At 36.1% G+C, this 65,741-nt stretch overlaps 5 protein-coding genes across 7 annotated transcripts; 3 read left to right on the forward strand and 2 right to left on the reverse strand.

Annotated features, from left to right (window-relative positions):
• Positions 1-9: 9 nt before the first annotated feature.
• On the reverse strand, positions 10-20,004 carry LOC103131741 (interaptin-like). Of its 2 annotated transcripts, XM_016666872.1 has the most exons (36): positions 19,917-20,004; positions 19,353-19,398; positions 18,888-19,228; positions 17,664-17,711; positions 16,767-16,802; positions 15,704-15,748; positions 15,354-15,401; positions 15,143-15,190; positions 14,946-14,993; positions 14,752-14,790; positions 14,025-14,129; positions 13,701-13,745; positions 13,459-13,506; positions 12,434-12,478; positions 12,251-12,292; positions 11,200-11,241; positions 10,944-10,985; positions 10,801-10,842; positions 10,136-10,183; positions 9,134-9,181; positions 8,651-8,692; positions 7,496-7,543; positions 6,560-6,595; positions 6,403-6,450; positions 6,024-6,068; positions 5,844-5,891; positions 5,705-5,740; positions 4,795-4,836; positions 4,498-4,536; positions 4,377-4,412; positions 4,256-4,303; positions 3,822-3,857; positions 3,479-3,526; positions 1,060-1,095; positions 712-759; positions 10-597 (listed from the first exon to the last, which is right to left on the reverse strand). In XM_016666872.1, the coding sequence occupies exons 5-36, from the start codon at positions 16,790-16,792 to the stop codon at positions 567-569; spliced, it is 1,428 nt and encodes a 475-aa protein (XP_016522358.1). In that variant the 5' UTR covers positions 16,793-16,802; positions 17,664-17,711; positions 18,888-19,228; positions 19,353-19,398; positions 19,917-20,004; the 3' UTR covers positions 10-566. The 2 variants fall into 2 exon arrangements, with proteins under 2 accessions (XP_016522358.1, XP_007543516.1); XM_007543454.2 differs by lacking the exons at positions 3,479-3,526; positions 3,822-3,857; positions 4,256-4,303; positions 4,377-4,412 and adding exons at positions 1,982-2,029; positions 2,106-2,141.
• A 91-nt stretch (positions 20,005-20,095) lies between these two features.
• LOC103131745 (heat shock 70 kDa protein 12A-like) lies at positions 20,096-26,202 on the forward strand. The gene is made up of 4 exons (XM_007543458.2): positions 20,096-20,410; positions 21,349-21,573; positions 21,658-21,823; positions 23,217-26,202. The coding sequence occupies exons 1-4, from the start codon at positions 20,129-20,131 to the stop codon at positions 24,242-24,244; spliced, it is 1,701 nt and encodes a 566-aa protein (XP_007543520.1). The 5' UTR covers positions 20,096-20,128; the 3' UTR covers positions 24,245-26,202.
• Positions 26,203-31,302: 5,100 nt separating this feature from the next.
• LOC103131743 (heat shock 70 kDa protein 12A-like) lies at positions 31,303-34,513 on the forward strand. Its single transcript, XM_007543457.2, has 4 exons — positions 31,303-31,629; positions 32,109-32,333; positions 32,413-32,584; positions 33,351-34,513. Exons 1-4 carry the CDS (start codon positions 31,348-31,350, stop codon positions 34,379-34,381), a joined length of 1,710 nt encoding a protein of 569 aa, XP_007543519.1. The 5' UTR covers positions 31,303-31,347; the 3' UTR covers positions 34,382-34,513.
• Positions 34,514-44,672: 10,159 nt separating this feature from the next.
• On the forward strand, positions 44,673-46,909 carry LOC103131746 (heat shock 70 kDa protein 12A-like). Its single transcript, XM_016666871.1, has 4 exons — positions 44,673-44,951; positions 45,034-45,258; positions 45,331-45,502; positions 45,824-46,909. Exons 1-4 carry the CDS (start codon positions 44,673-44,675, stop codon positions 46,849-46,851), a joined length of 1,704 nt encoding a protein of 567 aa, XP_016522357.1. The 3' UTR covers positions 46,852-46,909.
• A 7,902-nt stretch (positions 46,910-54,811) lies between these two features.
• LOC103131747 (GTPase IMAP family member 7-like) lies at positions 54,812-57,267 on the reverse strand. Of its 2 annotated transcripts, XM_007543462.2 has the most exons (4): positions 56,990-57,267; positions 56,384-56,819; positions 56,201-56,229; positions 54,812-55,614 (listed from the first exon to the last, which is right to left on the reverse strand). In XM_007543462.2, the coding sequence occupies exons 1-4, from the start codon at positions 56,997-56,999 to the stop codon at positions 55,025-55,027; spliced, it is 1,065 nt and encodes a 354-aa protein (XP_007543524.1). In that variant the 5' UTR covers positions 57,000-57,267; the 3' UTR covers positions 54,812-55,024. The 2 variants fall into 2 exon arrangements, with proteins under 2 accessions (XP_007543524.1, XP_007543522.1); XM_007543460.2 differs by having other exon boundaries at positions 56,384-57,267.
• Between the last annotated feature and the right edge of the window lie 8,474 nt (positions 57,268-65,741).

The following is a 65,741-nucleotide window of genomic DNA, read 5'->3' on the forward strand; positions in this document are numbered from 1 at the left end:
GGACAAATTTCCACTGGAGAGTTAGTGCAGGTCCTGACAGACTGTCATCCTTCCTTCCCCCATGCTGTTATGATGAGCTGCTTCAAATCACCTCCATTGGTTTAGTAACCAAGCAGCACTCACCAGCCTGATCAGTTAGTGCTTAGAGCAGCTGGTTCTACCACATCTTTAATTTCTCCTCAACCCTGAACGTTCTTCATCTTGCCCACTACACAATGGAGGATCTGAACATCCAGCATCTTTAATGCAGTATGCTTTCTCACATCTGGACACTAACACTAGAATGCTGTTTGCAGGCTTCAGTTCTGCATTTAAATTTTAAGTTAATTACTAAACTGATAAAACTCCAATCTGTAGCTGGCCATTGGACTTTCTGACCAGCAAGTCCACCATATTTAGTTTGACCATCAAGCTCCTCAACCACAATTAGAAATGCTGGGGTACCACAAGGCTGTGTTATGAGTCCACTCCCCTTCACCTGGAACAGCTGATCTGGATGTGGTCCTATCATCATCATTACTAAGCTAACAGATGGCACAACAGTAACTGACCATGTCATGAATGAATCAGCCGATTGTGAGAAGGAGAATCAGCAGGCTGCACCAGGAAGACAAAGAAGCTCATCATGGACATGAGAGAAATACGGACACTCATCCACCCATTCACATCAACGAGATGACTGTGGAGCATCTGACCAGCTATAAACTCTACCTTTGCTTCAGATTTTCATGTTCATCTTTCTCATTTTTCAGAGCAGATCTGAAGGGAAAAAGGCAGCAGTCTGTTAAATAATGAACAGACTGATCAAGACACTGGATTAATCTTGTAGAATATTTTACAGATCATTTGCATTGAATATTATTAATCTACTCCTACAGATTATGGAAGCACCATGTTATTAGACTTCTGGACTCACCAGGGTTCCCAGCTACATATAGACCATGTTGAAACAACAAGTAACTCAGATGCCCTGTACAAACGGTTTACTTATGTTTATCCAGTGGTCAAGGCTACATTATCAACCACCTCTCATGTGGCAATACCATTGTGCTTTATTACCTTGATTTTTGAAGTTGTGCTTCCATCTCATGAACTCTGTAAAAGCAGTGGAGATGTTCATCAGAACGTGTTCAATAAGTTCACACAATATTCCAAGAAAGTATGAAGAATTGAAAAATGACAAGCTCTTGAAAATTCTTACTTTAAAATTCTTTGTCAAGTGTGAGACCATACATCATAAGGCATGTTAATTGTTTAGTTATCAACATTAATAACAGCGACTCATTTTTTTCAGTATACAAGACAGTAGAGCTCAAATGAATCAACTCCACGTGTCCACTGCATGCATTAGCAAGAGGACATGGCAACATAATTTCCTTTCAACTTTACTGGGAATCCTGTTATTTTCCACTTTTTCTGTGTGATAGCATCATGTTTTCTTCCCATTTTGAAATATTTGCAAGGAAAATATGAGCATAAATGCAGTAAATGGAAGTCTTTTAGAGATTGGTGCAAAAAATTTGACAAGCTTACATTTAGGTTCTAGAGATGATCTCCAGAGTCCCCACATGGTATCTAATAATTCACAATGAGTTGAGGATCCTGACTTTGGGAAAATGTTTGAGAATGTGTCTGTTTAAAGAGTTAAAGACTAAAGTTGTGTTTAAATTCTGGTTCTGACAATTTGCATCCAGACATCAGAAATTGAAATAGAATGACTTTAAGCCATTTATACTTTATAAATAATATTTATAAAGTATACTTTTTTATAAATAATATTTATAAAGTATACTGATGCATTTCTTTACTGTCATATTGGTTGAAATATTAATTGTTTTATTAGTACATAAATCATTTAATGCTAATTTTGTTTTAATATTAAAGAGAAAGTTTTATATTTAACTATTTAACTCAGCTGAATATGTGAAAATGACATTTAGAAAAATTTTATTTAATGTTAAAATCTTGGAACAGAAAGTACCTTTTCAGGATGACATCAGTTTCCTTTTGCTTTTCTTTAAGTGTAGATCTATGAAGGAAAATACAAAGAATGAAAACCAGCACACAGTGGATGGATGAATGAATTAATGAATGAATGAATTTACTTAATCAATTGAAGCTGTTCATCCTTCTCATGTATTCTGTTTAAAAGCAACAGACTTATCTTAAGGTGTGAAAAAGAAATGGCAATTTCATGTTTTAAATCACTGAATGTAACTTACATTCGTTTGAGAGCTTCAGTTTCCTTTTCTTTGTCTTTCAGAGATCTGTGGAGTAACATGAGCAGCTCATTCAGATTTATTGCGATACTTAGACTAAAAAAACACTGGCCTCAGTCAGATAAGACAGCAGATCTCACTGATTAATTCGTTAATTAATTTGCCCATTGACTCTTAATATAATTTTCCATTTGTTTGTATTGTACTGACAGCCTGGGTGAATGTTTAAATGCCTTTGCTGTATATTATATATGATGATGACAAATGACAACATATAATGCTTATTGCTCGTTTCATGATTAGTTAGTAAATTGTGATGTTATCACGTAAAGCACTTTGAACAGCCCTGTTGCTAAAATGTGCTGTAAAAATAAACCTGACTTGACTTAAAGTGCATCAGACTGGAGACGGTGCATCGATAGATCCAGATATTGCAGTGGGGAAATGATTGAACATGTAAAAACATAATTGCTCACCTTGCATTGTGATTCTGTTGTTGGTAAAAGGCTTGAATACTGTAGAAATTAAAATGCAGAGGTGTTTGGATAAATCACATCACATTGGTAATTTGTGATGACAAACTTAGAAATTCCTTAATTAAATGGACATAATGCTGCAGACTAAGATGACATTCCTGGACAAATTTCCACTGGAGAGTTAGTGCAGGTCCTGACAGACTGTCATCCTTCCTTCCCCTATGCTGTTATGATGAGCTGCTTCAAATCACCTCCTTGTGGTTGAGGAGCTGTGATGGTCTAACTAAATATGGAGGAACCTGCTGGTCAGAAAACTCAATTGCCTCCATCAGTTTGGTGATAAACTTAAAGTGGATGTCATTATTAAATGCAGAACTGAAGCCTGCAAACAGCATTCTAGTGTTAGTGTCCAGATGTGAGAAAGCATACTGCATTAAAGATGCTGGATGTTCAGATCCTCCATTTTGTAGTGGGCAAGATGAAGAACGTTCAGGGTTGAGGAGAAACAAAAGATGTGGTAGAACCAGCTGCTCTAAGCACTAACTGATCAGGGTGGTGAGTGCTGCTTGGTTACTAAACCACAATTAGAAATACTGATGTACCACAAGGCTGTGTAATGAGTCACTATTGTTGTGAATGTGATTAATCGTAGTTTTTTTTTTTTTTTTTTTTACCTTTGGTAGATCAAGAAAATTTGTAGTTAGACTGAGGTAAACAAATAAGCTGAAAAAACATTTAATGTAAACATACTTGAAAAAGTTTCAGATGTTTTTTTCACTCTACCTTTGCTTCAGTTTTTCGTGTTCATCTTCCTTTTTTGTCAGAACAGATCTGTTGATGAACAAAGACAGCATAAAAAGTTTGCTCAAAAAGACAGTGGGTCTTCTGGATTAATCTGGTAGAATATTTTACAGATCATTTGCATTGTATGTTATTGATGAACTCCTACTGCGGTATACGGAAACACCATGTTATTAGATTTCTGGACCCATCAGGGTTTCCCAGCTACATAGACCATGTTGAGACAACAAGTAACTCAGATGCCCTGTACAAACTGTTTGCTTATATTTATCCAGTGGTCAAGGCCATTTTATCAAGCCATGTGACACCATTTGTGCTTTATTACCTTGATTTTTGAAGTTGTTCTTCCATCTCCTGAACTCTGTAAGAGCAGTGGACATTTTCATCAGAACGTGTTCCATGTAACCACAATGTTTAAAGAAAATAGGAAGAATAAAAAAATGGCAAACTCTTGAAAAGTCCTGCTTTAAAAATCTTTTCGATAGAGACCATCCAATTTTAAAGACAAATTGTTTAGTTAACATTCATAGCTAATTTTTTCAGCGTTCAAGACAGGAGAGCTCAACATAATTTTAGTTTTCTTGCGTTTCTTTATAGATTTTTTTCACTGCCTTTGATTTTAGACAGTAGAACAGAGACGTAAATAAAAGACCATCAACTCCATGTAACGGTCATTTATTTACCATCACGTGGATGGTAAATAAAACCTTCCTACAGGTGTTAGGAAGGTCTCATAGCAACAAAGAGTTAAAAAAGTACCTTTGCAGCAAGGCTTCAGTCTCCTTTTGTTTTTCTTTAGATGCAGATCTGTGACGTAAAATTATAATGAAAACCAGCACACAGTGCATGAATGAATGAATAAAATAATTCATGCATTTACTTTGTACATTGAAGCTGCTCGTCCTTCTCATTTATTCTGTTTAAAAGCAACAAAGTTATTTACCTTAAGGTGTGAAAAAGAAAATGAAATTTCATGTTTTAAATCACTGAATGTAACTTACATTCGTTTGAGAGCTTCAGTTTCTTTGTCTTTCAGAGATCTGTGGAGTAACATGAGCAGTTCACCCTGAATCAATGCAAAACCATCAACTGAACAAACACTGTTCTGATGAGATAATCAATCTCATCGATTATTTCTGCTGAGTTAATCAGTAGAAATAATCTGCTGATGCTCAGTTTACTATTGAACACCCCCATTGTTTTGGTTAGCTGATATCTGAGCATGTTTGGCCTTCGTTTAAAGTTGATAGTAACTATAGAATACTTTATCTTAAAATTAAAATTAGGAAAATACTTACCTCAGTGTATGCTTTTGTTGAACAACTTCCTTCTCTTGGATCCTTACAAAAATTTATATATTTTTAGTTTTAACAAGCCAAAATATTTTTTACTCTGTTTGTTCTGTCAAAGTTTAAAGAATAAATTCGAGGGTGAGTCTGGTTTTTCATTTTTGTAAATGCCACATCTTTACAAATGATATAATAAATACAATATTGTGAGTAAAAAAGACCAGGAAATAATAGTGATTTGAACTTAAGACTTCCATTGTCACAAAATCAGTGGGTCAAAATTATTTCAACACCATGGGTCCATTTCGTTTTATATCAATTTCATGGGTGAATTTTGGTCCTTTGTCAAGATTTTTTTCCAAAGTGTTTTTGATTTTCTTAATGCATAATTCTTGTTTTTACAAAGATTTTTTAGTGGCTTTTAGATAGCTGTCCACTGGAGTGACCGTTATGCATGAAAGACTCACTAAGCTGTCCTGATATTACTTGTAACCCACATTTAATCTCAGTTTTGTTCTGGGCCTCACGGTGGATATTTTAGTCCCTAGTCTGTGTAAATTCAACTTCTGCTTTTAACAAATTGTTGGAAACAGAAGTAACTGCAGGGAGAGGACTCTAAATGATTTGAGTTTGTAATTTTTTTACAAACTCAAATCATGAGCAGGTATTAAAACTAATTTGGGAATGGTAGAACAGTTTCCTTTGAACATTTGAAAAGTTTCACAATTAACTTTTTTAATTACATTAACCTATCAGACTCCCAGAGTTTGGAAACTATTTACTTATTGTTAACATCTTCGAACATGAAGTAGTTTTGCTGCAAGGCCTCAGTTTTCTTTTGCTTTTCTTTAAGCAAAGATATGTTGAGTGAAATACACAGAATAAACACAGCGAATGAATAAATGTTGAAAATATTTACCTCATCAGTTTAAGTTGTTCGTCCTTCTCTTTTATTCTGTTTCAAACCAACACATATTTATCTTGATGAATCCCAATGACTCACACAGTAATTGAAAAACAAAAACAAATTTCATGTTTCAAATCATTTACTGACATACATTCGTTTGAGGTCTTCATTTTCCTTTTCCTTTTCCTTCATGGATGATCTGTGGAGTACAATGAGTAACTCACTAAATTAATACAAACCTACCTGCTAAACAAACACTGGCTTCAGTTAGATAAAACAATAAACACTAAGTGCTTTTTTCTACTGAATTTAGTGCAAGTCAAATATTTACCTCAAGTGATGTTGCTTCTGTTCGTTATTTTTCATGTCTTTAATCCTTCAAACAAGTAAATGATTTCATGATTTCATCGTTTACACAAATCTCTCTTTTTAAAACTCTGATAATTCTTTAGTGACTATTTCGTTAAAGTTTTTAAAATAAATCCCCATATATAATTAGCAACTTTGCTAATCAGATAAGAAAATGAGTTGTTGTGTGTTCACAGTTAAGACCTTCAAAATGAATAACATCTGATTCTAGCTGAAATCAAGCATAGGTCAACAAAATATTGTTTGTTTTATTTTTTTTTTAAATCACTAAACTTTTCCTATAAAGCTTAGTGATAAAATAAAAAAACCCCACGATGTTTCACATTAAATAATTTAAATACCTTTCCTCCAAGTCTTCAATTTTCATGTCCTTTTCTTGTAGAGCTGATCTAAGAAGTCAAACAATGAAAACCAGCTCACAAAGTTGAAAGAAAAAAAAAACAAATAGAGAAGGAGACAAGAATAAAGAAACAGAAGTTAAAAGAAAAATATATTTACCTTGCATTTTGAAGTTGCTCTTGTTCATAATTTAATCTGTGCAAAAACAACAGTCAAACTTATCTTGATGTTTCCTGTCAGGTTTTACAGCCATCAATAGAAAACAGGGAGAACAAAAAATACAGGACATTTGAAAAGTCTGATTATAAAATCCACTACAAAATATTTGACCATTCTGTTGTAAAATATATTATTTATTTTACTGCAATGGTAACTTTTAATAAATGCTAATCTGTAAGGATGTGGAAGAGATTTTTTGTTTGTGTTAATATTGGAGGGGAATATTGTTGTTTGTGAAGTCTGAATCATGAAGTGGGCAATGGTAACGTTCCAGGTCACTTTTACATAAAAAGGATGTTTTTGTTTTTTTCATAGTAGGTCACTTTGATTGGGAAAGTAAAGAGGAGGTTCAGATTTGGAAAGATAAAGAAATAACTCTTAAAAGTGCATTAAGCTTTCACGTATTTGGTTTTGAAATATCCCAGCTCTGGACAATACCAGAAAAAGCTCTTAAAGCTCCAGGATGGAATGAGACAAGAGACCTGGGCTAGTTAAAGGAAAGGACGCCAACGGTTAATCAAAACACACCAATAGATATGAAATCATATAAAAGGTCTTATAAGCATTAAGAAGTAAGAGACTTTCTGCAACAGTGGAGTTTTTAATGCTGAATAAATCTCCTCCTAGTTGGCCTGATTGGAGCAAGAGGTTTGAATTCTGTATGATGGTTTTTATTCCATATCTTTGCCCTCAAAAATCTCAGATTCTTCTATCATACAAATGGATGGCAAAGTCACTTCCTTTAACTTAGTTATGAGCACCATGTATGATTCAGAGAAGTAAACATTTTGTATCCAAATCATTGAGTCAAACCAGGTGTGCTGAGAGAGTTTAGAAATTGTTCATTCATTGTCAACGTCTTGGAACATGAAGTACCTTTGCTGCAAGGCTTCAGTTTCCTTTCGCTGCTCTTTAAGTTTAGATCTGTGGAGTAAAATATACAGAATGAACACCAGCTCACAGTGAGTGAAGCCTGTTAATCACCAAGAGATACAATTCAGGCATGGCAAAGAGGAAATACCTAAAACATACAGGACAGGGGGGCGGTGAGGACCAGGGTTGAGAAACACTGATCTAGCTGGTCATCAGAGTGGAATTAAATAATGTTAAAACCATGTTTACATTTTGTTTTTGGTCAACACTGTAAGGGAACAATTATACTGTTGGTGCAGTTTAAATCAGGAAGTGGGTGATGGTAATGTTCCAGGTCACTTTTACTTTTAAAGATGTTTTTGTTTTTCATAGTAGGTGACCCTGATCTGAAAAGTCAGGAGGGCGTTCAATTTTAGAAAGATGAGGAAATAACTCTTAAAAGTGCTGTAATCTGTCATATAACTGGATCAGTTTGAATAAAATATATTATAGACGCTAAACATATTAAATCACAGATACATCAGGAACAACTGATCTACAATTTTAAATGGATTTTTTCATAATACTGCAGCATTTGTTATTCACCTTCAGCCTTTCACTAAAAGTGCATAAATATTGAAAAGCAAATTAAACTAGAGGTTCCAATAAAACAATCTTAATCCTAATAAAATAATCCAGTTTATCCAGTGGTGAGCTTTGTTGTTGCCCTTTGTAAAGTTTTGAGCAAATTGAAACAAGAATTTGACGTTACTACTGGCTACTGAAGATCATGTCCAGAGTTCCCCATTTAATATTTAATAATGCACAGTGGAGTGACAAACTATTCTTTGCAAATATTGATCTAACAGCAGCCATCTTGTTTGGCTCAGCACTTCTCTCTTCACAGAAGAGGATGTTTTTGTTTTCCAGCATGTACAATGTGCAGAACATCATTGACAAATGCAACGATTGGAAAAATTGGAATCTCAACAGAGTCCACTCATCTAAGAAACAATTTCTCAGTAGCCGAGAGCCTAAATGCTCTGTATGAAGCAAGGGGCTGTTTTTTTACTTGAATTATTTAGAGAAAAATCTAGAGAAAGTTTTGCAGGTATTTTTTTAAATGTATTTACCTTGTGTAACTCAAAAATATTATATAAAATAATTAATACTACACACCTTTGCAGGAGTGGTTCTGTTTCCTTGTCTTCTACAGATGTTCTGTGGAGTAAAATATCCCGCATGAAATCATCGTCTGTTGATTTTGGCAAACAATTTACTAGTTTTGTATTTCCATCCCAATTACTTTTTAATCAAATCTGTAATGGCCAAAATGTATGAGTAATATTATAACTAGGGTGTTGTGCATAGATTAACTAAAGCATGGGAAATATTAATAAATTTGTACTCAAACTGAAGCTTAAGTACTAAAGTATTGCAGTTGAATTTGGAATACAAATTACAGACAATGAGAGTCTGTAATTCAGACCTCCATGGAGTTTCAAAACGAGAAAACAGGCAAATTATTCTTCCTGCCTGTGATTTAAATGCTGCTGTTGTTCCATTTGGGTGGTTGATGTTGGTTTGTCAGGATCTGTTCAGGTTCTCTAAACTGGAGAACATGACTGGTTTGTGATTCTCAAATTGAAGTCATATATTTACCTTCTCTCAGAATGTGGCTGCTGCTGAACTTCATCAACATACTGGAGACTTAATCAAAACATCCACAAAAATATTAGAATAAATCATTTGTTTGGCACCTCATTTGATGTTAGAGCTATTGTTCAAATGCACATATTTATTGATTATTGCTTTTTTAGTTTATGTACAACATTTTTTCATTTCAGTCTAAATGTATCCCAGAATTGATGTGTCTCTATTTAGGTTCTTCCCATCATGTGTTTCACAGATGATGATTGCTGATGCACCATCTCCTACCTCCATCTCATTTTCTCTTTTTCCACATAGAGAAACTGGTTGCCTGCATGTGCCAAGGCAGATTTACTCAACAAAAATGATATATGAAGATATCATTTTTGATATTTTTGTGCCATTTCATTTATGATTTCTAATAACATGATTGACTTTACTAAATGAAGACTGTATAAAGGGTTGCCCTGCGACAGACTGGCAACCTGTCCAGGGTGACCCCGCCTCTTGCCTGGAATGTTAGCTGGAGAGGCACCAGCAACCCTCTTGACCCCACTAAGGGACAAGGGTGTAAAGAAAATGGATGGATGGATGGATGGATCAAGGGTCAAAGTTGGTTGGCCTCATGATGTAATCTTTGTCAACTTTAATTATTCTTTTAAGTTTGCAGCCAAATTTCTACACACTTTGTGTGTCTTTCTGTGCATAATCATACAGATAAGCCAAAACATGAATAAAATGTTGTAGTATTGTGCTCAAACCAGGACCTTACTTAAGGAAATGTTTTAAGTTTTATCACTCTCATTCACAAAGAGATACATAACCTAGACAGTTTTCCATATATAAAAACACATTTAAATCAATGATCTTTGTTTTTGTGCCATTATTTAAAGTCCCTCAATACCATTTTTGAAAACATCATCCCAGCTTTGTTGTAGAAAAAAAATATCCAGGTGCTTGAAGGGAAAAGTGGCAAAAGAAAATCAGAAAAACTAAAAATCAGAGAACTCTTACCTGACCTCTTTATGCTGATGTTGGAACAAGCTTTTAATCTGGTCAAGCCTTCAGAAAGTAATTTACACAGATGTTAGTTTATATGAATCACACAAGATCACTTGTTTATTATGATACATAGCAGGTCATATGATGGTGAACCAAGACATTCTGGTGAGAAGTGAATGTCTGAAACAAATTATTATGAAGGAAGGGAACGTCCAGAGAGCAGCAGCCCAAACTAAAAGACTTTTCTGATGATAGAGGACCTAAGAAAGCTTTGAAACTCAGTCTGACAAAGATACAATTCTGGGAGAATTGACAAGGTAATGCAATGCTTTATGCTATTTGTTTTATTGTTTAATCAGACACCAAATCTAGATTGCACTAACATGGGGAGTAAAATGTGCATTATGTCCATTAATGTGTACTGTTTATAAATATATTTGTGTCTGTTCACTGTTGTGCTATTCTCAGTGACAACAGATGCAAAAGTGACTAAAAAGACAGAAGGAAAACTATTATTCATGAGCAAATAAAGAAGTGAGGTGAGCGTGGATCTGTGACCTCACAATCCTGGTTGAGATCTACAATATGAACCGGAACTGATCAAGTTCATCAGTTGAATGGGAAAGTGTTTTATGACACTAAACCTTTTTTATTGTATGGGATTTAAAATTAGTTACCTTTTTACAAGAACTTTAAATTGTTCCTCTTTTTCTGAAGATCTGCAAATTAACATGCACAGCATAACAACAGGCTCAACACTGAATTGTATTGGATTTAAAATCAATTATACATGGCTTATTAACTGCTAGAAAAAATTTACCTTATATCAAGACGTTTTTGAAAATCTTCCACTATTTGGACTCTTAAAAAAATATCACAAAATATTAGTTTCAACAAATGAAAATATATAATTGAGCTGTCAAAAGATAATGTAGCATATACACACACACACACACACATACACACACACACACACACACACACACACACACACACACATATACATTGTTTGATTTATTGTTCTGTCTTCAATGAAAATTGAACAAAGACACAATTGCATATAAGTTAGACAGTACCTTTTCTGGAGGGAAACCATGTCTGCTGTTTTGATATCTTGTCTGTAAGAAGAACAAAATATGTTGCCAACAAATTCCTAAATGTTGATACGATTAGAACTCAAACTCTGTTATTTTATAGTGTCTTCCTAGAGAGTAAAGAAGAGCAGGACTCATCCTGAAGCCATCTGGCCATCCAAACTGACTAAGGGGAAGAAAAGCCTCAGTCAGGGAGGTAACAAACAATCTGATAGTTACTCTGTCAGAGCTCTCAGGAGATATGAAAAAGAAGGACAAACTATTTCTGTAGCTATCCACCAATCTGGTCACTATGGTAGAGTGACCAGACAAAAGACACATTGGCAGCCCATCTGGAGTTTACTGAAAGACACCTGAGGGGCCCTCTGATCTGATGAGATAAAAATTGAACTCTTTGGTGTGAATGCCAGGCATCATGCTTGGAGAAAAGTCCAACACTCATACAGTGAAGCATGGTGGTGACAGCATTATTCTGTGGGGGTGCTTTGGAGCAGCAAGATCTGGCACACTAGTTTGGAAAAAAGGATATAGGAATGTACAGAGACATCCTGGATGAAAACCTGCTACATGACGCCAGATTGCTGTCACCCCAATGGTTCTTCAGAACATCGACCCAAAGCACATGGCCAAGATCTGAAAGGCTTCTCTAGAGAAATCTGAAAGTGGCTGTACATGTCTACCAGCCAACCTGATGGAGCTGGAGAAGAAGAGTGGACTACACTGACTAAAGGTTGGTGAGATAAGCTAGTGCCATCATTTGTGCATAGATTTTTAGGAAAGATATGAATTTAATACAACTTCGAATAAGACTGTAACGTGAAAGTGAAGACAAGTTAATACTTTCCAGACACACTTTAAATCTCATCAAAAAGCCCTTTATCATACTCTAAAGTATGTTCAACTGTATGATGACTAATTTAGGATTTAGCATCAATTTTAAGGTAAAATTTTGGTTTCTAAAAGCTCTGACCACTTACTGACTGCATTAAAGTAAGTAGTAATTTTATTATTATGCTCATTGCACCAACAGTACCTTTGTAGCTGAGATTGCTTCTCATCTGGTTGAAGAGCAGATCTGTGGAGAGAAAAATACGCAAAAATACTTTAAATAAATCAAGCAACTGCATTCAGAGAAAACGGATTAAATCAGCTAAATTTAGAATGCAATCTTTGTGATGAGTGTTGTTTTAGAGTCAGCATCATTACAGACACTTACGTTAGCTGGTGATCTTGCTTCTGAATTTCTTCAATCTGTTTAATACTTTTGAATAAAAATCAAGTGTCAGATATTTTTGAAATACAAAAATGAGAGGTTTGCTGGGGAAAGTATAGAAATATTTGAAATATTTTCAATCCTGTTTGCAGATATTATTTTGTGGCAGTTTGGGAAACTTTATGGTTTTTGAATGTGCTTTACAAATAAACTGAACATGAATCTAAAATCCTTCTTGAGCTGCTTGCATCAGAGTTTATTACAGGAGATTATCTTCCTCAACCTTCCATCATCCTCATCTGTCACAACAACCTTAATCCTAACTCTTTCCCTCCTCTGTCATTGTTGAAGAGAAGACAAATTCAGATTTCAGAGTTCAAACTTATTTGCCATTTGAAAATCTGCCTTGACGTGATTTATTTCTTATTAGACAGATCAATAAAATCATATTAAAAAAATACTTTCTGTTTTCTGACAAGCATCTAAGCAAAAAGCTTCTGTTCATAACTGCATTGATACTTTAGAGACTCATAGATGCAGTCAGTGTGGAATAAGAGATTATTTTCAAGTTCAGTTATGTTTTTTTTAAAAAACATAAAAAAAACAGTAAAAGGACTCCAAACCTTTTGAACTGTGTCGTTTATATTCTCTAGTCTTCTCTGCCTCAGTTTCTCTCTATGCTTGAATTCAATTCAATTCAAAAATACTTTATTTCCAAAGGTTAATTAAATGCTGTTGTAACTCATTAATTCAGGTTCTGCAAAGAGTTATTGTAGATGCTGATGGCTGTTGGTAGGAAGGATCTCTTGTAGCAGTCTGTATTACAGGCAATTTAAAGAAGTCTCTGACTGAAGACCCTCTGTTTTCCCAAGTCTCATGAAGAGGATGGTCAGAGTTGTCCATAATTTTGTTGATTGTTTTTCTTCTCTATTTTTTCACTTTTCTTCTCTATTTCCCAAATCTGGTTAATTGTCAATGTAAATTAACATCTCTAACACATATTTTCGGGTCTATGAACAGAACAGTACCTTTTTTGGAGAGAGTGTAGGTTTTCCTTTTCCTGTTCCAAAGCAGATCTGTAAAATTAGTGAGACAATTATAAAAATACAAATGAACAAAAAATACACTTTAACCCAAACACAATAGTCAGAGGATAATCTGGATTAATCTTGACAAATTTACCAGCTTGGAACTTTACATTATTTGGTTTAGTGACATGTTTTTAGCCTATTTCCTGTGGTTTCAGGATTAAAATCAGACAGAAGTTTACCTTATCTCATGATGCTGGTCTTCATGGCCATATTCAATTTCATTGCTTGAAAAACATAACAAACATGTCAGTTTGGTCAAATTAATTTACAGTTTGTCAGAAAACACATTTTAGATTTACTTGTGTTGCTTTGGACTAATATTTGAATTGGTTTGATGTTCTAAAACATGCTTGAAAAAAGAGAAAAAGCAATTGCATCTACTGTATTTATGCCAGCCATTAACTGAAAAAACAAACAAAGAAACAAACAAAAAAAACAATAAAAAGAAAAAGAGAAAAATAAATAAATAGTTATTAGATGCAACATGTGCCAGCATGCATTACCTGGGGTTCTGGTTTCCAGTCCCATTCCAGTAATTAGTGAAACAGCTGAACAGCCATGTCACTGGCCTCATCAAGGTCTGGAAAACTGTCGAGTTGTTCACGTTGCTGAAAAAAACAGAACAATAAAATAATGTTAGAAACAATGGTCTTAGGATTTTGTAGCAACCTCAAAATGTTCTTGTTTAAAGAATGGTTAGCTTCCCAATTTAATACTATGCTAAGAGGAAAAATGAAAATGAATTGCTAATGGATGGCTATTTCTGAGGAAATACATTTTTAAATTTAAGGTCACCTAGTGGCAACTGATCTAATTACTTTAAAAATGTGTACCTGTTGTGCATTATGACACTTTATGTATATTAGGAGGTTTTTTTGAAAGCTTTGGTAAATATTTCCAATTTAGTATCAAAAGTTTATTTGAATATGTAGTAAAATAGCATGTAGCTCAACTACGGAGAGAATATTTTCTTGTTACTCATCTAAGTTTATTTGGACTGCTAAGAATGAAGATTAATGTTTAAACATTAAGTATGGGATACGATTAAATATCCATCAATAAACCTAATCATTCTGTGGAAAGTATCGTTTAAGTTCCCCGTCTAATTCCTGATTCTACAGAATTAATTCAATAGTTTAGCTGAATCCACTGGCAATTTTCTCCAATCACAGAAACATGCTTTCAATTTTTATCAAAAATAATATTTTCTATCTATTCTTTAATCCATACCTTGATCTTAGACGCTCTTCTTCTTCATGCAGATCAGATCTTTGAAGTAATATACACATTACTTACAAACATTCACAAAAAAACAAACAAACAAAAAAATCTCCCACTGCATGTTTACATTGTATTGGTTTGCTACAGAGATCCATTGTGGTTCAAGATGTCATACTCAACTAAAGAAATAAAAAGAGGTTTACCTTATTGACGTATGTTTTTGTTTCTGAAGATTTGTAATCTGTTTGAAACTTTTGACAAATATTACAAAATGTTAGTTTAGTTGAAAAATAACTAATTACTGTTCTTCTCAATATGAAGATAATCTGTCATGATAATTTGTAAAGTTCAAACACAAAATCTTATAATTTATTATATCAGAGGAGTAAATCTGCAGTACCTTTCTTTAATTAATGATAGACTTTTTTCTTCTTGATCCAAAGAAGATCTGTGAGATTAGAAACAGATAAAACTGTTTAATAACAGAGTTATGGATTTAATCTTTATTAGTCTCACTCAGATAACAAATAATTGGTTTATTCCTATTGAGTTTCCTAAACATTCTAAATGAATAACTTTCAAAATGTATTGAATTTGGCATAAAACAGTACCTTAACTGGTGATTTTGCTCTTGTTGATTTTCCACAATCTGTTTAAGCCTTTAAGAACATATATATAAAAAAAAATCATATGCAATTATTGTTTTTACTCAGCTTAGTCAAGAACAAAAATTATGTTGGAAATTTTGTCACTTAGAATAAATAATTTGAAAGACTGATAATGTGGATAAAACTGTCCAGATATTCTCCCTAAAACACACAGTTTTCATAAGCTATATTTTAAAACTCTGTGTCGGTTTGCAAGATAATCATTATATTTTACAGTTTAAATAATTTTCATTGAAATAATGATTTGTGATAGTGAAAAGAATGTTTTAAAAACAGCCCTTCATGATTATTACCTGTTTCTAAGTTTTCTCAGAGCCTCCTTATTAATGGAAGGATTTCTGTGGAAAAAGCAAATAATGTATTGATGAAGAAATAACCACCCTACCAGTAACTAATGGATGTCAAGTAATTTTATCATAGATTAAGCAATGTTGTTAAAATGCAACAATTGTGTACATATGTTGCTGCGTTGAAAAAAAAATGCTCCAACATAAAACATGAAATAAAAGAAATCTAATCTAGAAACAATCAAGTCTGTTTTTTACAAGACAGTAAAAATCAGTAAGAAACTTTAAAATACCACAAATGCGATAGTTTTAGAATAAAATGCAAAACACAACAGCTCTGTTTGGCAGATGGAAACACCATATATACATATCCTTTGTTTTCTCTTTGAAAAAAATTATATAGTCCAAACCATGTTTCCATGGTAAAACCTGTTTACACGACAATGTTTCTGAATCTGTTTCCCATTGTGTTTTAGCTAATACAATAGCTAACGCAAAACAGTAACGTAAGGTAATTTTATTTATATAGCACATTTTCAGCAACAAGGCAATTCAAAGTGTCATGAAGTGGCTTGGCATTCAGATTAAAATACAAGTAAACAGAGGAAACAATGTAGTGTGCATGCCAGGCCTGTATAAGAGGCAGTGACACATTTTGCACTTTCTGATCCAGAGTCTTGCTTTCATAACCTTTCATTTGTGCAGAGATCCACCATACAATTAAGCATTAGTTTAAACTTAAAATTTTTAATTTCTTGTTTGAAAAAGTCAGAAGATGATCAAACACTCTTAATTCAAGTATGAGTACAATAGTACTCAATTCTACATTGTTGTCTTATTTTGCATAGTTTTTCTAAATTTGCTGTCTGATCAACGCTTTAGGTCTAAAAGAATGTTTGAAAAATAGATATCTGTTCCCTAGAAACCAAGTTTCCACTTGGTACTGTGCAATACTGAACAAATATGTAGTTATTTAATTTCAGGAGGGAAACAAATTATTTCACATATATCTCTCTATTTGTGATGATGTCTAATAATATATCATTTCAATGAAACGAAAAATGGTTACCTGATTTTTTGGTGTTTTCCATTCATCTCATTTATTCTGTTTAAAAACAACACAGAAGTGTGTCAATGGATATGTCATAAGAGTAAAAAATCATAACTAAAGAAGAGAAGTTTGATTTTAAAAACGTGTCAGATCTGTAGCTTCAACTTGAAAGGTTCTTTTTGATAGTCTACTTGTTGCCTTTTGTATTTGTACGCAAAGGTTTAAAAGTTGCAGTACGAGTAAAGGGGAAGCAGAAAGAAGGGGGAATGAGCAACACCATATGGAGGGGAGATTGACAGCTCTAAGACCCTCCTCCTGAGTCTGATTGGTTGTTTCTACATAGCACTATCACAGAATACTGTCATGTCATAGCAACAGTTTCAACAAAAAAATGTTTTTATGACAGTTACATACTGCTGCTCTAAGGGCAAAGATTCAAAAGTAAGCACATTAACTGAATATGTTGCACAAGATCTACAAAGATTGAACATGGAATTGATTATAGGTGCAACAATAGTTAAGACAGCACTACTTAAATGAGGATTTTGTGTGAGCCACAAGGTATCATCATGGACAGTGATGGAGAGCAATGGCCATAAAAGAAAAATGAACTAGAAAGTCAACATGCTGGAGTAATATTAAAATGCATTTCATTTAAATTAGTATACAAAGTGACGATCAGTAAAAGTATTTAAACCATAATATTTTTCCCTGTATCAGTAGATGCATATGGCTTTGGTTGATTTTAAGATAATCTGTCAGGTCATGACATTAAGCGGGTTTAGAAACAATGCCAGACCATTTCTGAAGAAAGACTTCTACAGATGTTTCATAGGTGGCTCTTCAATCTGCCAAATTTTACAGACTTTTTTAAATAGTAAAAGTTTGTGTTTCTCATCAATAAATGTAAAGTACCTTTCACTGATTGCTTCAGTTTCCCTTTCTTTGTCTTTAAGAGCAGCTCTGTGGAGTAAAAGATGAAACATGTAAAACAGCTCAAACTGAAAAAAATGCATGACTGAAGAAACACTGGAGTTAGTCAGTTGAAATGTATTACATGGATTATTTCTGCTTAATTTACTTCTGAGTTTTTATAATGTATTGGCTAGATGAGATGTTCCCGCTTTTCATGCAAGTCTGCACCGGATTTAAAATGTATTACGTTTACATTTATTAGTGGTGGAATGTGATTAAAATTTTTAATCAAATGCAGGGTGTGTAATTAATTAATCAGAATTAATTTTAAAACTATATATTGACAGAATAAGAAACATTTTCAAGCCAAAACCCTGCTGCTAAAGCATTGAGTAAACAGAAATATGACGTATTTTAGGCTTGAATAGCTCCTGTTTGCACAACATGAACACAAATCTTTTCCAGCATCCCATTAGAGTGAATTTTGAAGCAATATAGGTCTGTTTCCAGAGGGCCAAGAGAAACAGCTTTGTCATCCATTGTTGCTGTTTGCAGATATGCTTGTAGATGGGCTTGATGGGGGTACCAAAAACTCACAAAGAGGTTTAATTACATTTTAACACTTCAAAATCTATGTGACGACTTAATTGAAATTATATCTAGACAACTCATCTCACCAGGGGTTTGGGTTACAAAGCTCTAATATAAACTGGTCTGGTTTCTGGTTGGAAACCTGTCACCATAAAACTTGAACCTGGTAAAACACAAGATTAATCCAAAATTAAGACGGAGCCTTTAAGAACCTAAGTGGACTCAACCAGAGACTTATCAACATAACTAGGTCTTGAACAATGTCATTACTGAGGGATCAGTTCATCCCATCACTATCAGAATTTACTATAAAAACATTTCTCACCTACAGTCTACCCAGAGGTTAATGTCAACCCACCAGGAAAAACAAGAAAAGTCACTCCTCTGGAAGAGATGGTGGCTATTTGTTGACAAGAAAGTTGAAACATCCATCTTTGCTAATCCATCACAGAGGACAGTAAACACATCTCAAGATGTGTTTACTGTCTTGCACACCTACATACCAACGTACCATGAATTCCTTTCTGTTTCACTTATCAACTAAACCTATTTGTGCACTTGGCTCTTTTGCTGGAGGATTTTAAAAACAGCATATTTTTGTTTAGCTCTAGTCAAATTTATCCAAAAAGTTACCGTATCTTCTTATGTTGCTGTTGTTGTTTGTCTTCCACAGTTTCAAGTCTTCATGCAAACATGAGACGTGTTGGTAATGTAAATCAGAACATAGGAAAAAAAACAAAAACTGTCAAACAGCTGCAATGAGTTCAATGAATCCAATGTTAAGAACATAATCCAAAAAATGTGATCTGAAAGCCTGGTCTGTAGTAACAGACTATGGACCTGTGAAGGGAGTAAAACTATGAAGAACAAATGCTCAGAAATTTTCTTTAGTTTTACTCCAAGAATCATTTGCTGAGGTACAGTACCGTTTGTTGAGGAAGGTCAGATTTTCTTCTGCTTGTTCTAACATACATCTGTACATAAAATGCACAGAATTAAAAAGGGACAAAGAAAGATGTACTAAAGAACATCTTGTGTACATGCTTTTGCTTTTAAATTATTTGCACACCGTTTCAAAAATAAAAATCACATATTTACCTTATCTCATTATGCGACTGAAGAGAAGTGAAAGCCATTTGTTCAACTTTTAGAAACAACAAGGAGTATTAATTATGATACCATCCATGAGACAAGATATTCTTTAATTAATCCAGCAATTATTGAATCTTGTTGAATTAAGTACACACATAACTTCTACATATATTATTCCATAAGAGTAGAAACAATGTTTTTTTTTCCAAGAGCACCACTGTGTTTCTTCACAGAAATGTGTTTTGACAGTACCACATGTCCCTTGGCAATTATCAGCTATATATGCAATATTTTAAAAAGTCCAAAAATTTTACATCTGACCAACTACCAAACAATACTGAAGTTATTTTGGAGGATTTAGATTTAACCACACCATTTAACTCCTTTTATGCAATGTGCTGGAGTCTGAATACTTCATGCTTTTTCCCCACATATTTTAGCTGTTCTACTTGTTTATGAAGCTAAGTAAATATGTCTTTAGATTAAAAACAGAATATATTGGAAATAAATTGCACATGTAGTTTATGCAAACATTTCGTTATATAACTTAGTTTAAACTAATGCACTTACCTGGAGTTACAGTCGTATCACTTTCCTGTTGCTCTAGTTTTTGTTCAAACTGAATGCTTCAGACAGATGACATTCTTAAAAATCAAGATGTCGCTTCATAGAAGGGTTGGACTTCCAGTCCGTCCTGCCCAGTAAAAGTGTATATATAAATATCTACCTGAAACAGTTCCTGATTCTTCTCCTCAGCACAACCTGCAGGACCTGTTCCAGCAATGGGGGAATCTTACATCATAAGTATAGATTTTGGAACCACATACAGTGGATATGCCTTCAGTTTGACATCCAGAGAAGAAGAAGTAGACCCTCATGTGAAGTTTTGGGGTGAAGAAGTTGGACTAGAAACCCCAAAGACTCCAACCTGCATCCTGTTTGATGAACATCAACAGTTTATCAGCTTTGGATACGAAGCCAGACAGACTTATTTAAAGAACTCAGGCAAAGAATCCAGAGCGAAGTTCTTCTTTGATTGTTTTAAGATGTCACTCTATGGAAAAGTGAGTAATAAATATTTATCAACAATATATTTGAGCTTTTTAGTCTAATATAATCCATTAATGCTGAAGTACATCTCTTTAACAAAAAATATATTAATTTTTGCATATATGTTGACTAGAGATAGTAAAACAGTAAAAAAAAAAAAGAGCTCCTCTGCCTTTTCCCAGTGCTGACTAGAAAACCAATCAGAGCCAGGAGGAGGGTGTTAGTGCTGTCAATCACCCTCCTTAAGGCACTACTCATTCTGCCTGCCCCTTTTTGCTCTCTGCAAGCTGCAGTTTCCTCCTGACATCAGAGCCTATCAGGCTCCTTAGCATGGTTGATTGACAGCAGTAAGATCTTCCTCCCCTTGACTCTGACTGATTTTTGATCAGGAGTGGTTCATTTCTTCAAACGGTAATAATAACACAGGGAGGATGTGGAGGTGATTGATTTTTTCACAGAGGTGTCTCATAACATACTGTCACAACATAGTGAGAGTTATAACAAATATTTAAAGAACATATGTTTTAAAACATTTACACACTGCAACTTTAAAGTACATTTTTATTCTTACACTGCTGATGTTATTAGAACATGATGTCTGCCATAAAATTCTGTTTTTTATATCTGAATGATGTTCTTTTTATATTCGTCTTTACTGAATTATAATAACTGTCAAACAGCATTTTAAGGTAACAAATGGCATTCTGACAGTGACAGTGGATTTTTATATCTGAAGTTCTTTTCAGTTGTTTTATGAAGTTTTTTTTATTATTTTCGAGCTAACTATTAACCTGTTTGTCGCGAGAGGACTAACTACATTTTAATATCTTGCAGATATTATAACAACATATTTCTACTACAAAATTCTGACAGTGCATGGGTATTCTATTCAGTATGATGATCTCTTTATGCTTCTATTAAGTGAACTAATATAATTATCAAATATCTCCAGAAAGTCACCACAGATCTGACAATTACAGCAGCCAATGGGAAGGAAATGAAGGCTTTGAAGGTTTTTACAGAAGCTTTAAGGTTCCTGAAAGAAGATGCTCTGAAAACCATTCAGCAAAACACTGAAGGAATGAAGTTCACAGCCTCTGACTTCACCTGGGTGCTGACTGTTCCTGCCATCTGGGATCATTCAGCCAAACAGTTCATGAGAGAAGCTGCAACCAAGGTAACCCACAGACTGTTGGACACAACAGTGGTAACATCTGCTTATTGTTACACAACATACTTATTTTTTTTTTATTTCTTGCAGGCAGGAATTGTGACAGCTCTAAACAATCTGGTGTTTGCTCTGGAACCAGAAGCAGCTTCAGTTTACTGTAAGAAACTACCATCTGAGGGTTTCATAGCAGAAAACAGAGGTGAAAGTAATCTGGACCAATCTCCAGGAACTCAATACATCATTGTTGATTGTGGAGGTAAAACATGGGCAAACAATCAAAGATGTTGTTTAAATCTATGAGAAGAAATATGAGACACAAGGCCACATTTGCAGACACAAAACAATGACAACTTGAATGTGTCAATTAAATATAATCAGTTAAAAAAGATGCGTTGATGGAATTGCAGTAATCTAACTTGAAATGTATTATTTAGTCTTCTGACCCTTGTATGTTGTCTAAAGCAGCAACACTCAAATAGTGGGACAGTGAGGTTCTGGAGGGCACAAGAACGTCATTATTGTCTTTATTTTTGGTTGACTCTGTTCACAAGGTGTAAGCAGTGCTCAAATTAATCAACAGACTGCCAGTAGATGTAGCTTGCACACCCACGCACACACACACACTGGTATGCACAAATTACAGAGTTGATGGAGGAGGAAAAATGGAAAATTGTCAAAAGAAAAATGGTGACAGAAATAAGAAAAGCAAGCAGGACAGTGTATTAGGGCACAGACTAAAAGATATTACCAGAACAAATTCACAATATTAGCTGAAAAATGACACACTATTATCAGAAGAAAGTAGTAAAACTAAGAGTTTGTGTGGTTCTTTGAAACAGATAGTTGTTTAACAATCCTTTGAAAGTCCTGCTTCTGATAATACACTGATCCTGATGTAGTAAAAGATGAAGTATTTACTCATTTGATAATCTAATTCCAACTTTAACTTCACAAAATGTTCAACGTTCCTCATTTTAATATAGTTTTGTGTAGTTAGAAAATGAGTGTGTTCTTGCATTATTACTACTGGTATTATTATTTTTGTACAACATATATCTTATTATTATTTTATCCTCGTAATATTACAACTTTATTCTTATAATTGCAATTCTGACTTAAATTCAGTATATTTATATAGTGCCAATTCACAACAAATGTCTCGGGGAACTTTACAAAGAAAAGTTTTTCACACCTTCTCCAAATATTGTCATAACTTTATTTATGACTTTATTCTAGTAATAAGAAAGAGTCTTAAATTTCCTCTAATCCTTTGATTTAAAGAAGTGTATAAAGCAGAAAAAGTTTAGGAAATACACAAAGCCTGTTTACTCTGAATGCAAAATATTATGCAATTTTATTGTTTTCTGATTAGCTGAAATATAAGCAGTGTTGCTGTAAATTTATACAAAAAGTTAAAAATCGACATATCTTTTTGAAAAGGATTCAGCTGATAAGGCTCACAATATTTACAGTTTATAAAGGTTTTGTTTCATCCATAAACATTCATACCAGTGAATCATTTGCACTTTACTACTTCTCTCAAAATTTAAAATGGTGGAACATGGAGAAAATTTGTGATCTCTATGAGGTGCATAACAGAAGATAGTTGAGGTCCATTGGTATATAAACTTCCATTTTGTGCATTTCAGGAGGAACCATTGACATCACTGTTCATGAAGTCCTTGAAGGAGGAGGTCTGAAGGAGCTGCATAAAGCCTCTGGAAATGATATGGGAGGACAAACTGTGGACAGAAAATTTAAAGAGTTCCTCAGAAAAATATTCTCTCCTGAAATCTGGGATGAGTATGAAGAAAAATATCCCAGTGAGGTTAGAAGAATGATGTATGATTTCACACTTTTCAAAAGAAGAGACGAGGATATGGAAATAACCTGTTCACTGAATCTAGGAATGATGGCTCAGAAAAAACAAGACATGGAAGAATACTTTAAACGAGTTCAAGGAGCATCTTATGATGAGGGATCAATCAAAATATTTAAGCAGAAACTGAGATATTTCTTTGAAGAGAGTCTGTGGAGCATCACTAAGAGTCTCAGAGGAATCTTGTACCAAACAGTCAACACCAAATACATTCTGTTAGTGGGAGGTTTTGCTGAAAGCCAGATTCTACAGAGACACATTACAGATGAGTTTATTGACAACTGCAAAGTTCTGTGTCCATTTCGGCCCCAAGAAGCCATTTTGAAGGGAGCTGTAGAGTTTGGAAGAAACCAAGGTGTGGTAGCATCAAGAAAAAGTAACTACACTTATGGAGTACATCTGTCAGAGCCGTTTAATAAGAAGAAGCACAGGGTGGACAAGAAATACAAAAACAGAGATGGAGTCTTCTGTGGTGATCTTTTTGGCAAACTGGTTGAAATTGATGAAGATGTTGGTTGGAATGAAACCAAAGAGCTCACAGTATATCCTTTAGAAAGTGACCAGACAAAAATAATCCTTGCATTTTATCGCACAAAGAAAAAAAATCCCATGTATGTGGATGAGGCAGATGTGGAAAAAATGGGATCTTTTGTTGTCGAGTCTCCTGACACTACACTTGGACTGGACCGTCAGATTGTTCTAGAAATAAAATTTGGCTTCACAGAACTGATGGTAACAGGGACTGACAGAGAGTCAGGATCAGTTCACACAGTCAACCTAAACTTCATGACAAATTAATTCTGATATACAAGAGGAAAAAAGAAGACACAAAAAAGTAAGAAATGCCAAAAAGACTGGATTTAATGGTGGGGATATTATGTCTTAATAGAATGGGCTGCCTATTTACCCAATGCTCCACTTTAGAGCTGCGTTCTCCCAGTCGAGCTCCCATCCCATAGATGACCCCTCCTCATGTCTCCTCACAGACTAGCGACAACAGCAGTTAGCAAACACTTGGAAAGTAAAACTGCTGGAATGAAATGGTTCAGTCAGCCAACTTGTAGCAAGCTGAAAATCAATGGAAAGAATTGAAGACCTTGAGAAATAAAACAAGAAGATGGGAACAAAAGAGGTTATGCAGACAAGCTGACCCAAGGAGTGTGATGTGAAGTAGTAAAAATAAATAGAGGTCATGACTTTCTTCACAAATTGGAATATGGATTCCGTCATTGGCTAGCATTCATTTCAGCGTCTTTGTTGTCTTTGCTCACAGATATTGAAGCAAAACAGATTTAGCAAGAGTCTCCTTCCCCTCCTCCATATTTGACACTGACAGAAACACAGAGTAATTCTGAATAACTTCCAAATACTTTAAATTAGTTATCTTGGACAAAAGCAATCACTAACTGCTCATTAAAAAATAATACTACAGCAATACAATGGCAAAGACATTCATGTCACCTGTACGTAACTTTGGTCGTAAATTAAATGTTACAACAAATATCTGTTGTTCTTTTAGCTATGAAACTGAACTCAGCAGTTCTGTAGGGCTAACTTGAAAATGCTGCAATCCTTCCTCTGTAAAGTAGAGAAAAGATTACAGTATAAATATGCCTATTGATACTATAAATAGCTATAGATAGGGCTATTAGCCCATGGCTAATGGGCAAATAGGTAAAAATACACCTATTTAGGTATAAATATGTTCACCTTTCTCTGGTTTGAAAGGTGAGCAGAACAGTAAATGGTCTGTTCTCTGGTTAATCAGTATTTCTGGATACTAAAGACTAAAGAACACTCCAAATAAATCTGAATTGTTTTTTTGAAAAGTAGAAGTTAGTGGATGGATACGAAAAAAATATTTGAGGCACAGATCATCTCCTTTGAGAAGTAATAGGAAAATAGCCAATGTGTAAATTTGCCTAGATCAGGCCGTCTTCAGAATCTGAGTGATCGTGCATGAAAGAGACTAGTGAGAGACACCAGCAGGTTACCATGACTATGCCGAAGATGCTACAAGCTTCAGCTCCTAAGCTGGTAGAGATTTTCCATATCACAGCTGTTGCCCAGGTTTTGCACCAGACAAAACCTTATGGGAGAGTTGCATTGAAAAAAAACACTGTTAAAAACCCCCAAAAAACTGTACATTTAGAGTTTAGCAAAAGGCTTGTGGGAGACTTCTTGGTTAAGTGGAAGATAATTCTTTGGCCTATTTGGAGCTTGGTGGTGGCAGAATCATGCTGTTGGAATCCTTCTCGTCAGTACACCCTGGAAGGTTTGCAGAGGTAGAAGGTAAAATGAATGGAGCAAAATATAAGGAAATCTTAGAGAATTATTTGTCTTCATTGGCAAAAGAACATTTCAGAGAACATTTACTTCCCTGCAAGACAATAACTTGAAGCATCACATATATGGTTTGAGGGCAAGGTGGGTGTTCTGGAGTGACCTAGTCAAAGCTCAGAATTCAATCTGATAGAGAATGTGTGGCACAACTAGGGCAATGGATGAAACCTGTGGTGTCCAAATGAGCAAACCTTATTGAGACTTGTCCACACAGATTCAATCCTGTAATTGCTGCCATAGGGGAATCTACTAAGTGCTGACTTGAAAGGGGGTGAATATTTAATCACTTACCTATTTTATGTTACATATTTTTATTTGTTATTATTTTGTAGAACTCAGTTTTCACTTTGAACATGATTGATTTGTAAAAGCAATAAAAATGGTTAAACATCCAAGATGATGTATACTTTTTACAGCCACCATAGAAGATCTGAATGAACATTCCCCTTTCGGTTTCAGATTGCAACATGTTTGTTGAATGTTGTTAGGAGAGTTGGAAAGTGTACCAAAACCTTCACCAGCATGTTGGACCAGTAAAACAAGTTATCAGTTCTGTACTTTCAGTTTGAAGTGTTTCCCGTCATTAAAGGTCATCACTTACTCATCTACCCGTAACCAATGCTAAGAATGAGAGTAAAATATTTGATGCTTATATTTTTAGTCTCAAGATAGTCATAGAAAACAATACCACTTTAAACTATGATGGGAAAACACCAGAAAGACATTTTAAATAGTAACAGCCTTTTAATGTACGATGCTGTGTAAGATTTTATCAGTAAATAGGAATTTGTTTTGCTGCAGAAATAAAATGACCTGATCATTATAAGACACATTTATCTCCTTCTCCCAGTTTATATTGTACAACTGTAAAATTACCAGAGAACTAAGTCAAGAAAAATATTTACAACACAAATCCAAGAGTTTCCAAGAAATTCCCTTGTTTCTGGTTTCCAGAACAACATTCTCAACAGAATTTTTAAAAGAGGAGTTGGCTACATAAAACACTGTCACATGAAGCCTAGGCATAAATTCAAACTGGAAGACTCTTTAGCCTCACCTGCCTCATCAATCAGCACCTCCCTTTCATCACCCTGGACCTATCAGTGCTGGACCAAGCCACATCATGGCCAATCGTCAATCAAGCTCCAGCTGATAAGGACCTTCATCCACGGCCTCCTCCGCTTAGCAGCTGCAATCAACCCATCTCCGCCCCATCTCCACCTTCACACTCCCGGCTATTCAGGCACCCATCCTTCTTCAACCTCTGCCACCAGTATAGGCCCCGGGGGGATTACATTCCTATGCAGCACCAGAAATGTCCACCGAGCTTATTGCAGGTCCAGCTTGACGTCCTCAGCCGGGGCCTGAATGCCAAAGAACTTTAATGTTTACTTGTCAATAAACTTGTCTAATCGCTTTCTTTCTCTGCGAGTCTCATTGAATTATCTGATGAGGAGCTCTTTTTGTAGCATTTCTGTAAAAATGCTGTAAATACAAATCCAGAGGCATAATTTACGTTAGGTTGCCCGTACTACTGCTGTGGCCTTTGTTTGAGAGTAGTTAGACAGGAAAGTGGGTAATGACAGAGGGGGCGAACCTGTGACGACCGTGTCAAGGACTAAGGACTACTCCTTAGGTGGTTTGTGCTCTACCCCTGCGTCACCAGAGCACGTAGAGGACCTATCCCTGGTGAAGTTTGCATCATGATGTCAGATGTAGGATTCGATCGTGGCATTGAACTTAATTGTTAGTAAAGTAAAAAGTTCTTTTAAGTTAACATTTTTTTAACTTTTTAAGTTAACTCAACATAGAATAATTAATTGTCATAACTAAACTAAAAGAATTAAGTGAGATTAATGTAATTAAGTCCATAACCTGAACTTCAGCCCAAACACACTTTACAGTGTAGTATTTATAAAAAAATTCAAAGGCCACACCGATGCATGTAAAAACATCAAACAAAACAAAAAGGTCTTGAAAAGCAATTGAGAAAAATAAATCTAATTCATGAATTAAGAGACATTTATAAACAGTACTGCCATCAAATCTTGGTATTGCGTACGGCATCTCTTACATGCAGACACCAGATTAACCATACATTCATTGCCCAACACATTTATCCCTAGTGGGGCCGCAAGGGGTGCTGGTGCTTATCTCCAGAGGTCAGCGGGCGAGAGGCGGGGTACACCCTAGACTAGAAAGTTCACCAGTTCAGAGACAGACAGGTCAAGCAATCAAGTACACACACACTTACACCTAAGGAGAATATAGAGAGAGTGTCGATGGAATGTAGGAGGAAACTGGAATAGCCTGACAGAACTCACACATGCACAAGGAGAACATGCAAACTCCATGCAGAAAGACTCCAGGACCCTCTTGCTGCAAGGCGACAGTGCTAACTGTGCCACTCAGCCACCAGATTAACAAATGGACTACTCACTCCGAATTTTATTAAGCATCAAGTGGTTAGTTGAGATGAGAATAACCAGGTTCAGAGAACAGGTGGTTTTCTGTGATGTCTTTTTGTAACAATCAATCCAACTTTAATGAGGAGATACAGCAAGAGGGGTTTCTGTGACTTTAATGTTATTTGTAAGGGCATGATGACATAAGAATGGGTTGTTTTTCAAACTTCAAAACATTTTTTCATAGACAGCACTTTAGTCCATCAGGATTTACGGCTTTTTAAATAGTGAAATAATGAAATCATGTGTTCCAATTATTGAATGTAAAGTACCTTTGCCTGTGTGCTTCATTTTCATTTTCTTTGGCTTTTAGAGCAACATATAAATCAGCTCGTAATAAGATAAAGATAAGATAAGATAAATCTTTATTGTCATTGTCACAAGAACAATGAAAATTAAAAAGTGCCATCAGTCAGTGCATATGCTTAAAAAACTTGTCTCACAATTTACACATACTGTAAGAAATACATAACAAGTAAGTGATAAAAAAAACAAAAAAAACAAACAAAAAAAAACCTAATAAATAAGAATAGCCACATTCTCACACACATCATTCATGATGATTAATGGTTGTTTGTGATTGCATTTAGTTTTGCTATTGCTGTAGGATAGAAACTGTCTCTGAGTCGGTTGGTTCTTGTTCTGATTGCTCTGTATCGTCTGCCTGAAGGCAGCAGTGTAAACAGAGAATATCCGGGGTGAGAAGTGTCCTTTGTGATGTGTTGTGCCTTTTTAAGACAGCGGTCGCTGTGCAAGTCCTCCAGTGAGGGGAGAGGACAGCCAATGATTTTTTGGGCTGTATTCACAACCCTTTGTAGAGCTTTCCTTTGAGCCGCAGTGCTGCTGTTATACCATATGCAGATACAATAAGTCAGTATGCTCTCAATGGAGCACTTGTAAAAGGACACCAGCAGTTTCTCCTTGATGTTGTTCTTCCTGAGAACCCTCAGGAGTCTTTGCTGGGCCTTTTTTGTCAGCTCGAAGGTGTTCATGTTCCATGTGAGGCCCTGCTCAATGTGGACCCCCAGGAAACGAAAGTCAGCTACCCTTTCCACACATTTTCCCCCAATGGTTAGTGGTGTAATGTCCGTTCTTTTCCTCCTGTAATCTATTATGAGTTCTTTTGTCTTTGAGCTGTTGAGGAGCAGATTGTTCTCCCTGCACCACACTGACAGCCGCTCCACCTCACCTCTGTAGGCGGACTCGTCTCCTCCTGAGATGAGCCCCACCACTGTGGTGTCATCAGCAAACTTGATGATGGTGTTGCTGTGGTGGGCAGAGGTGCAGTCATATGTGTACAGGCAATAGAGCAGGGGGCTCAACACACAGCCCTGTGGAGAGCCAGTACTAAGGCTGAGGGCAGTGGATGTATGTTGTCCCACCTTAACTCTCTGCTGTCGGTTGGTCAGGAAGCTCATAATCCACATGCGGGTGGGGTGAATTAATGCAAAGTTGAAGAAACACTGGAATCAGTCAACTGAGTTGTATAACATGAATTACATCTACTGAATTTACTACTGAACAATTGCATTGTATTGGTTTGTTGAGATTTTCTCACTATTTGTGACAGCACAGTAGATTTAAAACATATTACATTTGATTTTGTGATAGCACAGTTCATCTGTGCATAGTAACTGAAACAAAACCGTAATATAAGTCTGGTTTCTGGTTGGAAACCTGTTGCCATAAAAGTTGGAGCTTGTAGAACACAAGATTAATCCAAAATTAAGACGGAGCCTTCAAGAACCCAAGTGGACTCAACCAGAGACCTATCAACATAACTATGTCTTGAACAATGTTATCATTGAGGGATCAGTTCATCCCATCACTATCAGAATTACTATAAAAACATTTCTCACCTCCAATCTTCCCAGACGTTAATGTCAACCCGCAGGAAAAACAAGAAAAGTCAGTACTCTGGAAGAGATGGTGGCTATTTGTGTACAAGGAAGTGAAAACATCTGTCATTGCCAATCCATCACAGAGAGAGGACAGTAAACACATTTCAACATCAAGGAAGAATTATTTATTGCACACTTACATACCAACATACCATGAATTCCTTTCTGTTTCACTTATCAACTAAACCTATTTGTACACTTGGGTCTTTTGCTGGAAGATTTTAAAAACAGCATATTTTTGTTTAGTTCTAGTCAAATTTCTCTAAAGAGTTACCTTATCTTCTCATGTTGATGTTATTGAATGCCTTCCATAGCTTCAATTATTCATGCAAATATGTGATACGTGTTAGCTTAATGTATCTCATCTATAATGACATAAATGTGACATAAAAACACTTAATTTGTTAAACAGTTGCAGTGAGTTCAATGAATTTCATATCAAAATTATAATCCCAAAAATTAGATCTGAAAGTTTGATTGTAGTGATAAAATCTACTCTTTTATTGTTATTTTGGGTGGAGGGAGGAAAACTATGGTGAGCAAATGCTGAAATACTGAGATGTTCTTTGTTTTATACCAAGAACCTCACTATTTGTTGAGGCACAGTACCATTTGCTAGGGAGATCAGTTTTTCTTCTTTGTTTTAATGTCATGAAATGAAATGACATCAGACTTATATAGCGCTAATTATCCAGCTGTACATATGTAATATGTGATATATGTGATACAAAAAATGCTGTGATATCAAATCTGGCTGATCGATCAGCCAAGACTAATATTATTTTGGGGGATTCATGTTTAACCTTTAGCTCCTTTTATGCAATGTACTGACCTCTGAACACTTTATAATTTTTGTATGTTTTAGCTCTCTCAGTTATCGGATTGATAAGTAAACATGTCTACACCTAGTCCACAAAATAATTTAATTCTCTTACTCTGTGAACTAATACAGTACATGTACTTGGATTTGCCTATGGCTGTATCACTTTCCTGTTGCTCTGCCTTGTCTTATTCAAGCTGAATGCATCAGACAGATGACATTCATAATAATCAAGATGTCGCTTCATGGAAGGGTTGGACTTCCAGTCAGTCCTGCCCTTTTAGATTTTGTATAAATATCTACCTGAAACAGTTCCTGCCTCTCAGTTCCTGATTCTTTTCCACAACACAACCTGCAGGACCTGTTCCAGCAATGGGGGAATCTTACATCATAAGTATAGACTTTGGAACAACATACAGTGGATATGCCTTCAGTTTGACATCCAGAGAAGAAGAAGTAGACCCTCATGTGAAGTTTTGGGGTGAAGAAGTTGGACTAGAAACCCCAAAGACTCCAACCTGCATCCTGTTTGATGAACATCAACAGTTTATCAGCTTCGGATATGAAGCCAAAAACTCTTATTTAAGAAAAGCAGGCAAAGACGGCAGAGCAATGTTCTTCTTTGATTGCTTTAAGATGTCGCTCTATGGCAAAGTGAGTAATCAATATTTTTCAATTATATATTTGATTTTTTTAGTCTAATATACATTTTATACCTTACATTATCATTAGAATGTTATTTTCACATAAAAATTCTGTCCATTTTGATATTTGGGGTGAATGATGCTCTCTTTATGTTTGTCTTAACTGAACTAATATAACTGCCAAACAGCATTTCAAGCTAACATAAACTAAGTTCATGTTTTTTTTTTACTGAATTTTTTATGACTGTCTTATGTTTGTTGTTTTCAAGTGTTCCAGTTTTTCTTTTATATTCTTCCTTCATTCTTTTTTTATTTTTTTTTTTAGCTAATTTAAACAATTATACTACATTTTAACATCTTATGTTTACAATATTAAAATAATGTGTAAATAAAATTCTAACAGTTTATGGGTTTCTAAGCTATATGATGCTCTCTGTATGTTCATCTTCATTGAGCTAATATAGTTATCAAATTATCAAATATCTCCAGAAAGTCACCACAGACCTGACAATTACAGCAGCCAATGGGAGGGAAATGAAGGCTTTGAAGGTTTTTACAGAAGCTTTAAGGTTCCTGAAAGAAGACGCTCTGAAAACCATTCAACAAAACACTGAAGGAATGAAGTTCACAGCCTCTGACTTCACCTGGGTTCTGACTGTTCCTGCAATCTGGGATCATTCAGCCAAACAGTTCATGAGAGAAGCTGCAACCAAGGTAACCCACAGACTGTTAGACACCACAGTGGTAACATGTCCTTAATGTTTCAAAATATGCATTTTCTCATTGCTTGCAGGCAGGAATTGTGACAGAGGGAACTGAAAACAATCTGGTGTTTGCTCTGGAACCAGAAGCAGCTTCAGTTTACTGTAAGAAACTACCATCAGAGGGTTTCATAGCAGAAAACCGAAATGAAAGCAAACTGGACCAATCTCCAGGAACTCAGTACATCATTGTTGATTGTGGAGGTATAGCATTTTCAATGGTGTCTGTTTTAAATGTATATGAGGATGAAAAAAATAAATAAATAAAATGGTTAAAGTGGGATGCTCAGTATTCTAGGATTTTTTGTTCTGCAAAGTAGCAGTGCTACCAACTGCATCACCACTGTTTGAATCCCAGCCACCTGGGGCCTTTCTGCATGGAGTTTGCATGTTCTCCCTGTGCATGTGGGGATTCTCTCCAGAGTCCAAAAGCATGAATGTTCGGTTTACTGGTCTCTCTAAAGTGTCTGTAGGTGTGAGTGAGTGCATGTTTGTCCTGTCTGTCTCTGTGTTGGCCTGTGATGGACTGGTGACTGGTGGGATAGGCACCAGCTCACATTTTGACTCTGAAAGAACAAGAGTGTTCAAATAATGGATGCATGAATGGCTAGATAATCGGGGTAATTATCTATGACCGTAGTGCTATATTCTGGAAATGCAGCTACTCAACATTGTGGTGGTTAGAATAAGTATCACTTAATTTACATATTATAGTTCTTTGGGTCATGTTTCCTGAGGAAACAGTTAAACATTCACCAAAAACACTGACATTGTTTTTACCACTGAATGAAAAGTCCTTTTGCACCTCTTACTTCCCTCATAATCCCCGAGAGTTAAGCTAGTGAGACAGTTTCACCATTGAATTCAAGAGTGTAGGACAGGGCACACCTCTAAATGTTGCAGGACTCTAGCAATTGAGGAATGCAGTTTGAGATCATTAATGTGAAAACTTCCACTGTGTGCATTTCAGGAGGAACCATTGACATCACTGTTCATGAAGTCCTTGAAGGAGGATTTCTGAAGGAGCTGCATAAAGCCTCTGGGAACGATATGGGAGGACAAAATGTGGACAGAAAATTTAAAGAGTTCCTCAGAGACACATTCTCTCCTGAAGTCTGGGATGAGTATGAAGAAAAATATCCCAGTGAGGTTAGAAGAATTATCTATGACTTCACACTTTTCAAAAGAAGAGACGAGGATATGGAAATAACCTGTCCACTTAATCTAGGGATGATAGCTCAGCGAAAACAGGACATGGAAGAATACTTTAAGCGAGTTCAAAATGCATCTTATGATGAGGGAGTAATCAAAATATCAAAGCAGAAACTGAGATATTTCTTTGAAGAGAGTCTGTGGAGCATCAGTATGAGTCTCAGAGGAATCTTTGTCAAAACCTGCAGCATTAACTACATTCTGTTAGTGGGAGGTTTTGCTGAAAGTCAGATTCTACGGAGATACATTACTGATGAGTTTATTGACAACTGCAAAGTTCTGTGTCCTTTTCGTCCCCAAGAAGCCATTTTGAAAGGAGCTGTAGAGTTTGGAAGAAACCAAGATGCAGTGGCATCAAGAAAAAGTGCCTATACTTATGGAGTAAGTTGCTCAGAAGAGTTTGATAAGTTGAAGCACAAAGATGACAAAAAATACACAAATAAAGAGGGTGTCATCTTCTGTGGTGATCTTTTTTGCAAACTGGTTGAAATTGATGAGGATGTTCGTTGGAATGAAACCAGAAACCACTCCTTTAGTCCTGTGGAAAAACACCAAACACAGATGAACGTTAGGTTTTATCGCACAAAGAAAAACGATCCCATGTATGTGGATGAGCCAAAAGTGGAAAAAATTGGCTCATTTATTGTTGAGTCACCTGACACTACACTTGGAATGGACCGCCAGATCAATCTAGAAATAAAGTTTGGCTCCACAGAAATGACAGCAACAGGCACTGACAGAGAGACAGGCGTAGGACGCACAGTCACTCTAAACTTCATGACAAATTAATTATGGTAAACAAACAAGAGAAAAAATGAAGATGAACTAAGATGAACAGAAGATAACATATTATTTATGACTTCACACTTTGCACATAACCAATGTGCATTGGCCCTACTTTAATATTTGAGTTGAGTTTACAACACAAAATAGTCAGTTTAAAAAGTAAAAAAGTAAAAGATTGCTTCAAATATTAACCCTTGTGCTTTCCTCCATCCTAAAAAGGCAAACAGTTGAGAATAAAAAGGTGAAAAATTTTACAACAGCTAATAAACCAGTATTGTGTTTCAGAGTATTAAAACTAAGAGACACAAAAAACAGAAAAGTGATCTGGCTCCCAATAAACATTAAAAAAATAACCATTAAACCTGGAATCTGAGGTCAAAATGCTCTGCAGGCAACAGGTAGAACAATCAGATATTCAGAGAAACAGTTGTTGATAAGTAAGGACTCCACACACAGTCTGTCCAAAAAAAAGCCACACATTTAGTTTTTTCATGGACTACCTTGAGGTTTAATTACAGCACATATTTCCTCTAGCATCATTGCTAAGAACTCCTGCAATGTAATAACCGTTTGTTTTAATTTAGACTTGCATAACTTACAGAAAATGAAAAATAAATAAATAAATAAATTGAGGGTTGAAGTAAAAACTTCTAGAACTTTTTTCTTTTCACTCTAACTTTGCATGTTTTTCACAGGTAAATGGAACAAGTTCCAAAAATCTTAATAGTGGGATAAAAGAAGTCCAGTCCCCTTTACATTAGGGTTCCAGGGGGTCAAAGAAATACAATTCACAATATATTAGTTTGTACTCCTTTAGTTCAAAAATGGCCTCCTCTGTCTTCTTTGAATGTAAAAGCAATACAAGAAAAAGTAATCTCCCAGTTTCAATATCGTCAAGAGATGTAGTATTGATTTTTTTTCTTGTTAGGCTTTTTGAATGAATATAGTTGAGCATCATCAGCATATAAATGCTGGAGAATGTAAAGAAAGAAGCAAAATGCAGACTAATACAAATAATATTAGGATAACATTTAAGCCTATGGTGTCTTTGTGATTTGTATTTCTATTTCACGTAATGCATTTTATGACATGTAAAATAATTAAGCAGCCATAAACCTTATGCTGTCTGGCAGTTTTCTTCTGTTTAAAAAGCTGTAAAAAATCTAACAGTAATTTTTAATGTTGGAATACAGTAATATTGGAATTTTAATACAGTAATTTAATCTTGGAAGTTTGCTGGTTATTGTACTTCCGAAATCTAACATTGCTTTGATCTACTTTTCACATCACACGAAATAAAAACCTAAGTAAAACTTATTTGTGTTTCCAATAGTGTTTGCTTTCCTGACACTAAATGAAAACAAAGTGAAAGTTTAGAGTTCATGATTGGAGTTCCAGTCAATGTAGTTTTGGTTTTATCTTTAGTCTCTCCGGTAATCTGAAGTGAATACTGGTTAAGTGGCGACTGTGGCTCTGTGGGTAGAGTAGTTGTCTTGTGATCAGAAGGTTGTAGGTTCAATTAAAGCTTCCTCCTGCCATGTGTCAATGTGACCTTGGGCAAGGCACCTAACCCCAAATTGCCTACTGAGCTTTGTGAGTGCAAATGGGTGAATGTGACTCTAGTGTAAAGCACTTTGAGTGGTCACAATGATCAGATAAAGCACTATACAAGTTCAGTCCATTTACCATTAAGTCACTTCCCTTCTAATTCATTCACTCCCCTGTCAGCTTTTTGTTGTAATGCTGGGTCTCCAAATGCACATCCTGTTTCATCAATCATTTGTGCCTCCTGCTGTTTACATGTCTACTTTTTAAATATATATTTACTACAACAGTACGTCCTTTAGGTGCAAAAACACTGGTAAAGTCTATATTATAAACAGTAGCCATGTGTGGCCTGAGTCTGACTGTTTTGCCTGCGTTACCAAGCCGAAAGTCTACAGGTGCTGGTCAAAAAATTAGAATATCATGAATAAGTTTATTTAGATCAGTAATTCCATTCAAAAAGTGAAACTTGTATATTATTTCCATTCACTACATGCAGACTGAGATATTTCATATGTTTTTTTTTTTTCATCTAATATTGATGATTATTATTACTGACAACTAATGAAAACCCAAAATTCAGTATTTCAGAAAATTAGAATATTGTGAAAAGGTTGAATATTGCAGAGCCCTGGTGCCACACACTAATCAGATAATTAACTCAAAACACATGCAAAGGCTTTTAAATTATCTCTCAGTCCAGTTCTGTAGGTTACACAATCATGGGGACGAGTGCTGACCTGACAGTTGTCCAAAAGATGGTATGAGGGGCCGTTTAGGACAAAATTTACGTTTTGTCTCTCACACACTACCAAAAACTCTCGCATACTCAAAAAAATTACGTTTTGTCTCTCACACACTACCAAAAACTCTCGCATACTCCAAAAAAATAGCCACGCACACTCAAAAAATACTAAAATGTCACACACACACAAACGTTAACTTTCTCGCTCACACACTACTTACAGCTCGCTCACATACACTAACAGCTCGCACACACACAGACGTTTATCTCTCACATACACAAGACTAAAGTTGAACACACACACACAGTACTAAGACTCGTTTTTTGAATGTGTGAGAGCGAGACTCTTTTTGAATGTGTGAGAGTTGTCACGGAAGAGGCGGGGCATAATTTTTGGATCAAACTGCGCATGCGTAGATCCTAAACTATAAGTTTCGATTGTTGACTCACTGTATGTTCTATTACTTAGTATATTTGTGCTTTTAAATATATATAAATATATTGAAACTATCTTTCAATAGCTACCTTATATTAAACTATGTTAAGGACAAATGTCAAACATAGTGCAAATATTTTGCACTATGTTTTGCACTAGGTTCCCAACACGTAGTGTGCATTTATAATTTTTCATTTCTGATGAAGGAGGAAGGAGATTAATATACCTGCAAGATCTTTTACTTTGTTTTCAAAATATTTGCACTATGTTTGACATTTGTCCTTAACATAGTTTAATATAAGGTAGCTATTGAAAGATAGTTTCAATATATTTTTATATATTTAAAAGCACAAATATACTAAGTAATAGAACATACAGTGAGTCAACAATCGAAACTTATAGTTTAGGATCTACGCATGCGCAGTTTGATCCAAAAATTATGCCCCGCCTCTTCCGTGACAACTCTCACACATTCAAAAAGAGTCTCACTCTCACACATTCAAAAAACGAGTCTTAGTACTGTGTGTGTGTTCAACTTTAGTCTTGTGTATGTGAGAGATAAACGTCTGTGTGTGTGTGCGAGCTGTTAGTAGTGTATGTGAGCGAGAAAGTTAACGTTTGTGTGTATGTGAGCGAGCTGTAAGTAGTGTATGTGAGCGAGAAAGTTAACGTTTGTGTGTGTGTGACATTTTAGTATTTTTTGAGTGTGTGTGGCTATTTTTTTGGAGTATGCGAGAGTTTTTGGTAGTGTGTGAGAGGCAAAACGTAATTTTTTTGAGTGTGCGAGAGTTTTTGGTAGTGTGTGAGAGACAAAACGTAATTTTTTTGAGTGTGCGAGGCTATTTTTTTGGAGTATGCGAGAGTTTTTGGTAGTGTGTGAGAGACAAAACGTAAATTTTGTCCTAAACGGCCCCTCATAAGATGGCCTTTGACACCTTGCACAAGAGGGCAAGACACAAACATCATTGCGAAAGAAGCTGGCTGTGCACAGAGCTCTGTGTTCCAGCACACTCATAGAGAAAACACCTCACACATATGAATTTGTAAATGAAGCTGAGTTCAGTCTATCAAAGAGGCAAAGGAGCAGCTAAAATGTAAATGGTCAAGGAACCATTGTTTAAGTCCTGACCAGTATGGCAGTATTGTGACCATTCCTGCTGCCATATACAACTGTAGGTTTCTTCCTGGAGATGTCACAGTGGAATCATTCAGCACCCAGCATCATTTCTTTCTTGACCTCAGGACATTTTGATATGATAGCAGAATGATGAGCAGAGAGAAAAATGCACTTTTGTCATAATTTGAGACAATGTCAATGTCATATTTTTATTTATAAACAAGATAATGATGTAATATCAATGAGCAATTGATCAACCTGCAACTTTCATTGTATCACCTTTTCCTCAATATAGTAAGAGTTTTCATCAATTTTAGATGGAATGTACAACATGCAAAACAAATACTAAGGCTGCAGCACGTAACTTATTTTAAAAAATATGTTTTTTACATATTTATTAAAACTATCATGCTTTGACAGAATAATATGGGACATATTTCTAATACTACATGAAATTCAAACCTGATGTTGCTAACAAATCAAATCCACATTTAAAGAAAAAAATTATTCATACATATCTCATATTTTGAAGTTGCTCTTCATAATTTAATCTGTGTAAAAACAACAGTCAAACTTATCTTGATGTTTCCTGTCAGGTTTTACAGCCATCAATAGAAAACAGGGAGAATAAAAATACAGGATATTTGAATAGCCTGATTATAAAATCCACTACAAAATATTTGACCATTCTGTTTTAAGACATTTTTTATACAGCAGTGGCAGCTTTTAATAAATGCTAATTTGTAAGGATGTGGAAGAGAAGAGCTCCAGTTAGTTTTTGCTGTCTTCACTTTGAGACAGCAGCTTTGTTAACAACAATCTATAGGATGAACAGATATAAATAAAGACCAGGAACAAATCGATGCAGGAGTCAAACTCTAGCTGGCCATGTTTACATTCTGTTTTGTGTTAATATTGTAGGGGAATATTTTTGTTGTTTGTGAAGTTTGAATCATGAAGTGGGCAATGGTAACGTTCCAGGTCACTGAAAAGGATGTTCTTATTTTTCATAGTAGGTCACCCTGATTGGGAAAATAAAGAGGAGGTTCAGATTTGGAAAGATAAAGAAATAACTCTTAAAAGTGCTTTAAGCTTTCACGTATTTGGTTTTGAAATATTCCAGCTCTGGAAAATACCAAGAAAAAGTCCTACAGCTGCAGGATGAAATAAGACAAGAGACCTGCACTAGTTAAAGGAAAGGACGCCAGTGAGCTAAGTTCCCTTGACAGTTTTCACTCTAAAAACAGCATTGTTCAAGTAAAGTTCTCATAAATCTAAATTCAATGGTCTGATGTGCAAAACAGCAAAAAATAATTTATATCTGGCTGTAATAATATATGAGAATAATTTAGAGGTGTTAAAATGACACAAGGACAGCAGTAAGTATTGTTTTACGTATCACAAAGTGTACCAGGAGAGGACAAGCTCAGGAGCTTAGTCTGTCCAGATTCAAAGTCAGTTGTGTGGACTCTAATACAATTTCAGTGATAAAACAAGGCATTCAAATTGAATGTATTTAGCCAATTGGATAAAAGTTTAATATCTAAGCAAACATCCCTGACTGCAGCAAGTTACTGACTTTGTACTAATTACTTGTCCTAAACAAGGATGTAGATGCAGTGGATATTTGATCATGAGCAAAAAACATAAAGTAATGTTATGTCAATGAAATGTAGCCCAGATGAACCAGGGCCAACATCTGATGTTATGTAACAACAGAGGTGGGTCAGCTCTCATCACGTTTTGATGAGAAGTGGATAACCAGAACCAGAAAGAGATTACATACAGAGATTGTGGAAGCAATGGAAAGTTTGAAACCCAACATCAACGTTAACTCAGGAACAACTTCACATCTAGAGGCAGATGAGGTACAGCAAGGATATATTCATCTCTACTCTGAAAATGGGTGTCAAGCCTGATATGGGAACTCAGAAGAGCTAAATACCACAATGTTGATAACTGAAATTACTAGAGGGTAATTCACAGGAAACAGGCCAGTCAACAGCTGGTGAAAGCAATGTTGCTGTGATCTTTCTTTGTGGAAATTGCTATAAATACCTCTAAATGTGAATATAATATGTAATGTGAAGTAGGAAGATCTTACTTCAGAGATCCTACTTTTTATGATGTAAAGCACTTTGATCTGCCTTGTTGCTGAAATCTGTTATACAAATACATTTTCTTTCACCAACTCAGTCTCTGATCTTTTCTGTTAGGTAAGCTTTAATAATAACTGGATGAGCAGGAGCATAAACACGCTCATTCAGTTTCAGATTGCAACATGTTTGCTTTATGCATCACAAAGTGTATCAAAACCTTCAACTGCATGATTGACCAGAGAAACAAGTTATCAGTTTTCCACTTTCAGTAAGAGACATTCCTGTCATCTAAAAAAAATCCTCACTTGTTGCCAGAAAATCTTTACTGCTCATTTACCTGTGATAAGATGAATGTCATCCTGCCTTAAACCAGAATGAGGAAACAGATCTAAATCAGAACAAACATTTTTACCTACCATGTTATGTAAGATTGTGTCTGTAGAGATAATTTAAAGTTGCTTTTGTACCATAATAAATTAAACTCTTAAACATCTTAATGTGTAATGATGTCACTTATTAAAATGTAATGTTTCAGTTGTTGATTTTTTTCTATTTTATTATGTAAAGCACTTTGAAATTTGCATCAAGGCACATTTCAGCCAGAAATGTAAATTAACTTGATTAATTGATTTTTTGATTTAATTTAACTGCAGAAATAAAACGATCCCTGTCTCCCTGTTCAAGTTGTATATCTCTGCAATTATCACAAGGCCAACTGAAAGGAAGCCATGAAAAAGTTTAAGACTGAAACTAAACAATTTCTAAGAAATCTCCTTGTTTGTCTTAAAGTGTTCTTGTCAAGCCTTTAATGTTAGACTGATTTCTGGAACTACATTCTCAGAATAGCTTTTAATAAAGGATTTGGTTAGAGGACGTGACTCTCTAGATAATTATTGAGAGGTTGTGTTTTCTGCTACATGTCAAATAGTAAAAAGTTCTCTACTGTTAACATGTTTTATTTTTTCTAGAATATATCTGCATCTTTATTTCTTCCCAGTGAGATCTATTTGAAAATGACCAGATCTTTTATTCAATGCTGTTTCAGTTCATAGGTGTAAATTAGGCCTGTGCTTTTTCCAGAGTTTATTTATGATGGTCTGTAAACATCTCTAATGTAAAAAAAAAATCTTATCATTAATCTTCTTTGCATTTTACTTTCAATAATCCTTTACAATTTCTAGTCAGTAATTAACTCACTGAATCACTTTCTCTGTGATGCCTGACCTCAGTCAGTTTCCTGTAGATACAGAAATTCAATTTAACTACATTAATTAAGTTGGATACTGTCATGCCATTTTGTCTTAGTTTTTTTTTTCTTCTTCTTCTTTAGACTCACCAGAAAAGCTGTCGGTGGATTCTGAAAATTCTCATTTATGTGTTCTGATTTTAATATGTTACTTAAGATCAATTTTAAACATTTAATAAGTCAAAATGATAATCTCTTAATCTACAAATATATCGAGCTTTGTTTACTGTTTGGTCAAATTGTTTCATATTAATAGACAAACTTCAGGAACATGTCAAAACAGAGTAATGAATGCGTTTTCTCTGTTTTTTGTTATTAAACATGACGTAACTGTGATTAATGTAACTGGTCTATGGTGGGTCGAATTGGAATCAATCCACATGATTCACCTGAAGTCCTATAAAAGGCGTCAAAGGTTCCACCTGCTAGAGGTTTAGCACGACACGTTTAGTAAACACTAGCAAGCGTTTAGTTGGCGCCATCTAGCGTCCAAAATGTATAACTCCAAGAACAGCTCTGGCGCCGCTTATCAAACCAAAAGTAGTTTATTCCTGGAAGTTCACAGCAAATGCAGACAAAGATGAAATACACATAGACAATAATAATTTTAAAAATATCATACATTGTAAAAAAAATAATCTTTTAAATTACATAACAATTATTATTATTATTATTATTATTATTATTGATAAAAGCTGTTAAGTAAAAATGAACCTTAGAAAACCCACTACAAATATTTGAAACAAAATAACTTTTTTTGTTTTCCTCATTCAAATGTACAGCAAATGAACTTTTTAGGTAAAATATCCAGAATGCCTCCCTCCTTTATTTGATTTATAAAATGAAGATTATATTTAAGAAAATTCTGAACTTATGAAAGAAGTCTGTGACTCTGAAATGCATCACACTCCTGTGTCTGACTATATGTCCAAACAAACTTCTTTGCAGAAGTTTCAGTCAATACTTTCACAATTAGCTTTGCTTTCTTTCTATTAACTTCCTCAGTGTTATGATTTAATAACGATACTGTTCGCTTCCATAACTTTAAAAGTGATCCATAAACTGTTCTGCTGTCTGACATCTAAGATCTTCTTGTGTGAATGCAGGTCACTTTGGGGTTACAAAATGTTCAAATATTCTGAGCGATAACTTCATCAAAAGACTGACCTGTGACCCCTCATCAAGCCAAACAGTTTCAAACTTGTGATGTTTTAAATCCCTTAACACCAGAAGAACAAAAAATAATGAAGCAAACTTATTAAATTATTAATGAGCTTTTAAAAGCAATAATTATAGACATATCTATTTTAGAATTACTTGGAATATGGATGTCAGTCTTTTATTTTGATTATTTCCTTGTTTATTATCTTAGATCTTGCTATATTAACAATGAATTTAGCTTTTTATTTATTTTTATGTTTTTTAGCCATTTGGATGCCCTAAAGCACAATAAATTTCATTTTCACATATTGTATTTTTCTGATCCAAACACTTAAAAATAACAAAAAGGACTGACTCTACAGAGAAAAACAGACCCACAGAACCATGACGTTTATGTTTTGTTTCTTTATTTTTTATGAGAAAGATTAATTAGGACGAAATTATCAAAACGAAAAACTCTTCAGTGTGCAGAGGTTTTGCACCTAAAGATACATATTATTATAGAATAAAAGACCGTAACACTGCTAAATAGCAGTGGACAACTATTTAATAGTAAATAGTTTTCAAAGCAGGACAGATGTTCCTTAGACTGAACTGAACTGAAAGACTTTTACTTTGGTAGTCACTAGCAAACAGCTTACAATATGGCGTAAAAGTGAACTATGCATGTCACGCCCAAATCGAGGGAGGGCTGGTTTGGCTGTCATTTCCGCAGTGGAGGCTGGATTGAGTGCAGGTTATTACCTGCCCTGTTGGAACCTTCCTCTGCCTCCTGTTGCCTGGTGGATTCTTGATTACTCTGTGCAAATAGTGAGTATTTTATTTTCATTTATAAACAGCCTTGACTTGTCTTCACACGTTTTATAACATTTTACTGCACTGTATTATAGCCATGCAAATGACAGCAATGATAATACAAATACTATGCACGCTCTCTCTCTCTCTCCCTCTATCTCTCTCTCTTTTTTATGTCTCGCGCTCTAAAGATCTAAACATAAAAAAAAAGTTTTTTGAGCAGTGGGAAAAACTTTAGGAAAGTGGCAGCTCTTGGGAAACTACAAATGTTTTATTTCAAATGTTTTATCAACAATGTCAACTTTTAGTTAATGTTTAAAAAATATTTTACAGAATAATAAGAAAGGATAAAATATAAAGTTAACTTTCATCAGTCTGGGCTATATCAGAAGAATTGAATTAAAACAACTGACTTATTTAAAAAAGACATGAATATAATTAATTTATTAAAACAATACTGCTCAACAGGAGAAAGTTTATTAAGTTATTTTGCAGATGTATAAGGCTTGTATGAATTCAGATATTAGTGTAAGTTTAAAACAAGTTGCAACAAGACTAAACTCTGCTTGCAATAAATAAATGTTTGGAAAATTCTTGTGTTACTGTCTCTTACAGGTTGGTTGTGTTTTGTCAGACGATAGCTTTTATCCAAAACTGGACAAACAGGCTTGGGTAGGTTTTTCTTAGCCTCACCACCTTTAGATAAAGTAGCTGTAAGCTTTACAGTTCAGTTTTGTGTCTTTCTTTAATATTATCAGAGTGGGTAATCTAATATAGCTATAGACTAACAGTTGATATGACTTCAGTTTGACATTTACAACAGGTGGAAATGAGGTAAAGATGAAACAGTGGAATGACAAGGTTTGGTAAGATACTGGTGAATGTTTACTTAAAAACCTACTTAGTTATTACACATAATTCACTTTTTCCTCCTCAGTCTGTTTCCAACCCACAGCCTGCTGGAGATGTTCCAAAGAGAAGGAAATTCATCATAGCTATGCAATTGGATTCTGCTGATTCTGCTAGATATGCAATTAATATAACACCCAGAGCAACAATAGAGCTTATTATCAAAGAGTAAATATGTGAAGCCTTCATATTAACTATTCTTTTTTTATCTTCATCTTGTCTTGAAGGATCTGTTTCCACAATGGCTGACTGCTTTATTATAGCCATAAAGATTGGCTCAACACACACTGGATATGCCTTCAGTTTAACTAGCAGTGAAATGGAAATTGACCCATGTTTAAGGTCTTGGGGTCAAGAAGTTGGACTGGGAACTCCAACAACTCCTACCTGCATCCTGTTTGATGAACATGAACAATTTATCAGCTTTGGTTATAAAGCTAAACAAAGTTATTTGTCAATAAGGGATCAACAAAAAAGAGACATGTTCTTTTTTGACTGCTTCAAGTTCCTCTACAGGAAAGTGAGTATGATTTTTTTTAATTACAGAAGAAAATCTTTACTATGAAACTGATAATTACTTTACTTTTTCAATGTACTTACAGAATTTAACCAAGAATCTGGATATTAAATCAGTCAATGGAAAGGAAATGAAGGCTCTGAAGGTTTTTACAGAAGCTTTAAGATTCCTGAAAGATGACGCTCTGAAAACCATAAATGGAAACTATGGAGGAAAGACGTTCACAGCCTCTGACTTCACCTGGGCTCTGACTGTTCCTGAATCCTGTGATCCTTCAGCTAAACCCTTTATGAGAGAAGCTGCAACTCAGGTAACATAATGTTAACAAGCTGAAGTGAAAATAAATATTGTTACTTTTAGAGACATTTTTTTTCTCTCTCAGGCAGGTATTGTAACAGAGGGAACGGAAGATAACCTGGTCATCACTCTGGAATCAGAAGCAGCTTTATCCTGGTGTATGAAGCTCCCAGCTGATGATTTCATCACAGAAACCAGAATAGATCTGCATGATCTTCAATCTCCAGGAAAACAACACATTGTTATTGTTGCTGAAGGTAGTTTGTTTTCTGACCTCATTTTAAACTTTTCCTTATTTTTACACAAGAAAGATTTTGATTCGATTCAAATGAATTGGTTTGTTAAAACAAAAACCCTCCAGAGATGGAGGCTAAACTTAATTCAGCCCTTATTACTGACTATAGTTAAATATCTGCCTATAGTTGATCCAAAATATGGATACTCTGATGAACAGATCAGTTACTATCTCTTCACATCAACTGCAGATCATTGAATTTCTCTTGTTCCTAGAATGATGTTTTGTTTTTCTGTCTTAACTGAGTGTTGGTCTTGTGTTGATCACTTTCTGTTTGTTACAGATGAAAACATTAACATTGTTGTTCATAAATTCCTGGAAGGAAGAGAACTGGTGGAGCTGCATAGATCCTCTCTGAATGATCTTGGAGGACAAAGTGTGGACAGAAAATATAAAGAATTCCTCAGGGAAATTTTCACACACAAAGTCTGGGATGAATTTGAAAAAAAGTATCCCAGTGACGTTCAGAAGATGATGTGGGAGTTTTCCCATTTAAAACATGTTGATGAAGATATTGATGTCATCTGTCCATTTAATCTGGCAAAGGTGGCTCAGAAACACCAAGATATAGAAAAGTTCTTTGAAGGAGTACAAGGAGCATCCTATGATGAAGGATTAATCAGAATATCTAAACATAAATTCTGGTCTTTTTTTGCTCAAAGCCTGCATGGAATCACTCATAATGTCAGAGGAATATTCAACAAAGGTTTCAACATTGGCTGCATTTTGTTAGTGGGGGAATTTGCTGTGTGTGAAGTTTTAAGGAGACACATTACTGATGAGTTTATAGATTATTGTAAAGTTCTGTGTCCATTTAGGCCCAGAGAGTCAATCCTGAAGGGAGCTGTAGTGCTAGGAAAACACCAGACAAGGATACAGTTTCGGAAAAGTGCCTTCACTTATGGAATCGGTGTCTCTGACAGGTTTGATGAATTAAAGCACATCGAAGAAAGGAAATTCACCAACAAAGATGGTGAATGGTGTGGAGGCCTTTTCATAAAACTAGTTGGAGTTGGTGAACATGTTGGTCTGGATAAAACCATGGAGTTCACCTTTTATCCAATACAAGCAGATCAGACAATGATGAACTTCTATTTTTATCGCACACTAAAGAAAATCCCAAAGTATGTGACTGAGGAGGGAGTAGAACAAATAGGTTATTTATTTCTAAATTCACCAAACACTGAATGTGGACGCAGTCGGGAGGTTAAGCTAACGATCACATTTGACCGCATGGACATGAAAATAAAAGCTAAAGACTTAACTTCAGAATCTGAGTCAGCCACCAAGTTTGGCTTCATGTGGAAATGAAATGTTTTAAAACACAAACCTGAATTCAGCAAAACATCTGGAGAAATTTATAAACTGTAGCCTTGAGACTTCCTGTTCTTTTTTATAACTAATGTACGAGTTGAAAAGAAAAATATAAGGTTAGCTGTATCACATTTAACCTAATGTGTCTTTATGATTTGAACATATATATTTTACTGTATTTTGTTATTGAAATACTGAGCTAACAGATGCTGATGATTATCTTCTGGAGAAATTACAGTACTACTGGTGATATTTAAATGCAATTACCCCAAAAAGTGTTTTTTTATACGTTATATTGTAAACACTTTGCAACTCTTTATATCAAAGGGAATATTCACACATGTGATATTTGCATCCCAGATCAAACAATATGTACAAATTAAGTTAAAGTAACGCTTTTTGTTTCCTTGATAACTTTACCTTTAATAGCATGGACAAGGTTATTTATACCTCTTATACTGATTTACACATTGATTTAATTTTGTATTAATATTGTTCAGATGTACACCTAAAGAGTGGCTGAAAAATCACAGTTTACTAAGGTATTCTGTTGATTTTATATCTAAAGATTTTTAAAGATTAATAAAGTTTAAAAATGCAGCAGAGTTTGGTCTTGCTTGTTATAAATACATTCCTACTGAATTTCAGTTCAGTTGTGTAAAATAAAAATGGTTTTAATCAAAGGAAGATTCTTTGCTATAATCTGGGAATGTTCCTGTAAGAAACTGGAAACTGCAGAGAGGAAACTTCAGTTTTAGAGACTAAAGAGAAATATAGTGATCATTTTGAGCATTCATTACTAATTATTTCAGCCATTGTGTTGTGTAAATCAACAACCATTTTTTAAGCATCTTATTCATACATTTAGTGACCATAGAAATAATAGACTAGACATTGCATATTTCTGAAAGTTTTCTATATACATAGTGACATTTAAGGCGACAATACACACATTGTTTGAGTTACTCTTACAAACTTTTTTCCTACTGCATGTTTGAAGTAAAAGGCTGGGACAAACAGGGAATTGTCTTTTTTGAATGTGCAAAATCCGTTTAATTTTATGCAAATTTGTACTTTTTAAAATGCGTTGGCAGAATTCAAGATGTCTTGTAGCTTTGCATAACACTGGCTGGCTGAAGAAAGTGGCTCAGATCTCTACAGTGGAGCGATATAAATGTTACCGTAACCTGTTAACAGGAACTGGTTCATCAGGTTTCATTAACAGACAGCACATTGTACTTTTGTTAGTTTATAAATCACTAAACAGTCAATCTGGAAAGACTCAGACGGATAAAAAAACCCCAAACAATTAAAAGATTTAATGACAGGAATGAATAACAATTCTTTGGCGCTCGGGCCCCGGCAGCTGATTTGAGCTGAGATTTGCTGTGAACTCGGGTGAACATCCCGGAAGCTGATTAGGGCCCAACACTGGTGGTGGAGGTCGGGAAAGAGTGCCATCCTAGAGAGCCACAGGATGCGGAAAGCGCTTTCCAGCCGCTTTCCGCAGCTGGAAAGCGGCTGATGGTGTGGATGTGGATCCTTATATGCAGAGCTTGATTGATGATTGGACGCGCCAGGTGAGGACCGGCGCTGAGGTTGGAGACGAGCATGACGCAGCGATGAGTGAAACAGCGGAAGCAGAGTCTTCCACCTTGAACTTGTGCTTTTAGCACCACAACACATTGAAGATCTGGTTTTGTTGTATCAACCTTCCAGGCCTCTCAGGTCTTCTGGTTCTGGTCTGCTTTGCATCACCAGAACCAAACATTGCAGTTGCCTTTAATTAAGAATAACTTGAACATAGTGTAACACGGGGGGAAAGAACCCGGATCGTGACTGAGGACGTGGCCCTAAAGCCAACTGGTAGACTACTGAAATATCAAGTGGTCTAGAGTTTCCCAATGAATAAGACCCAGGTATGTCTGGCTGAAAATGATGAAATAGTATACAAAATATATTTTATTTATAGATTCTTTTACAGTATTAAAAATAGACATTATTCTAATTTAAAACTCAATAAGGCTCAAAAACCCAGGACAAGACTAGAAGCAATTGGAACCAAAACAAATGCAAACCAAATTAGTAGAAACACAAAATAATGTTAGACAAAAGAAAAACAAATCCCGCATTGCCCCAACCCAGTCCTAAGGCTGTGCCCAATACGCTAATAAAAATAAGGAGCTATGCACTGTTTGTGGGAGCATAATAGGCAACAGCAGCAATCTGCAATACCAAAAGAAAACAATGACGCATCTGTTGACAATAATATAGACAGGTAGAGTAGTGACATCAAAAATCCATTTATCCTACCAGTATTAAATGTCCACGATCCAAACACTTTAACAGCAACCCGATGAGCACGGCGCCAGCGCTCATCTGACCTGAGAGCCAACTCAAACCACGGACCCAACAAACACACTCAGATTGGCGTGCACACCCGGTGCCTATATACGCTAATGAGCCCGACAAGGCTGTGAACGGAAGTGAAGGTAGGGAACGGGGCCTAGGTGTGTTTAAGGGCCCAAACTGGGTGGGAATTTACAACCATTGGATGTAAACCAGGTTTTCCAGTAAAACCACCCGGTTACAATAGATTAATATATTTGATGTATATTTGATGATTATTCTTCATAATTCTTGAATTAAAATTTGACAAAATGTAATGATTAATTGTTTCATAATTGTGTTGGGTTTTTATCTGGTAAAGAACTTTAACTCCACATTGATGATTCTTACTGTCTTGAGTTTGAATGTGCAAGCATATTTTTATCCCAAACTGGATAAAAACATGCTTGCCCCAGCCTTTTACTTCAAAACAGGATCTTGCTGTATTTCTATCTCACCAATAAATGAGGTGTGATCATCTTTAACACTACTTTTTCTTCACCACAGAAAGTATTCCTGGATCAGTGTGTTCAGTGTGTGTGTGTGTGTGTGTGTGTGTGTGTGTGTGTGTGTGTGTGTGTGTGTGTGCTCTGTCTCAGGAAGTCACAGCAGATGGCTGCTCACTCTCAGCCAAGTCTTCTGGAAGTTTTTCTTATCCACTGTTGCAACATGTTCATTTCATAGGAGGGATTGATCATATTGATGGAATCAGTGAAGTTTACTTGCACAGGAAACAAAGTATAAATTGGCATAATCACCTAATTTTGACTAAATTGTTTTATAATTGGGATTTAATTTAAATTTATTTCATATACTTCGAATTTGTTTGTATTATTGAACTGTTCTATGTGGTTTTTTTATATAATCTGGATTTGTTTTTCTGTGAAATGGGACATTAGTTGTGATGAAGACTACAGTAAAATTTACTAAAACTTTTCTGATTTCATCTAGATTCGGTTTCAAACACAAAGATAAACCACTAAAATTCTTATGGAATGAAATACAAAATATATTTTCAGTCTAAATCAGAAGTGTTCATTTTATTTGACAGACGGTAAAGAGATATCACCATATTTTGGATAAGATGATTATGCAGCAAACTATAATATTGAGCCTTCAAGTGGCCTGAGGCTGCAGCCAACATTCAGCTACAAAATTGGAAAAGCAACAATAGCAGCAAATATACACTGCTCAAAAAAATAAAGGGAACACTCAAATAACACATCCTAGATCTGAATGAATGAAATATTCTCATTGAATACTTTGTTCTGTACAAAGTTGAATGTGCTGACAACAAAATCACACAAAAATCATCAATGGAAATCAAATTTATTAACCAATGGAGGCCTGGATTTGGAGCCACACAAAATTAAAGTAAAATGTTCCCTTTATTTTTGAGCAGTATATTATAAAAGTGGTATACAAAATGAAAACTTGGTAAAAGTTTTCATATTACAGCAGAAAATGAAAAGAAACATTACATAATTGCAATAATGGATGGTCTACTTAAAACCTTAAGTTTGAAAAGAATATGCCAAAGCTATTTTATACGTTAGTAAAACTTCAAATTTACCGAAGTGAAGCTGACAACTAATGTAGCATTTTACACAAACATAGGAATGTCAAAAATCTTGCACAATGTCAAGCAATTAATCTATACAACACCATTAATCACTATGAAAATTCATTGCTTTCATCATTGAGATGATTCAATCTTTTGTTGGTCCTTTTGACACTCGGTGATACTGTGAGGTAGAAGGTCCCATTCATCACATGTTTTGGTAGGACTGCGCCAATCAGGTTCAAGAGGAGGATTATTCAAAGCCATCAGGCGGTCCAACTAGGAACATTCACGTTTCAAATAATCCACCACATTATCAGGGGTTCAAATTGATGTAATGATGTGGGGTTCTATGGCGAAGGAATACAAATAATGAAAAACTGGAAGAACAGAAACAAATTTCAGTTTCTGTCACCTAGTCCGATTATTATAAGCGGCTTTGGGTTTGTTTTGTTTATAAAGTCATTTGCAAATTTAATTAATTGCGGGTTGCGCTTTTTGGGCTCGTTTTTGAACGTGAAGTTACTCATTTGGCTTAGAAATAAGCAGAGACTCATATTAAATCCCAAAATTTGTCATCCAGGTCGTTTACATCAGACTCTCTCTGTCCATCATTTCCCTGATGATCCGTCCCGCTGTCTTTGTTAATGTGACGTTCATATATTTGCTGTGAATGACGTCGAGCTTTGCGTTGTGGGGCCGCAGCAGGAGCTCTGGCCGCTGCGCTGTGACGACAAACGCAGGGCCGTAACGCACAACCTGGAGGCTGGGGCAGAGGGATGGGGGCTTTAAAATCCTTCTTAGAGTTTTCCAGACAATAGTGGACCACACGAATTACAAACTTTTTTTTGTACTGTTGTAACCATTAAGCAATCACCCCTTCAGTTCAACCTTATAAGTGGAAATACATTATTAATGTTATAAAATAACTTGCAATTAAGACTTGGCAAAGCTCAATGTAATTTTCACAGGTGGCAGAGTGTTGTTGTTAGCAGCTGGTGAAAGTAACTAAAAACGTTACTTTTAATGTAACTTAGTTACTTTCCAAATCAAGTAGTCAGTAATTTAACTAAGTTACTTTTTCAAGGAGTAATCAGTAATCTGATTAAAGTTAATTTTTCAAAGTAACTATGCCATCACTGTTTATAGCTAACTCCTTCTGTAGTTGAATGTCAGAATATTTCTTTCTGTGCTGTAATGTGCATGATTGTCCACCAGAGAGCAGAACAGTGCTGCAGCAGCAGTGAAACAAAGTAACTCATTCATTCTTCTGCAATCAATAAGGTGAAAAGTTAGAAAGAATAAAATATCTAACATTTTACGTTTCCCCACTCCAGTGCAGCTCTTTACAGTGGTTCTATATAATTTGCTTCTTAGCATTTCTTNTCTTGCCATGTCATTGTATTTAGTTTCTTAGGTAACACTTTATTTGAAGAGGGTTGAATAAGACTGTCATGACACTGTCATAAACATGACATAACACCTGTCATGAACATGAATAAGCCTTCATGAATATGTATGACTGTTGTCATAAAGCGTCATTCGGTAAATTACGAAACTTTTAATACAAAGTTGAAATTATTCAAAACGTCTTTGTTATGACAACTTGACATTAACCAATAAATCATTACTGATATAAATTTGTTATAAAAGTATTACTAATTGCACTTTAAAAATCAGGTAACTATGTTATTAAAGGTAAAGTTTAAACAGTAATGATTTTTTAGTTAATGTCAAGTTGTCATAACAAAGACATTTTGAATAATGTCAACTTTGTATTAAAAGTATCATAATTTACCGAATGACGCTTTATGACAACAGTCATAAATATTCATGAAGGCTTATTCATGTTCATGACAGGTGTTATGTTATGTTTATGAAAGTGTCATGACAGTCTTATTCACCCCCCTTCAAATAAAGTGTTACCGTTTCTTATTACATTCTTCCATTTTTTTTTCTTTGTGCAATAGAGTTTAGGTTCCTTATTGTTAGCTAGGGCCATAGTCATTTGGATACCCTAAAGCACAAGAAATTACATTTTACATGTTGCATTTGTTTGATGCAAACTCATAAAAATATTTAAAAGGTTTGATTTTACAGAAAAAATTGACTCACAGAATCATGATTTTTTTACTTTTATTTCTTTCAATTGAGAGACTAATTGCACCTTTTTTGAAAGGTTCTCATAAACAAGGACATGCCACTTCCAAAGAGGGAGAATCTGCATATTAAAGCAGTCAACGGAAAGAAAACGAGGCCCCTCAAGATACAAACTCCTCATCCAGTCTCATCTCGGTCTTGCATACTTTTTTGAGGCATTATTCCACTTGGTTTTTTTTACCAAAAGTTTTCCTCAGAGGGATAATAAAAGTAGAATACTGTTCTCAGCTGAAACGTGATGCTAGGGTTCTTGCGAAGTTGACTCCACTACCGGTACCATTTTCCTCCAAAACGTACGTCATAGGTCACTGTGCTCATTAGCAGAGCGCTGTAGCTTCACAGTATGCTAGTGAGGCAGTTTCACCATACTTAAAATGTACTTACAGAAATGTAAGTGTATTTGAAATATACTAAAGTGTACTTTTTTTCTCTAGGGCAGTGACGTTCAGTTCAGAGGAATGCAACCTGGCCATTAGGTTGCATTTGAATCAGATATGTATTGGATATGAGTTGCATTTGAAAAGAATCTGACCTGTTGCTGTTCATATTATCATGAAAAGATCGGATTCAGCCTGCGTTCACACTGCAGCCTGAAGTGACGCAATTCCGATTTTTTTGACGCAATAAGACCTGTATTTGATTTTTTTCATGACAGTCTGAACGACACAGCTTAGACGTTTTTCAAATGCAACCCAGGCCACTTGGGTATCTGATACATATCCAATTCAAATGTGACCAAATGTCCAGGTCGCATTCATTTGACCTGGATGTAACTGATACTTGACAAATGTCATTAAGCGTCCTTCTACCTGCAAGGAGGAAGAAAAACAACAACCATGACGGACTATAATGATGATTAAGTTGTTAATATGCTGCTCCGGTTGGACAACTTCAAATATGTAAGCTAAGCTCCACCGTTAGCCTCCATGTTTACTTCCGCAGACTGTGATGCAAGCTTTGATAAGGTAATCTTTACTAGATTGTATAAGTCTCAAGACTGGATTTGTTTAAATATATAAATTTGAGATAATTACTTCAGATTCTTTGAAAGATCTACTGCAATACATATTTTTGTGGATTAATCAGTACAATTTGTCTCTTCCGTAGTGACACCAGATGTGTTGTGTGACTTGATGAAGGTGCTTTGTCAAATTGAAGCTCCCCAGCCGCTTCCAGATCTGCAAGACTTTCACCAGAACTTGGTGATGGATCTGAGCTCCAGAAGTTCTGGCTGTGGAGGGTCACATGTCATCAACTTCTAAAATAAAATCACTTAATAATGCATTACTTCTGAAACTCATTGATGCTCAGGCATTACCTACATCTGCTGAGATTTCTTTTTTGTGGAGAATTACTTCCTGTTTTTAATATGAGTTTCTAGTTAAGTAGTTATGTAGCTTTTTTTAAATTAAATTCCTGATTTGCTACTGGGCTCCTCAACTCCAGACTTTAGGGTTCGGCAACTTGTAGATATATCCCTGGTCCAACACACGTGACTAAAAGCTGAATTACTTCTTCAGTGCAGTCGAGTTCTCCAGAGTTCTGCTAACATCGTCATTATTTGACTCAGGTGCACTGAAGCAGACACATCTAAAAGTTGCAGAAAACTGCCTCTCGTTCTATGCATTTGTGAGATTGTTTTAATAACCTCCTCACTTAGGCGGCTCTGCTGCTGTTGCTCCTCCTACAAGTTGGACTGAACCATTGTTCTAACAGTGGCCAGGGTGGACCTAAAAATTCATTCTTATTTTTTTCTTTGGTGTATTCTTCTATTTTGTGGTTTTGATTCTTTTTTGGAATGATTAGAGCATTAACTTATGATTGAAGACTTTTTGGTCACACTTTTGCAAAGAAAGAAAAAAAAATCAATTTGCTTTATTGATGTCATAACATAAGAAATCACAACAAAGTAAAGTTACTTTATTACACATGAAGAAGGAAAATAAAACAGATGAACTGCATTAACATTAGATGATCATTAACTGATAAATGTATAAAGCACTGAAAGATGTTCCTAATTAAAAGAAACTTTGCACAAAGAAATCAACTTGCAAGATTTTATCATTGTGAAAATTTCTTATTTTTTAGAACTAGATCGACCATGTTCATGAGCTTGTCGACCTGATCTGAGTCAGAATTGCTGTTCTCAAACAGAACACACCTGTTGTCACATTTTGCAACTATTTCCTTCAGTTTATCCTGACAGTCATGAAGAAAATCCTTGAAGCTCATGTCAGCCTGCCTCAGGTCATTTCCACGAGTGAACAGGAGCACAGTTTGCTTACTAACCTCTTCTCCAAACATTTTCTCTAACTTTTTCAGGACATCTCTCTCTCCATCTGTAAATCTGCTGACATGCATCACAAGTACAAACACACAAGGATCTGACTCACAGAGCTCCTTGCACTTTTTTACATGTTTTTCTTTAGCTACTTTTGCTATCTCATCGTCAAACAGGTCAGGGGTATCGATAACTCTTACATTGAGACCATTTATCTGAGCTTCTTCCTTCCAACACTCTTTGGTGATTGGATTGCAACTGACTTTGGATTCAAAGACTTTCTTTCCAATGATTGTGTTTCCACTTGCACTCTTCCCCGTTCCGGCCATTCCCAGCAGAACCAGGTTCACTTTAGTGTCGGGGTGTCTTCCTGCATAAATACATAAAAAGGGAGTAATCAAAAGTTTCTCACTGCTCTCGTGTTAAGTATAATCAAAGTACAGTCCAGTAAAGGGTTTTCCAGCATGAACAGCCTGTTTAAGGTCATATCACAGTGTTTGAATCAAACGTAAGTCCAGATTTTGACCAGGTCACAATTTAGTTTTTTAACCATTCAGAGAGTGGAGCTTGATCAGAGATTCCACAATTTTTTATTTCTTTCTTAACAAAGATAGTACTAGACTATAGAACGCACCTCATTATAAACCGCATCTCCGTTTGTTTCTCATTTCCTTAGATGACGGTATGATGTGTTACTTTTTGAGGTCTTTTAGCCTCCTGATTCTACAGCTCTAACAGGAATCAGGCCAGTGTTACTGGTAAAACTAAAATTTGCTTCCTAATCTTGTTAATAACATTCTCTGATTAAAGAAGGTAATGACCTGATCAAATTGGACCACAATGGTTTAGATTGCCTCTTCTTCCCTTAATAAATATAATTCTAATTTTTTTAAAAAAATTATCTTTATTTTGTATCTTTAGTAATGATTAAAGTGTTATGGTATGATGCAGCTTACCTTTGTTTCCTTCAACTGTTGGCTTAGAGCTACAGCATAAGAGAAGACCCATATTAGTTAATGCTACATGCAATTATTTTTTATAGAAATAATGTCAAATTAACGCTACAACCTCAGAATTAATTATACTATGTTTTATTTCTTATCAAACTGTAGAACAGTGTATCCATGTTTCACATTTACCTTGAAGCTGTTGGTTTCTTTCCAAGCTCTCTCAATTTTGACTCCAACTGGTCGAAGGTGTAGAACTTGAATGGGTAGTGATATTCAGGAAGCTGTTTATGCTGTCGTGGAAGTACTACAAACAAGTTTTCTGCTTCTACTCCAGTTGTCTTGTTCAGATCTACAATCAGATCCCAGGCACCTTGTGGTGAGAATCCTTTTTCTACCACCACCAAATGCATGTCATAAAATTGTTTTTTAGAAAATAGTGCCTTTATTTCTTCACGGGATGTTTTAACATCCGGCGTACATATGAACTCAAGTTCATTGGTTACATAAACTGTGGTAGATTTGATCTCTCTTTTAGTCAGTGAAGACAGATCTTTCTCTAGGAAGTTAGTTATCACAGCTTCCTTTAGAAACTTTCCGTTTCCCAAGATCACAACCGAACTCTTATCTGTGGAAACAATTAACATAAAAGTCTGTTCAGCAACAGCACATAAAATATAAAAGTCTACCAAATTAATTCACATTCTAAACTACTTTATTAAACCCAAAGGGAAATTAAATAAGTAAATAAATAAGTAATCAAATGTTACAAACAGCTCAGAGTCCTGAAGAACTTACTGTCAGGCATTGTTCTCTGGTGGAGTGCAGCAGCACGCGGCAGACGGTCCCTGTGGAAACAACAAAGTTGAACTGGGCTTTGCCTCTTATACAGCTCACACTGTTAGGGGTGGGTCACAGTTTAAGGTATAAATAAAACCGCTCTATGAATAAAATTTAAACATTTGTCTGTGGCTTAAATAAATAAAGAAAAAATGGCCGTCCCGTAAAATACGGAATCTTTCCCGTAATTGGCTGTTAAATGTTGCGTCCCGTAGCGGTTCGCTACGGGACGCGATTTGTTCCGTATTTCTATAAATGTCCGACAGACACGCCTATCACACACATATTAACACTAAATGCAACAATAATGACCAAAATTAAACACAGGAAATATTAAGGTCAGTTAAATTCTCATGGTGGGATGTAAATAAGACCCCCAAGAAAGCTACGGCCCGACACTGTTGTCACGGTTGCGTAGAAATGGACACTACGCAGCCGCAGAGAGCTGCTATCAACCCGCGTCTTTTTAAAACATCCTCGACGCGATTCTCCACCGTCCTTAGAAGCAAAACCTCTCATAAAGACACAGACATGAGAAGGAAGACTCAAATCCCAGGCTGAATAATGTTAGTGAGGATGAAACAAGACAATTTAAAAAAATGTATCCATCGTGGCACAGTGTGCTACCAGACAGAATGGATCAGGAGAGGAACTGCAGACCCGTCAGAACCTAAAGAATCATAAATCAGCATCTCTTCATCCCTCAATTATCTACTGAGGTTGATATGGTGCAGAACATTTTGCTATGATTAAGCTTCTTATTGTGCTTTTAGTCAACTATATAGGTTTGATTATTTGCTAATTTAATGTATAATATCAGTCAAAATAAAATAAAGTGGTCATTTAAAGAACAAATCATTAACAGATTAACAGTAAATAATAATGACACATTTTGAATATTAAATCAGGTGTTATGATCAGTTACTTAGTACTTAAGGTATGCTACTCTGATTGGAGTACAATTTTTTAATACTCTAACCCAGTGGTTCTTAACCTTTTTTGAGGTACCGAACCCCCCAGTGTCATATGCGCATTCATTGAACCCTTCTGATAAATACAATGTCGCCTGCGCTGCTGGAAACTGTTCAGCGGGGTGTGGGGGAAGAGAGTTGCGTGCTCCTCCGCAGCACTGATTGGCTGAGCAATGTAACGTGATCCTCTGATCCTCTGCAGCGGGGCGTCATCACGACTTTACACAGTGTGTCTTTACCTCCGCGGCAGAGGCTCCGCCGAACCCCTGAGACCGACTCACCGAACCCCTGGTGTTCGATCGAACCCAGGTTACGAACCACTGCTCTAACCGACTTCTATGCATGAATGATTGTTCTATGGATCACTTTTTAAAAACAGAAAAAACCGCCATAAAATAATGTCTATTCTGCAGCGGACATCCCACCACGAGTGGAAAGCGACATGCGCCATGGTGGGCGTCCCTTATTTTCATTCCTGAAAGGTGGCAACCCTATTTGTACCACTCAGCCAGATGGCTGACCTCTTTGTGTAGGCCATTTCTTCCCTGTTGCAGATATTACCTACTCCAGTCCAATCATACAAAAACCTAAGGAAGGGGTTGGAGTTGTGTTTTGGAGTGCAGGTGTGGGTAAAGAGAAAGTGGGTGAGCACACATCCTTGGGAGGTCCCTGTATCGGGACGAACATGCTGGACCTTCTACTATGTAACTGAACTGCCTGAAGTCTCCCAGCCAGAAGACTAGTACAAAGTTGCACAATGAGGTAATAATGATGCCAAAGTGGACAAATCCTAGTTTGTCCACTTTGTCAATGGGCTACTACGAGACGTTTTGTGTCAAACGCAGAGCTAAAGTCTATAAATAGCTTTCTAACACAGGACTCCTTGTTGAACAGGTGTGTGAGAACTGAATGCAGACCGGAGCAGATAGGACAAACTCAGGGTTTGCTCAAATAATCCTGCTACTGAGAAGGGTTGACTCATGGAGTAAGTTTCGGTTGCAAGTTCACTCAGGATAACCACTACCTGACTTTCTGAAACCTGATGGGCGTGATTCATGGTGTCTATAGAGGTCTTGCAGCAGAGTTTGTTTAGAACACAGAACTGCAATCCTTGAGGGCCAGAGTCCTGCAACTTTTGTTCTGTGTCCTTTCTCATTCACACTGACAGTAAATGGTGAAACTGTCTCATAGCATGCAGTCCATCTCTACAGAGCTATGCTAATTAGCGATTGGGAGCCGGGGGTGCTGAAGCAGAGAAACTTCTAAAGTTGCAGGACATCTGCCTTAGCCTTTAACATGTGATGTTTTATAACTCTGCCTCAAAGTGGTAGGCGGGTCTGAGTCTGGACAGTAACCTGACCTCATCTCCTTTCGCTTAGACCTTGATTATCCCTTTCCAAAGGACGAAGGCTACTCTGTTGTACAACACAATTGTGCTGCATTTACGGTTATGCAAATTAGATTTTTCCCTTGTTTTATTGTTCAATTAGTTAATTTGTTTTGAAGTTACTTTAAATAAATAAAAAATAATAAATATATTATTGTATGCAAAATATTATATTGTATTTAAGTATATTTTAAATATTCAGTATTTTTCCAAAATACATTTCTGGTATATTATCAACTGGATATACTTATCAGGATTATATAAAAAATGTAAATAAAACCATGCTTCTAATACTCTTTAAAAATTTATTTTGGAACACTTTCTTAAAGTACAGTGAACCCCCGTTTTTCGCAAGGGTTTCTTTCTGAAAAGAACCCGTGATAGGCGAAATCCGTGAAGTAGTTACCTTAATTTTTTTACAATTATACAGGATAATTAAATACTCTTCATTGAAACCAAAGAACAGAACCCGTTTTCAGGTCAGTGGATGTGCGTGTGCATCAATCGGGCCTTTAATGTGATCCGGAGTCGTCTCATTAAAGTGTCTCCTTCAACCTGCCGGCAAGATTCGCCAGCTGTATCTACAGCAGAGCGCTGGGTCTCGTCAAGCGAGCCTCCGGTTGGGTTTTGTGCTGCCTCTGGCCACAGTTTTTTCCAGCAGCCATTCAAAGTTTTCATCTCCTGAATGGCCAACCTGTATTACTTATATTTAAATACCGTAATGTTATTGGCACACAGGTAGAGAAGAAGCGCAGAGACTGTTTGGCCAATCAGGACGCAGAACACAACGCACTGTGAAAAAAACTGCACAAAAAAATATGCGTAGCAGCGAGACCGCGACAGGTGAACCGCGTTATAGCAAGGGTTCACTCTATATATTTTTATCAATTATAGTTTATATATTATAATTTATAGTTCACCGCAGTGACGTGCGGTGAACTATAAACCTCACTGTTCCACCACTTCCCACAGATTGAGATCTGGTGACTGTGGAGGCCATTCGAGTCCAGTGAACTCATTGTTGTGTTCAAGAAACTAGTCTGAGATGATTCTCGCTTTATGACGTAGCGTGTTATCCTGCTGGAAGTAGCCATCAGAAAATGGGTATACTGTGGTCATCAGGATGTTGCTGACCATCCTGACATGATCAGCAACAATACTCAGGTAGGCTGTGGCGTTGACACGATGCTCAATTGGCTCTAATGGGCCCAAAGTGGGCCAGGAAAATATCCCCCACACCATTGCACCACCACCACCAGCCTGAACCGTTGATACAAGACAGGTTGGATCTATGCTTTCATGTTGTTGATGCCAAATTCTGACCCTACCATCTGAATGTCGCAGCAGAAATCAAGACTCATCAGACCAGGCAATGTTTATCCAGACTTATGCTGTCCAATTTTGGTAAGCCTCTGCAAATCTTAGCCTCAGTTTCCTCTTAGTTGACAGGAGTGGCACCCGGTCTGGTCTGCTGCTATAGCCCATCCACCTCAAGATTCGACATGTTGTGCGTACAGAGATGCTCTTCTGCATACCTTGGTTGTAACGAGTGGTTGTTTGAGTTACTGTTGCCGTTCTATCAGCTCGAACCAGTCTGACCATTCTCTGATCTCTGGCATCAACAAAGCATTTGCGCTAGGGCTGAGCGATATACCGAGTATACTCGGTTTTTAGGCTTGATGTTTATTTTGCAATTATTAATGAGTGATCGTTGTGGTAGATTAGCCACCGCTGCTATTAGCCACACTAACATAGCGGTGGTTGATTAGCTAATTTAAACACCACCCACTGGACTGGTGGAGCGGGGGGACTCTGCATGCCAGGCCTCGGCTGTGGTATGTCGGGGGAGCCCTGTGGAACCGGGAAGGTGAGGGTTGTGCCGCCGACTTGTAGTCATAGTTAAACACCCCCCAATTCTTGGAAAAGTCTAGAATTGTCCGCCCCCCCCCCGTCGTATGTTGGGGGTGGATGGTGGTGAAGAGAAACGCAGGGACCCAGGTTATGGATGAAATAATGAATTTAATGAAAGATGTAGCTCAGTACAGTCCAAATCTCAGGCAGCACGGATAAGCAGGAACACAGAGGCTCAACACCGGTAGCGACTGAATCAACAACGACTGACACGTATGAGTTTTCGCTGTCACAGGACTTAACAGTTCTACTGTGACGACTAACACAAAGACTGATTAGACGGGCTGATCCCGACACAGGACAACAACGATGCTAGACGAGGACCCGACAACAGACAAAGACAACAGGTGGGGTTAAATACACAGGGAAGGTAATCAGGGAACTGGATACAGCTGGGAGCAATCAACAGGGAAGACAGACTCACAGGGGAAACTGAACTAAAGCACAGAAAAACCTAAAAAATAACTACACAGAAAACACAGATCATAAATAAAAAAAAATAATAATTGAAGAAACGTTTGCATTTAAATAATATCAATATGAAAAGGCAAAAGAAACAAAGAATGAACTGAATCTGCCATTTATCTCAGAAAAAAATAAGAATAAATTTTAGGTCCCCCCCCTACCATTATTAGAACAACGGTTCAGTCCAACTTGAAGGAAGAGCAACAACAGCTCTGAATGGCACAGGCTGGTCAGAGCCACTGAAGAGAGGAGCTAACTGTTAGCTGTAGCTCTGCAGCAGAAATAAAAACCCTCAAGTAAGTAAATATTTAAAAGACATGTAACACCTTTTATGTACTTTCACTGCTCAATACGAAAAAAACACATTAAAAATAAAGATCAGACTGCAGTTTATTTTCTTACTTTGGCTAAATCATGATGAACTGCCTCATTAGCAAAACTGTGTTAAGTAAATAAATTTATAATAAGCTAGTTTTAAAACTTAACATGTCTTGATTGAAATAGCGTAATTATAGGTTTTAGATTAATAACTTATTCTGCCCTATTGACCTTTATGTTACCTCTAGTTACAGCAGATTGTTTGCTAAGATCTTTTGATCTGCCCTTTGGCTGAGTGGGAAAACAATCAGGAGAAGTTCCAGCTTTCACACTGATCTGTGAAAAGCCACAAAACAGCAGGAGTTCAGGAGAAGCTCTGCTTCCACTTTGTTTAGATAATGGTGACAACTGGTGTTTGATCTTGGAAACAAATTGCAGGGAGTTTCTAACTTTAAAGAAGGTCAGAGACATTTCCTTGTTGGATGAGCAAAGATATGCCTTATTTGAATAAATTAAAGACAAGAATACGCCTTTTACTGTAAAATTTTCTACACAGGAGTAACAAATTAGATTTTGATCTTGCAATTCTCCAAAGACGTCTTTGCACGTCTTTGCTTTTCTTTCTTTCTTCTTCTTTTCCATTTGTCTCAGGTAAATGAATGTATGTTTTAGTGTATTTGAAGAGTCTGTGTTGTCAATGTGATTTTATACTTTTAAATGTTAGAATAAACTCTGAAAATTTATGCTGTGGAGCGTTGACTGTCATCTATGTGTGGCTTTTATTTCCATTCATGGAATCGTTGAATCTGGGAGCACAAGAGAATATAACGAGCCAGAAGTTAATGATTTTATTCTCTTAACAACTGCCACACTGCTTTCATAGACTTAAGCTTTTTTGTCAAAGGTAGCAAACATCTCATTCATATTTAACTCTTTAAGTTTTAGTTAATTAGAAGAGTTTGAAATGGGAGGGAGGGGCTGAGGAGTGGACCAGCTCAGAGTGTGGGAGCTGAGAACAGATAGAAAAACAGAAAGCTGCCTTTATTTCTCTTCAAAGCCACAAAATAAAATCTGAATATTTTTCTATATAAACCTGGTGCTTTAAATGTAATACCCCCCAGATATTAATTTCTATCTACATGTTGGTTCTCCGTTACCCAGGACATGGCAAAACTAAAAAAAGGTTTAAAAATAAAGCAACTTAACAAGTTATAATTTAAATAGGCCACAACTTGTATTGGGAGCCATTTCAATAAATCAATGTTTACGAGGAATTTTATTAAGAGTAGTTACTCATTAAAGCTTTTTTATTTAGAACCTCAAAATTTTGTAAAGGTGTAGCAGAGATTAGATCAGTGAGACTGAAGAAAACCTGTATAGAAGCAACATCTGAGTTTTACTTTTATTTCTCAATAGGTTGCTTACTGAGAAAAACACGCTTGATGTGCATTACTAGTCATTTTAGGTCCTGCAGCTTGAATGTGGTTTAAAATCTCTTTAACCCACATTTTACGTTACACTTCACTGTAACTTTGCCGACCCCCCTAAAATTGGTCTTAAGAAATTTTACTGTTTATGGTCCCCCCCAATCATGAGATGGAATCTATGCCCTTGCCTGAATATACCCAATTTGGGTTGTCTTGGCCCTTTTATCGCAGCCTGTGGGGTTTTCCCTGACTGGGAACGAGAATACAACCTGTTGAATGTGACAGTAGCCAATCAGAAAGTGTGGTGACGTAAGAACAGAGGGGAATCCCAAAGAGCTGACATCACGCAACTGTGAAAAACTGGTGGTGAAAATAAGTCCGGTGGATATCGGAGATGATATGTGGAAATGTTTATTATTATATGTAAAGGTCATTATCATATATGTTTATTCAGTTAAAAATGTTAATTATGAAAAAAACATATTCACCTCCAAATCCATAGTGCAGCAAATGGAGCGGCTGCTCCCGTCGTCTTTTATCCACCGCCTTTTCTTTTTATTACGTCTTTTATCTCTTAAAATGACTCCACAAACTGTCACTATTGCTTCTACATCGTCATCCGTGTTTGGTCATTCTAAATTCCCGTATGCTATGCTGGGGGTTTTGTGGATTTTCTTCTGGAATTGCGATGTTTGTGACTGGAATCGGTTCGTTTTGCTCCTGCCTTATGGCTGAACACGAACCGATCAAACCTGTTGTAGTTTTATCAGCTCTGTGGTCATAAAGGTTTGGAGAATCGGCCGACAATTCTTAAATCTTGCCGTCTAAACCAGACTTAAGACTCACAAGCTCTACTCATTTCCTCTCAACCACTGCCCAAACGCTCTGACTCTGGTCGCTATGGTAACGTTTACATATCCCTTCAAAATAAGATACAGATGCGCCACAAAAACGAACATTTTACTTTCGTGAAAGTTTTAACTCACGATAATGACTAACGGGAGCCCGGTTAAAGGATTTTCAAAATAAAAGATCCCCCAGACTCAAATAATACATAAAACGGAAATATTTAATTATTTCTTGCGCGGACCGGGGTTGGGGGACCACTGACTTAAATCACCTTTCTTCCCTCAGTTTAAACTGCAGCAGATTGCCTTGGCTATGTCTATAGCCAAGGCAATCTGGCTATAGATTGCCTTGGCTATCTATAGCCAGGGCTATAGATAGCCAAGGCACTCAAATGTGCATTGCTGGCATTTGAGTGCCAGCAATGCACTCAAATGCATTGCTGGCACTCAATGCATTTGAGTGCCAGCAACTCAAATGCATTGAGTTGCTGGCACTACATCTTTACAAATATCACCAATAAACTTTCTCATATAAATCGTAGCACATGATGGTAGATATTTACAAATATAAAATTAAGTTTATTTTGGGATTTATAAACATACACTATATATTAGAGGTGGCTAATCGATCAGCCACCGATCATAATCATCCGATTTCCATGAAAAATTAGCCAATTTTACATACACAATCAGTGTATTGACGACAGTGATTGTCGATCACTGTCTTGTTGCCAATCACCTGTATGTCACGTCACAGCCTGCCTGTGCAGTTTATCTCCTCTTTCCTTCACACTGTGCAAGCGCGCAGCAGCAAATTCTAAGCGATGTGGTGAGGAATTTCAACCATCTGAGAGTGAACGGGGAAGTTTGTGTGTTGCTACGGAAAAATACCGTGGGGGTGAAGCACGTCAAAATGCAACAACACAAGAAATATAATGTGACATTTATAAAACAAACACTTCACGGAGTATGACTATATCGATGCTCACTGCATAAAAAAAAGACATCAAGAGCGGCCAACTAGCAGGTAAAGCAGTGCCAACTACCAACACTCTCCCAGATGAGTCAGAAATCTAAACAAGTAACCTGAAAACAGTGTTGTAGTACTCGAGATCGGTCTTGGACTCGAGACCATTTTTTGATGGTCTTGGTCTCGTCTCGGACTCGACGGCATTTGGTCTCGGTCTCGGGCGCTGAGGACTCGGCATTTTATTTCAAGACCAGTCGAGACCGCAACTGTGAAAATATCACTAAACGTACAGCATACTGACCACTTTGTTAACATCTTTGTTTTCACTGGATGCAAAACGCACCAATTAAAATCCGAGCAACTATGTGTTTCTGTTACTCCCCTACCCTCCCTCCCCTCCCCACCTTCCACTC

The sequence above is a fragment of the Poecilia formosa genome, unplaced genomic scaffold (genome assembly GCF_000485575.1).
Source record: "Poecilia formosa unplaced genomic scaffold, Poecilia_formosa-5.1.2 Scaffold828, whole genome shotgun sequence".
Taxonomy (NCBI): Eukaryota; Metazoa; Chordata; class Actinopteri; order Cyprinodontiformes; family Poeciliidae; genus Poecilia; species Poecilia formosa.

What these genes read in the sequence shown, in the direction of transcription:
- LOC103131745 (XM_007543458.2), top strand. Translation starts at nt 20,129, where the DNA reads ATGGGGGAATCTTACATCATAAGTATAGATTTTGGAACCACATACAGT. An exon ending in TGAGAGAAGCTGCAACCAAG is followed by an intron (nt 21,574 to 21,657) that starts GTAACCCACAGA and finishes TATTTCTTGCAG; the next exon opens with GCAGGAATTGTGACAGCTCT. An exon ending in CATCATTGTTGATTGTGGAG is followed by an intron (nt 21,824 to 23,216) that starts GTAAAACATGGG and finishes TGTGCATTTCAG; the next exon opens with GAGGAACCATTGACATCACT.
- LOC103131741 (XM_016666872.1), bottom strand. Translation starts at nt 16,792, where the DNA reads ATGAATGGAAAACACCAAAAAATCAG. An exon ending in CTACACTCTCTCCAAAAAAG is followed by an intron (nt 12,479 to 13,458) that starts GTACTGTTCTGT and finishes TTTATTCAAAAG; the next exon opens with TATTAAACAGATTGAAGAAA. An exon ending in CAGCCACATTCTGAGAGAAG is followed by an intron (nt 8,693 to 9,133) that starts GTAAATATATGA and finishes TTTACTCCACAG; the next exon opens with AACATCTGTAGAAGACAAGG.
- LOC103131747 (XM_007543460.2), bottom strand. Translation starts at nt 56,838, where the DNA reads ATGTTAATTGTTTCCACAGATAAGAGTTCGGTTGTGATCTTGGGAAAC. An exon ending in AAGAAACCAACAGCTTCAAG is followed by an intron (nt 56,230 to 56,383) that starts GTAAATGTGAAA and finishes CTTATGCTGTAG; the next exon opens with CTCTAAGCCAACAGTTGAAG. An exon ending in AACAGTTGAAGGAAACAAAG is followed by an intron (nt 55,615 to 56,200) that starts GTAAGCTGCATC and finishes GTATTTATGCAG; the next exon opens with GAAGACACCCCGACACTAAA.
- LOC103131743 (XM_007543457.2), top strand. Translation starts at nt 31,348, where the DNA reads ATGGGGGAATCTTACATCATAAGTATAGACTTTGGAACAACATACAGT. An exon ending in TGAGAGAAGCTGCAACCAAG is followed by an intron (nt 32,334 to 32,412) that starts GTAACCCACAGA and finishes CATTGCTTGCAG; the next exon opens with GCAGGAATTGTGACAGAGGG. An exon ending in CATCATTGTTGATTGTGGAG is followed by an intron (nt 32,585 to 33,350) that starts GTATAGCATTTT and finishes TGTGCATTTCAG; the next exon opens with GAGGAACCATTGACATCACT.
- LOC103131746 (XM_016666871.1), top strand. Translation starts at nt 44,673, where the DNA reads ATGGCTGACTGCTTTATTATAGCCATAAAGATTGGCTCAACACACACT. An exon ending in TCAAGTTCCTCTACAGGAAA is followed by an intron (nt 44,952 to 45,033) that starts GTGAGTATGATT and finishes ATGTACTTACAG; the next exon opens with AATTTAACCAAGAATCTGGA. An exon ending in TGAGAGAAGCTGCAACTCAG is followed by an intron (nt 45,259 to 45,330) that starts GTAACATAATGT and finishes TTTCTCTCTCAG; the next exon opens with GCAGGTATTGTAACAGAGGG.